This window comes from Eleutherodactylus coqui, chromosome 6 (assembly GCF_035609145.1).
Source record: "Eleutherodactylus coqui strain aEleCoq1 chromosome 6, aEleCoq1.hap1, whole genome shotgun sequence".
Taxonomy (NCBI): Eukaryota; Metazoa; Chordata; class Amphibia; order Anura; family Eleutherodactylidae; genus Eleutherodactylus; species Eleutherodactylus coqui.
Genome location: NC_089842.1, coordinates 123,444,317 through 123,505,264, shown reverse-complemented (window position 1 = coordinate 123,505,264; position 60,948 = coordinate 123,444,317). Strand labels below are relative to the sequence as shown.

Sequence of the window (60,948 nt, the reverse complement as noted above, 5' to 3'; positions counted from 1 at the left end):
ACCGACACAGACGCCGAGGTGAGCATGGAGGTTTTGTTTTTTTTTACCCAGCATATACTCGAGTCAATATGTTTTCCCAGTTTTTTGTGGTGAAACTTACTGACTCGGCGGCTAATACTCAAGTATATACGGTACTCAAAATTCATTTAAATGAACGAAAATGAGCGATAATCGGCCTGTGTAAATTCCAAAATATTATTTATTATTCTTTCCCTTTGAGCCGCTCGGGAACATGCGATTTCCCTGCGGATTGCAGACGTTTTGTTTCAAAATAGCCTCCCATCAGTTCAGGAAGTAGCGATGCAGCAGTGTGTTGTTTTCAATGGGAAACCTCACATGGCGCTGGCGTGCACATTGCACACCAATGTGTTTTCTGGGCCGATTGAAAACAATGGGCGATGGGTTTTGAAGGGGCACCAAAAGATTGGACATGCTGCCATTTTTTTCCTGGCACCAGGATGCGGGAAAAAACTAAAATAAAAATCACTCATGTATATGATTCAAAAGAAGGGGGCTCATATTCGTGTGAGATTTGTATGAAAGCGGCCTGATGGTTTGTTACAATGTATCAGCTATGGAATGGACGTGCCAGCTCACCCAACATCAGCCCCTGTGGACCAACCGTTGACTTCCAGTGTCTTTGTGGCGTGCCCCATTGTGGTGGATGAGATCCTACTATAAGCTGTGTCCCCCACATGGCGCTTGTATAGTATTCAACGGCGGTTTTAATGCCGATTTAGTGCGGAATATACCGCAGCTTACAGAGCGTCCTGCGGGTTATTTCTGCCATGTGAAGGATTGTGGGTTTTGAAACCAAATTCATGTTATAAACTCTGTGGTGAATTCTTCCGTGTGAACGTACCCTGAGGCCTCATTCACACAAACGGCGAGGCTAGTATTTGCAAGAATGATGTTCCTCCTCCCTTTTTTCCAGCTGCCATAGGATTCTATGGAGCCTCCTGACTTTTGTGGTCAATAGATAGCTAGAAATGTTGGTGTTGAAACAACACGCCTGCGGCCTATCGTTTTTGGTTCGCTTTAAAAAAATAAAAAAAAACATTTGTCTGAAAGAATCCATAGGAAATCATTGGTTCTCATGGCCACGATTTTCTGACGCGCCTGTTTTGCACTCCGTATAAATAAGGCCTCAGGACAGATTTTAATGCAGAAAAATCCATTAGAAGCCCTTTTGGTGCAGAATTGATCACGCCTTATGGTACAACCTGCAAGCTAATTCCACCCTTAGGCTAGTTTCACATGGGTGACCATGATTTTGCTGTGAGAAAATCTTGGCAAAATTGCATTTTTCCTCATAATGTTGGAGGGTCAGCTGTACTTTTTTTCGCAAAATCATTGCTGCCGTGCGGGCATTACGCAATGGCCTACCTGCAGGTATCCTAAATGGTGTGGATTTGTGCACGTCTTTAATAGCAGAACAGTTGTGCGTGTGACCCTTGTGTAACAAGAGTTGCATTCCGCAGCATAAATAGAGGCACTGCGGACCCATCATGGAACGTTCCCGCATCATGTGAAGAGTTCGGCACTCTCCTCCACACGGCTTGTACTGGAAACGCTGCGGAATGTCAGCTGTGATTCCACTAGTAGGATTTCCGCAGCATTTACTGAACGTATGAAAGCGGTCTTAAGCTAACTTCACACGGGCAAACACAATATTGCTCTCGCCAACATGCCATTTCCCGGCGGATGCGAGGCGATCTTATCTCACCACTGCCTCACATCACTCCGTGGAAGTGGCGACCGTGGAGTTTCTTCCACTGTTTTCAATGGGGAGACCTCGCATCACACCACATGCACCTAGCTTGTGGTGCGATCCTGCTGCCAACCCCATTAAAAACAATGGGCGATGCGATGGCACACACAAAGATAGAACGTGCCGCAATGTGTTTCCTGCATCACACCGCAATTGCTCATGTGTATGACCCCATTCAAAAAAATGGGGGTCAGATTTGTGCATCTTGCAATGTACAAATCTTGCGCAATTTTTAATGTCGGTTTGTTTGAACACCACACACAAACTGTACAACCGACTGACATGAAATTTTGTACATAGTGTAATCTCGACCCAGAGAGTTTTATAGGCTAAAAAAAATGAATAAATAAATTCAGAAATGTTGTCGTCGTATCGGCAACATTATTTGCATTTTTTTTGCCTTTGCTTAAATTTTAATGCAGCAACCCCCAAATTTGCTTTCACCAATGGATTTAAGGCCTATTTACACATAGCGATCGCTCAAAATTTGCTTAAACGACAGTATGAGTGACAGTTTTGAGCGATCATTTTTGCATAACTCTAAGTTGCTAATTAGCTACTTAAGAGTTAATGCAGGCGGAGCGGGATACCACTGCGATAGCTCCGAGAACAATGCAGCTGTTTAGTATATGCAAACAGCTGCATTGTTCTCAAAGCTTTCAGCTAGTGTCCTGTTAAGAACTGCCAGCAAGATATCAGCTGAAAGAATAATCAGCGTGCGGTGCTGATAAGAGTCATCGGCGATTTCTAGCTTGCTGGAAATCACCGATGAACGAATAGAGCACGATGGCCGCACGTTTAGACAACGATTATCGCTCAAAAGCAATCTTTTGAATATTGTTGTTTCTAAATGGGTCTTTAGTATCCCTGTTTATTTTCAACAAGTAATTCCCACTAGAAGAGTTAAACTGCATGTTGAAAATGTGTATTTTAGGACTGCTTTTTATCCGCAGTCTAACCCTGGTGAAGGCACTAATCATTGGCCCATGGTGTCCTTCCTAATTCCGCCTTGGATGTCTGTGTGGATAACAGTTTGCAAAACTGATATGTGCCCCATACAGGAATATATGGAGCAAATTCATGAAGACCGGCCTTCATTTATCAAAACTGTCTAACAGTAACTCAACAAGCAGTAAGAAAAAAATAAAATAAAAAAATAAAGTTTTTCGTGCCCATAGCAACCAATCACAGAGCAGCTTTCATTTTACCTCAGCACTAAGAGGATTAAATACTGTTGCCCACAGCAACCAATGCAGCCTTTATTTTACCTCAGCAGTATAAGATATGGCGTACGTTCTGATATCTTTTCTAACTTAAATTGTCCCGTTTTGTATTGCATGCGGTCTGTATCGAGTACCCAGGCTAGTCATTAATATACAGCTGTCATTGGTCGGCTCCCCATTTATTCAGAGAGATGTTCAGCACTGTTCATCAGCTAATGACATTCCTTTTAACACTGCCAGGCGAGTGTTCATGCACATTTTTAGGCCATGTGGAAGGCCTTCTAATCAGTACTGTATGATAATGAACAGGTCAACTGGCAATAAAAAAAAGAACCTTGGCCTTGGAAAGTGTTTAACTGGCTAATAAACCCGCAAGCCAGATGCAGGGGTCATCATGGTTTATTTCCTGCCCCCTTAAAGTGGAGATAAGACTTTGAGAGCAACCATTTGGCACCACCTAGTGGTTGATCTAAAAGCCAGACAAAACAATACAATGACCACTCATATTAGAATCACCATCCAAAGAACAGATTGAAGGGAAGAAAAAATAAAATAAAATAAAGAGAAAAATGCTTTCCCTACTGGGGCTGTGGAGTCCGCAAACCAAACCTCCAACTCATATTTTTAACATGATAAATGTACTGTATTAAATAGGTAACATCAGGCTTTTCATCATATTTATTGGAATACCATTTTCAATTTCAGAACACAAAACTTTACTACTTTGTAAATATGCAATACACAATACAGAATGTGTTGCCCATTCACTTCCATAGGAATGTAGGAAAGTTGTGAAAATGTTCTATAAATATGTATTGTATTCATTAAACATCTATTTATGGGACATTTCAAGACCCTCCTAAATTCCCATAAAAGGAAATATGGAACAAATTCTGCATTGAATTATATTATATTTAGAATATATAAGTTTGCTATAAGCCAGAGCTTATAACAGGATTCCCAACCCCACAGCTCCGCCCCCTACGTGCCGCACATACAACAGTTGTAAAGAGGCACCAAAGCTGATGCCATGCGTACTGGTAGAAATGGGGAGGCTCTCAGCATTTTAAGATGTAGTACATATGGAGACCGTAACTCATCTAATAGATGAGCACCAGGCAGCCTCTCCTAGCCTGAAATGGCTGATAATAAATTATATAGTCTGCCAATTAACAAGGTGGGGTGTAACTTTAAAGTAATACATCATAAGATGCCCAGACCACTAACTGTATAGATAGGCTGACTTGTGGCACCGTCTCTCACCCACCCTATACCCCTTATCCTCAGCAATCAGAGCGCTGGCTGTAGGCCATGTTGTCTTCCTGGGCATCTCCTAGCTTTTATACAGTCGAGTCACATTATCATCACCATCTCCTACTTTCGACATTGTAAGATATGCAAGCTGTATATCTCACATATCACTCATTGTCATGGGTAAAATTAACTATCAGTGTAGCAAAAATGGAGAATTATTTGCTTTCGGGCCGAGGGTGGCGGTATTTCCCAAACAGCGTAGTTTGTGAACGGTTCGCGTGCTGCTGGAGTGAAGGTGTAGGGAAGGGATTTGTATAGCGCCAACTTATTCTGCAGCACTTTCAGGTAATTTATGTATAACCCTCCAGCAAGCTGGGTGCTCCTTTTACTGACCTCAGAAGGATGGAAGGCTGAGTCAACCTTGAGCCGGCTACCTGAACCACATAGGGATTAAACCCACAACCTTCAGTTTGTGAGCGAGAGCTTAGGACTGCCTTCTGCAGCCTTAACACACTGCACCACACAAGGCTTTAGGCATATAATGAGTGAACAAATAGCACCATTGGGTATAACAGATAACGGAGACAACCTACCAGCAGTATATAGAGTCACTACCGGGCCGTCTAGCTACTTTCCATGTGGCACAGGGCAGTTACTCTCGCTCTTACTCTGTATGTAACCAATCTCGGGTCCGTGGAGCCCAGTGACCAGATACCCTATGCATATGAAGATGGTCTTGGATGAGGTTTTCCACGGACCCCACACTAATCTTGACATTTTGGACTAGGTCGTGAATGGTTACATGGCTGTTTTCCAAAATGGCAGCCTCCACTTGCTGGATAGTGTGTTCATCGATAGCGGAGTGGGGTCATCTGGCATTGGAGCCGTTTCCACCGAAGTCCGACCACATTTGAATTGACGATGCCAGTTCTTGACTATATCATAGGATGGTGAATCCTCCCCATAAACGTCTCATCTCATTGAACGTCTCCCTTGCTGTGCAGCCTTTCCAGTAAAGGAACTTGATGACTGCTTTGTATTCTACTGGGTCAATTATCAGGCCTCGCACCACTTCAGCACCTGGAAAAGAAAGACCATTAGCAGTTTAAAGCTGCAAATTGGCATGTAACCTATAGGGACTTCTATCATTACACATGTGCAGTTTCAGCATCTTCTGATAAAGAGAAGTGGGTCAGGGGAAATCCTTAATGACCGCCCCTTGTATGTCCATACTAAACTATTTGCTGCAGAATATCCACAGCAGAAAATCCATGTCAAGCACTGCAGTATTTGATGAGGATTTTAATGTGGCCCTCATTAGAAGAGATGGAGTCTGCAGCACATCTGGTGCAATAATTCACATAAGATTTAAAATTGCACCCAGGTTTGTGTGCAGATTTTTTCCGCAACATGTGGATGAGATTGTGAAGATATCATCCATTTTACTGCTACTGTAAATGCTGCAGATTTTCCATGTGGAAGGTCTGCATGGAGAGTCTGTAGCAAATCTGCCCATGTGAACATGGCCTTCGGCTAAAGCCACAACAGATATGGTGGCCTACTGTAGAAAAAAAATATATAAATACACACTAATAATATATACACACACACACAGTGGAGAACAGATGTTCCCACTCTCCTAGCCAGCTGTATACATGCTGCTGCAGTGATATAATGTATCCACATGACCACAGCAGCCAATCACTGACGTTCAGATCAGTAGACCCACAGACAGGCCAGGACATTCATCAGTAATATGCATCTGCATTACACTCTCATAAAAGTTCCCTACTTTGACACACGAGGTGCATTTGTGTTGCAGTGAACTCCACCAGGGGCACTTTTGATCTCCCATGGAGTTTACAATGTTGCAAAGTCCATTGGATCCCAATTTGTTTTGAAAACGGGCAGTCACCTCCCCCAAGGTCAGCAAGACAGACAAATGGAAATCAAGTTAGGCCCAATGTTCACGGATCGGATTTCGACCCTGGCCGCTGGCTGAGGATACTGCGGATGTGTGTGGAAGAGCCAGCCAGCACGCCGCCGCACATGCGCTGATCCACTGCCCGTTAGGAATTCAATTGTGAACGGGCCGTGGATCAGATGGCTTCCATTGACTTCAACAGTAGCCGTCTGTGCGGGAACTGCACTGAAATGGAGCATACTGCGGTTTTCCAGACCAAAAGGTCTGCAAAACAAATCCGCATGCTTTAATTCAGTTGCGGACGCCCATGTTTCTCTATGGGCGGCTTGAACTCCGGATCATCCGTACAGGTGCCCCACGCAGATTCCACAATTCAAGTCCGCCCGTGGACATTGGGCCCAAGTTTTATTTTAGAAAGGTTATCAGATTGCAGATTAAAGAACATACCTCAAATTACAGTGAGCCACTAGAACACAGGATGCCATTAATATATCCATATCCAGTTGTAGTGTGCAGTAGTTACATAGTACTGGGTTCAACAATATGAAAGGGCCTGACACAGGAAGTGTAACCTCGCAGTCTACGGGGAAAGAGCTCAGACACTGCAAACCAGCAGAAAGGGGGCAATTTAAATACAGCAATACATTATCACACATTCTTCTGTTGGCCGCTGCTGTTTTATGCTCCAGAGCTGCACTCACTGTTCTGCAGCTTTTTTTATTCATGTTTAAGCGTTTTCATTTAAAAGGGAACTTGTCATCACCTTAGAGCCCCACAAACTACACTATGGGGCTCATGAGAGAATGCAGAGTCCAGGGAGCTGTGCTTCATACTCAAAAGGTGCTCCAGAGAAATCAGTGCACCTCTGTTCAGATAGCTGTGTGCACATGCACTCCAATACAGATGAATGGGAACGCGCATGCATAGAGGCACGCTCGCTGTCTGTGCAAGGATACAGGAACAGGGCACGCAGCGAGTATGCAACAGCTTCCCAGATTCCCCATTTACTCACCTTCAAGCCTCTTAATGTAAGCTTATAGGGCTCAATGGAGATCACAGGTTACCTTTAAAGTAGATTGTCTATGAATTTCCCAAAGTATAACTGCAATCCTTGATATAACCTAGGGTTAATAACTGATCACTTAACCAGAGTAATGCAGTCTAGGTTGCACCTCTCTGTTCTAGCATATGCGCTTCCTCCAAAAATATGACCTTGATTTGCTTCATCAGTGGTTGGTATGCACCCCCCCACCCTTTTTTTTCAATTTCAGTTTTTCCTCCCTACTTTAAAAGATTCACAACTCTTATTTATCCATCAACATAGAGGTCTGAGGGCTTGTTTTTCACGGGACAAGTTATATCTTTTAATGGCACTATTTATACCTTTAAAAGTTCTCAGTGAAGTGAGATGGAAACGAAATGAAAAAAAATTCCACTATCTTTGGGATGGGGTGAGGGGGTTTCTACGATGTACACTGCTGCAAAAATGACATAATTACACCAAATTTTTCATGACATAGTTGTGAAAGGGCCAATTTTTTGCAGGACATCCTGTATTTTCTGTTGGTACATATGGCTTTTTGATCACTTATTACATTATTTTTCTTGGACAGTGTGAGAAAAAGAAAAAAAAAAAAAAAAAAGCACAATTCTGGCTTTTTTTTCTTCTGATGTTTACAGTATGAGGAAGATACTGGACTTTTAGGCTGGGTTCACACTGAGCGTAATTCCTGTGGATTTTCTGTGTAGACTTTCTGCATGGAAGTTCCACCCGCAGCTTTTTATCCCAGGATAAAGCAGCAAAGTGGACAAGATTTGCAGGCCGCTCCGAAATTGACATGCCGCGCAGAATTCAAAGTTGCGGCATGTCAATTCTTTCGTTTCCATGGCGGACGCTCTCCTCTCTCTGAGGAGAGATGGCTGTAGTGGAATGCAAGCGGCAAAGCCGCTTCAAAATCCGTGACGGAAGGCCGCAGGTCTTGAAGCTATATTTCTCCTGCAGGAAATCTTGGGGTATTTCCGTGCGGCCATTCCGCGAGAGTTCGGTCCTGTGTGAACCCAGCGATACCAAATAGGTTTGTTTTTTTATTGAAGTTTTATTATAAATATGACATGTTTTTGGTTCTCCCCAAGTACCACCCTTTTTTTTTTACTAATTAATAACATTTTTAAACCAATTTCTCTTTTTTTGTCTAAGAATTTGCGATTGTTTGAGCACTCATGCTGTAAGAGGTTTTAAACTACTAAAACAAGAATGCAGCGACGAAAGAACTAAAACCCTATAAGAAAAAAAAAAAAAAATTATGTAAAAAGCAGATAAAAGCTTTAAAGATGGAGACAGACTTATTGCCAAGGTGAGTAAGACTAACCCTAAAATGTTCAATTATATAAATTGTAAAAAGATTAAATACTGAAAGTGTAGGCCCTTTAATAACGCAGGAGAAATTGTAGACAGAAGAGAAGAGAGCAAATCTATTAAATCGTTCTTTCTCCAGTGTACTCACATTAGAAAAGGAAGTGTCTTATGAGCTACAAAGTGATAAAGCAAACTCTCCACTAAATGTCAGCAGTTTAACCAGGAATTAAGTAATGTGATAGACACTTGTTTCTTTAATTTAAAGACTCTACAGTGATGGTGTCTGCTTTACTGGATTGTTGTATTGTGAGTAAAATGTTTGAAGGGTTTCTAAGAGATGCTATCCTGGAGCACATCAATGATAATAGCTGTATAACTCCATATCAGCATTGGTTTATGAGAGACTGCTCCTGTCAAACGCATCTGATCAGCTTCTATGAGGAGGTAAGTTCTATTCTGGACCGGGGAGAGTTATTGGATCTTGCGTATCTGGACTTTTCCAAAGTGTTTGATACTGAGCCGCATAAAAGGTTGGTATATAAAATGAGAATCCTTGGTCTGGGGGAGAATGTGTGTAAGGGGGTAAGTAACTGGTCAGTGATAGAAAGAAGAGGGTGGTTATAAATGGTATATACTCTGATTGGGTACCCGTTACTGGTGGGGTACCACAGGGTTCGGTTTTGGGGCCTATTTTTTAATGACCTGGTAGGATTGTGCAGTAAAATAGCAATATGATACAAAACTATGTCAAATAATTAACACAAGAGGACAGAATGCAATTACAAATGGATCTGGATAAGTTGGGGACTTGGGCGGAAAAAGAGTGACAAATGAGGTTTACACTGATAAATGTAAGGTTCTGCACATGGACAGAGGAAATACATGTCACCATTACACACTAAACGGGAAACCACTGGGTAACACTGACATGGAAAAGGACTTGGAGATTTTAATTAACTAAGCTTAACTGGAGCAACCAGTGTCAGGCAGCTGCTGCCAAAGCAAATAGGATCATGGGGTGCATCAAAACAGGTCTAGGGGCACATGATGAGAACATTGTTCTTCATCTTTACAAGTCACTGGTCAGACCGCACATGGAATATTGTGTACAGTTTTGGGCACCAGCACTCAAGGAAAAACAGATCAGAGCTTGAGTGCGTACAAAGGTGGGTAACTAAATAAATGGAATGGGTGGACTACAATACCCAGAGAGGTTATCAAAATTGGGGTTATTTAATAATTATATATATATATATATATATATATATATATATATATATATATATATATATATATATATATATATATATATATATATAATGGCTGAAGGGCAACTTAATAATCATAGAATGGTAGAGGAAAGATTTCTGCACCAACATAGAAGGGGGGTTCTTAAAGGGGTTGTCCCGCGCCGAAACAGGTTTTTTTTTTTTTCCAACAGCCCCCCCCCCCCGTTCGGCACGAGACAACCCCGATGCAGGGGTTAAACAAGAACACCGGACAGCGCTTACCTGAATCCCCGCGCTCCGGTGACTTCTTACTTACCTGCTGAAGATGGCCGCCGGGATCTTCTCCCTCGGTGGACCGCAGGGCTTCTGTGCGGTCCATTGCCGATTCCAGCCTCCTGATTGGCTGGAATCGATACGTGACGGGGCGGAGCTACACGGAGCCCCATTGAGAAAAGAAGAAGACCCGGACTGCGCAAGCGCGTCTAATTTGGCGATTAGACGCTGAAAATTAGACGGCTCCATGGAAACGAGGACGCTAGCAACGGAACAGGTAAGTGAAAAATTTCTGATAACTTCTGTATGGCTCATAATTAATGCACAATGTACATTACAAAGTGCATTAATATGGCCATACAGAAGTGTATAGACCCACTTTGTTTCGCGGGACAACCCCTTTAACTGTAAAAGCAGCGAGACTGTGGAACTCTCTGCCTGAGGACGTGGTGATCACATACTCACCAAAAGTTTAAGAGGGGCGTCGATGTCTTTCATGAGTGTTACAATATTATGTTATAATCACCAATTACTTCAGAAGGGTTGGGGATAATTCCGATTTCTAGATTGGAGTCAGGAAGGCATTTTTTCCTTTAAATTGGGAAATTGGCTTCTACTTCATTGGGGTTTTTTTTTGCCTGGCTTTGGATCAATATTGGGGCGTAATATGCTGAACTGGATGGAAATATGTCTTTCAGCCTTACATACTATGTAATACTATGTTACTATGGTATTTACATTATATCACAATCTAACAGGCAGCCCATTAAGCCACACAACAGGCATGGCTTGATTGGCAATCTACAATAGCAGCAGGAAACAACCGGCACCCACATTCCATGGAGCGGGATCAAGCCCTGATCCCCCTTCATACAAGCCCTAAATCTCCAGGATGAAAATGTACATCCTGGCATGTTAAGGTATAAGGAGAAAAAAAAAATCTCTTGATAACCAAGATTTTAGTTCTGTACAACAATGTTTGCATAATTTATCTTTTACTTATTACTCTGCATTTCCACTGGTGGCCGAAACCCAACTGCCAAATAATTAGTGTTGCAGCAGATGATGCTCCAGGTGTTCTCCATCCATGAAGGTGATTGGCTGCCCTGGGCAAACTCCATGCCACCCACCTGCTGTGTACTCTATGTTCTTCATTGGCCATTGCTGATATCTGGAGTTTAGAGATCCTGTGAGAGACTCCAGCTGAAGTCTGGTTGAGGCTTCACCCAAGAGCCTGCGCTACGGATATACACAACGCCCATGATTCTTCCAGCCGATTTTTGATCCGAAATGGCACCTATAGTCCAAATCAGAAAAATGACAGCAAGTTGGATTCTTGGACCAGATTAGGACATGTAATGTGCAGCGTCCTGTATATCAGACAGCACTGCACGACCACCCATCCTGCAGGCGCTCCCTATCACGTGCCGCCAGCGCTGCACGCCCCCATCCTGACGGGGCCCACCCCATCCCACGCCAGCGCCGCTCGGCCCCATCCTGACGGGGCCCACCCCATCGCCGCTCGGCCCCATCCTGACGGGGCCCACCCCATCGCCGCTCGGCCCCATCCTGACGGGGCCCACCCCATCGCCGCTCGGCCCCATCCTGACGGGGCCCACCCCATCGCCGCTCGGCCCCATCCTGACGGGGCCCACCCCATCCCACGCCAGCGCCGCACGCCCCCATCCTGACGGGGCCCACCCCATCGCCGCTCGGCCCCATCCTGACGGGGCCCACCCCATCGCCGCTCGGCCCCATCCTGACGGGGCCCACCCCATCCCACGCCAGCGCCGCTCGGCCCACCCCATCCCACGCCAGCGCCGCTCGGCCCACCCCATCCCACGCCAGCGCCGCTCGGCCCACCCCATCCCACGCCAGCGCCGCTCGGCCCACCCCATCCCACGCCAGCGCCGCACGGCCCACCCCATCCCACGCCAGCGCCGCACGGCCCACCCCATCCCACGCCAGCGCCGCACGGCCCCATCCTGACGGTGCACCCCATCCAGCACCACTGCTGCCCCCCCTCCCCTCCCCACATGGATGGACTCCCTGTGAACCGAGTACTCATCCTCCACAGGGTTACAGCTTATAAGTACCCTTTAAGATAGTTTAAAAAGTCCCACCGATGAGAGGTTCGGCCCGCCAGCACAAGTGACCATGTTCTCATACGCTCCCTGCGTGTCCAGGAACTGCTGCGCCGGCACCTGCTGTAACAGAAGGGGACAGTTAGCGCCGTGGTACACGTGCGATCGCACATATGTATCTCCGTGAACTACAATGTTGCAGGTTCAGTATTTAGCAGAAGTCTGCATTCTGCAAATAATATCTTGCTGCGGTTTGTCTATCTGTTGGCGGATAGATAACAACATGGGAAGGTCATTATCACCGTGGCAACAGAAGCCAATGTGAGAGGAACATAGCACATCCGGCTGCAGGAACTTGCGCAGCGACGTCTCGGCTTCCTCACATGATATTCTATGCAGCTCCATAGATCCCTGAGTACATACAACGCAGGGCTGAGAGGAGACTGCAGCTCACAGGACAGAGGCCTAGGACTCCTCACAGCTGAGGATTCGTTACAGTCTACACAGTCTTCCGAGAGCTAAACACGTGATCAGCACAAGGCTCTTCCTGTTACATCATATCAGTGCAGGGAGAGTATTAGTTAAGCCCACAGAGTATTGTCTAGACTGATAACATAATACTCCCAGTAAACTAATATATAACATCACCACGCTTAGAGTAGAACATCCTTTACCAAGATGGCTGCCACAACCTCATGCAACTCACTGCTCTCCGTCACCAATATGGCCGCACTACTTTACTGAAGGAAGAAAACTGGGACACAGGAGAAGCTAATCTTAACACCGCCCTTATATGACGTTTCGGTCACTCATTGGTCTGCTGAAGAAATTGACAAGCCAATGGACACACGATTTTTAGCCCCTCCCCATTAAGCGTTTCAGCCAATCAGAGCCTCAAGACGGGCGGGATCATCGTAAGAACGGGTGCCCAGCAGTGCCAAAAAGCCTCTCAGAAAGGTCGCCGCGTTTGAGTGACAGCGCTGTTTGTCAGTCATGAGCTGGTGTGTGTCCCGAGCGTCCTCCGCTCTCCGGAGTCCTGTGTTCCGCCGCCTGCTGAGCCAGAGCAGCTCCCGGGAGCACCTAGACGGACTGGTGAAGAAGGACAAGGTGGTGGTGTTCATGAAAGGGACCCCAGCGCAGCCCCTGTGCGGCTTCAGTAACGCAGTGGTGCAGATCCTGCGGATGCACGGGGTGGACGAGTACGCGGCCTATAACGTGCTGGAGGACCAAGATCTCAGGCAGGGTCAGTGACTGTAGGGGGCACCACATAGGGTCTGTGCGCTCTGAGCAGGGCATTCTGGGAGTTGTAGTTTCCCGTGGGCTGAGGACTCCACAGGTTGGACGGTCCGTGCTGATCACGTGTGCTGGCTCCTCCAGGATCCTCCCACGTGACAGCTACTCGGGGTCTCAGATATCTGGAGGTGACCGCTCCTGGTTTCATTCTTCAAGGTCTTTCGCAGGTGGGGGTGTAAAGGGGTGGAGGTACACCATAAATGTCTCCACCCTCTCTCCAAGAAAAAATGCAATAAAAATTGATCAAAAAGTCATATATATGTATTCCGAATTGGTACCAGTGCAAACTACGGGACGTCCGCAAAAAAAATAGCCCTTGTACAACTATATGTAGCCGGAAAAATTAATAAGCTATTGTGCGCAAAGATAATAAAAATATTAAATATCTATAGTTTGGTATCGCAGTATTCGTACTGACCCATAGAACAAAGTTATCAGGTCACTTTTGTTGCGGTTTGTGCGCCATAGAAACAAAACGTGCTGAAAGATGGTGGAGTTTTGTTTGTTTTTTTTTTTTCATTTTACTCCACTTAAAATTTTTTCAAAGTTTTCAGCACATTATATGGTACAGTAAATAGTAGCATTGAGAAATATAACTAGGACCGAAAAAAGCAAGTTACGTTTTTTTTTAAAAAGGGAAGTGGGGGGGGGGACGGGACAATTCTCAAAGCTGATAGGCCTGTCTCAACATTCTGCGCGAACAACGGTGAATGAATCGGCAATGAACTGAGAATCTGCTGGTGTAAAAGGCGTGCTACTGGTATGATACCGCCGCTATGCTGGTGCCCACTGCTCGGTGTAACTTGCTGCCATATGCCCACGTGGTCGGTGCAGCCATCGCCGTCCTTACAATTGTAACTGCTAGGCTCAGTGATTGGTCGCAGCAGTCACATGGATGCTTCGGGGAAACAAGACCCGCGGGACCACCAGAGTATCAGCGGTGGGGCAGCGGGGATTCATCAGGTGGGTGATGGTTTCTTATCTTCACACAAGGTTTGCTGTCATTTGTCCGTCTTCTTGCGTGGTGGAAATCCCGCGGAACGTCTGCCGCCGGAATCACAGGGGAAATTCCGTAGCGTTTCTAGCACAAGGCGGGGGCTTCTAATACCTCCACAGGCTGCAGGAAAGTTTTGCGACAATACGGGAAGCTGCCGCTTGTCTATTTTTGTTGTCAATTTAGTTTCGACCTTTAAAACACAAGGGGTTAAAATCCGCAACATTTCCACCATTAAAAGCGCAGCTGATTTAAGGCGTATTCGCTGCGGGTGGTGTGAAGGCTAATGCGCTACACTCCGGGAAGCGTCGGGTATTCTCCTTCATTCCTCACTCTCTGTCACGTGTAGCCACGAAGCTGCGCCTGGCGCACAAACCCGCACGCGGGTCACGTATGGCTGGAAGGTCTTTTGTAGGTTCTCGGCACTGGAGACAGGTGACATATAGTGCCCAGGGGCTTCACTACCGTCATCCCCTCCACACCTGATAACAGCGGTCAGTAGATTCTACCCCTCTGTCCTGCATTCAATGGTTTCCGTAACTGGAAATGGCTGATAACAGGGAGCAATAGAATGTATTCACTTATTTTGTAATCAGCTATTTCAGGTAAATGGGAAGGCTGATAATGGGGAGAAATAGATGGATTTCACCATGTACCACTCCCTATTAACAAGTGGGTAAGCACAGTTTATCAGTGTGTTGCGCAGTGCCCGGTTGTCTCTAGTGATGTAGCAGAGATGTGTGTGTGTGACGTTGTGCAATGCTACCTGCTGATCTCTGCAGATCTGTCTGGAACAGCAAGGCGTGACACTGCAGTTTTATCACTGGCAGAGCTGCAGCGGCGTCCCTGTGTGTCACTACTGGAGCCCCTGAGAACCTCCGCTACGCTGCTGTATGTGCAGAGTGCCTGCTGCTCCTAGGGGGCACTTACTTCTGAGGAGTAATAGTGGGATTACTGAGGTCACATAAAGGTGCTTTTAGATGGAACAAAAATATTCTGCACCAAACGTCCGCCCGTGGACATTGCGCCGTAGTTTTGTATCATCTGCAAATACTGCTATTTTACTGTGCTAGCCTTCTACCGGGTCATTAGTAAATAGATTAAAGAGAATATACTTTCAATGTGATGCCTGTGATTGGTTCTCGAGCATCGCGGCTTAGCCAATAACTGCAGCGCTCGATGAACCAATCAGAGCCAGCGCTTCCTGGAGGCGGGATTTTTGAACCCCCTGGCCTGGAAGTGCTGGCTGAAGACTACAGACAAGTGCCGGAGCTTCAGGCGGAGAAGTGTGGCGGAGCGGACAGCACGGATATAACGTAATAGTGAGAGCCTTGTGCTGCTCTCGGAAGACTGTCTACACTGTAACGAATCCTCAGCTGTGAGGAGTCCTAGGCCTCTGTCCTGTGAGCTGCAGTCTCCTCTCAGCCCTGCGTTGTATGTACTCAGGGGTCTATGGAGCTGCATAGAATATCATGTGAGGAAGCCGAGACGTCGCTGCGCAAGTTCCTGCAGCCGGATGTGCTATGTTCCTCTCACATCGGCTTCTGTTGCCACGGTGATAATGACCTTCCCATGTTGTTATCTATCTGCCAAGAGATAGAAAGTGATCAAAAAAGCCGTATGTACCCCAAGATGGTACCAATAAAAACTACACCTCGTCTCGCCAAAAATAAGCCCTCAGAGCTCTGTACATAAAAAAAGTTATGACTTTTGATAAATGGAGAAGAAAATCCACCAAAAATCGTTGCATCCTTAAAGGGGTTGTCCCGCGAAACAAAGTGGGTCTATACACTTCTGCATGGCCATATTAATGCACTTTGTAATATACATCGTGCATTAATTATGAGCCATACAGAAGTTATTCACTTACCTGTTCCGTTGCTAGCATCCTCGTCTCCATGGTGCCGTCTAATTTTCAGCGTCTAATCGCCGGATTAGACGCGCTTGCGCAGTCCGGTCTTCTTCTTTTCTGAATGGGGCCGCTTGTGCCGGAGAGCGGCTCCTTGTAGCTCCGCCCCGTCACGTGCCGATTCCAGCCAATCAGGAGGCTGGAATCGGCAATGGACCGCACAGAAGCCCTGCGGTCCACCGAGGGAGAAGATCCCGGCGGCCATCTTCACCAGGTAAGTAAGAAGTCACCGGAGCGCGGGGATTCAGGTAAGCACTGTGCGGTTTTCTTTTTTAACCCCTGCATCGGGTTTGTCTCGCACCGAACGGGGGGGCTATTGAAAAAAAAAAAACGCGTTTCGGCGCGGGACAACCCCTTTAAGCCCAAAATAGGCCATGTCATTAAGGGGTTAAAGGGGCTCTGTCATTAAAAAAACAAAATAATAAAAAATCAATACTTACCTATCAGTCTTCTTACCGCTTCTTCTCCTGGCCAATCATCTCCTGACTCCTGCAGGGGAGTCACATCCCGTCACGGCGCCCCCCAGGAGACCCCAAATTTACCTACGGATCCGGCGTCCTCGCTCACACATGACGCTTCCCCACCCACCTCCGCCTCTTCATGTGACACGCCCACAGCGTCACATGACGCGGTGGCGGTGGTGGGCGGGGAAGCGGTTTCACGCTATGTTCCGTTGTGCTACAGCGGAAGATAGCGTGAATGGATGGCTTCCATTGACTGCAATGAAAGCAGTCCGCGCGTACAACCGCGGCAAATAGAGCATGCCGCGGGTGAATTCACGGTGTGGAATTCCGCACCGTGCGCCCTGAGCTATTAGGTTCAATAGAACCTAATAGCTGCGGGCAACGCAGCGGATTTCCGCCGCAAATTACGCGGCGGAAATCCGTTCGTGTGAAGGGGGCCTTAGACTGACATTTAGTAGAGAGTTTACTTTTAAAACTCGCATTTCACCTGACATTTCAGTTTCCTCTGTGAATACACTGGAGAAAAAACAATTTAATAGATTTGCTTTCTCTTCATCACCCTCTAAAATTCCTCCGTCCTTCAATATTAATTTTTTTTACTATTTATTGAAGGACTGTTTAGGGTTAGATTTACTCTCTCTGGCAATAAATCTGTCTCCATCTTTGCTGTATCTTTATCTGCTTTTTACATAATTTATTTTTTGCCATATAAGTTTTTAGTGCTGCTTTGTTTTATACATTGTTTTTTGTTTTAAACCTTTTTGTTTACTGCCCCTTTACATCTTTATTGACGTTCCACATACCTCCAACTTTGTCACTTGTGCCAATCTGTACCATGACCACTGGATCCTCACAAGCCCCTTCCTCTGTCAACCTGATGTGTCGAACTCTAGCATTAGGAAGACAACACACCATTCGATGATCCTGGTCATTGTGGCAGATTGCCCTGTCTGTGGCCCTAATAATTGAGTCCCCCACTACCAGGACCTGTATAGCCTACCCTTCGCTCCCCTTCTTACTGGAGCAGACATCCCCCTGGTGGTCAGAGGGCATGTCATGCTGCAGCAGTGCTGACCCTGCAATGGCATCCCCCTTGACTGCCAACTCTGCAAACTTGTTGGGGTATGCCAGTTCAAGACTAGCCTCCCTGGATCTCTTCCCTCTACCCCTCCTCCTGTCACCCAGCTAGCTGCCTGCTCGTCCTGCTCTCCCAAATCACCCCCCCACCCCCACATCTACCCCAGCGAGTGCCCGCTCAATGAGCAGCAAACTACTTTCCATGGTACCAATGGATCTCGGTGTTGTAAGCTGCTCATTTAGATCCAAGATCTTGGCTTCCAAATACACAACACACTCGCACCTTGTTCAACAGCTGGTCAAGGACTGCATACATGGCCCAATATGCACACTGGATGGCATTGTCAGGCATGGCGCACAGTCTAAATGGGGATCATGCAGATAGATTAGATGAAGGTTATATATGCAAACATTCAAATAGATGAGCAGTAAATAAATGACTTACAAAGTTCAGCATCCAGTTATTTAGATGCATTTAGTCAAATACATTGCATGCAAGTGCTATGTGATGTTTCCCATTGAAATCAATGGGAAACCCTTGTGACCCTCTAGCATTTTTGAATGAAACTTTTCACTATATCATGAAAAATGCAGATTGGTAAGAGTGATATTGGGCTGAGTTTCTTGGCCTGACACCGCGCTCCCCCTGATGTGAATGTAGCTAGAGTCCTTTAGATGCTCCTTGGCAAACTTCAGACGGGCTTTCATGTATGATATATTGAGAAGAGGCTTCTATCTAATCACTCTGCCATGAAGCCCAGATTGGTGGAGATCTGCAGTGATGGTTGACCTGCTGGAAATCTCTCCCATCTGCACACAGGATCTTTGGAGCTCAGCCAGAGTGCCCATTGGGTTCTTGGTCACCTCTCTTACTAAGGCCCTTCTTCCCCACTTGCTTAGTTTGGAGAGTCCTGGTTGTTCCAGAATTAGAGTCCATGCGCTCTTGGGAGCTTTCAGTGCAGCAGATTTTTTTGTTGTTGTAGCAGTCTCCAGATCTGTGCCTCCACACAATCCAGTCTCTGAGCTCCACAGGCAGTTCTTACCTCCTCATCGCTTGGTTTTGTCTCTGATATCCATTGAGCTGTGAAATCTTATATCAGGGATATCAAACTTGTTTTCACCAAGGGCTACATCAGCCTTATGATTGCCTTCAAATGGTTGATTGCAAAAGTATATAGTAAGAGTGTCTTCCAAAGCTGCCCCAGTAGTAATAGTAGGTTCCCCCCTAGTGGTGCCAGTAATAATGGGTCCCCCCATAGTAGTCTAGTAGTTCTAGTGACCCCCACTATTGGCCTATGGCTGGACCGCATCCTTGCAGTATTCCTACAGGCATTCCACTCACCCAGCCTGAAGCTCTGGTCCGGTGGTGACAACCGCTATAGAGTCTGACTGCTGACCTCTTCCTTCGGCATTGGATGGCGCATGCAGAACCCGAGAGGGAAAGGGTCAGGGGTCACAGACTCTGCACTACTGCTGGACTGGAGCTGCAGGATAGATGAATGGAATACCTGTTAAATTGTTGCACAGCAGAGAATAAACTTGGGTGTCAGGCCCTCAGGTCTTATGTTTGGCATTTGTGCATGATGTAGACTGGGGTGTGCCTTTTTTTCCCCTTCAAATTATGTCCACTCCACTGACTTTAGCACATCTCAAAGCTCCTCAAGATCAGTACTCACGTCAATGCAAAATGATTTTCATTAAAACCAAAAAAATTACAGATATCTAATCTGTTTCCACCTTGTCATTATGGGGTATTGAGAACAGAATGATGGGGAAGTGTGTGTGTGTGTGTGTGTGTGTGTGTGTGTGTGTGTGTGTGTGTATTAACTTGGCAGGGCCACAACATATGAAAATGTAAAGGAGGGAAAAGAAATGAAAGTCCTTGAGACTTTCTGGTGTTTTCAAGATCTGCTTGCAGTCAGTGAATAATCCCACCCAGAGGCAGATAACCTGTCATTCCTAGTCCTACTCACACGGCTATCCTTGGACGTAGAGACTGTAAAATACAGGTAGTGTGTTTAAATGGTCACTGTCTTTTCCTGTGTTTTATGATATTCAACTTGATAACTAACAAAATGCAAATCACCTTAATTACCGAACATAGTTTGTGCTGAAATTCACTTGGGTGTCCTCTCCCTCTAATCTGCTGTCCACTACCTGTTGTAAGAAGGTGGAGAATAGAATGTTAAGGGGGTGATGACTCCTGCTGCCTATAGAAGCCTATGGAGAGGGGAGGGAGTAAGATTTATGCAGACCTTCTATTAGCAGGTGAGTGAGATCACATCTCCACTGCTCAGTCCTTCTCCAGTGTCTTCTCTGAAGCAGTTATTTATATGTATGTGTTACAGAGAGAGCAGAATCTACAGTTTTCTCTGTGCAGTGGATGAAATAATGGCATAACAGCTAATTAACCAGTCAGCTCAGAGAACTGATCACAGCTTGTAGAGGTGGAAACTGGTGGTACTGCTAGATTTTGGGTTTAGTGTACCTTTTAATATGGGATTTGTGAGTTAAATACCTCTTCTTTCTCTCTTAGGGGTAAAGAATTACTCTAACTGGCCAACCATCCCACAAGTGTTCTGAACGGAGAGTTTGTGGGGGGCTGCGACATCCTCCTTCAGATGGCATCAGAATGGAGACCTGGTGGAGGAGCTGAAGAAGTTGGGTATCCGCTCTGCGCTTCTGGATGCACAACCCAGCCAAGAGAAGAAGTAATGGGGGCGCTCCACCTGTATTGTGAACTGTCTCTATCGATCCCACCACCTCGGACGCAGCGTCCCGTCTGCACCGGAGAAGCCTTATGTTGCTTTGATGAAACTTTCTGCTAACTCTGTCCATAGAACCATCCCAGCAGGAAACAAACCTCACGTTCTTATCAGTCGGGGTCAGTCTCAGACCCGTGCGTCCCACTGGCAGACGAGGATTGTATGAATGTCAGACAATGACCACTGAGGAATAGAATGATCATACTAGAGTAGAAATAAAGTCTAATTATATAGAAAATGGGCGCAGTGTCTCTGTGGTGTGTGCAGAGATCGCATCGTAACAGTCATTCTTACTGAAGGAGAAACGGTTATCGCTGCTCCCTCCCTTTTTAAACGTTTCCTCTGCAATTATGCTTCCTATTTCTTATGTCATACTCCTATATACAGAGATTCCATCAAGCACGTCGCTGCTAGAGTCAGAGATTCTTACTATGAGTGACTGCCAGGAAGAACTGAGGGAGAAAGGGGGGTAAGCTTCTGGATGACAGACCAATCGATCCCCTGAGAGCTTACATGACTGACAACATCCCAGAAAGCCTGGTGTACAGATCTGTTTTTTTTAGTAACACCTACTAAGAAATACCTACTACTTCACCCGCTTGGCAACATCACACGGATTTATACAGCATTTGAAGCTCTGTAGGTGGCACCATGACAGACAGACAGACATACACAGGGTGATGATGATGATGATGGCGGCACAGGGAGACGGCTCTTTTTGTCACCACATCAACAAATAAAGGCCCCAGTCTACCTGCTTGCACTTTTTTTTTTATAAATAGTATGCCTGTTTGTGTTTAACTGACAAATATAATACACTGCCAATACAGAAATATTGCAGTGTATTATATCCATGAACAAGCAATCGTATGGTCTAGCCCCAAGTGGAACTAATAATAAATATTTAAAACATGCCAGATTCTTTTCCCAAAAATGGAACTACAAAATAATTAAAAGCCTAATGTACCCCACATTTGTACTAATAAAAACTACAAAAGCCAAGCCCCTCATATAACTATGGTGATAGAAAACTTAAAAAGCTATAGACTCTGGAATGCAGTGATGCAAAAAAATAAAGGTGATTGTCCCAAAGGGGCTAATTAAAGGGGTTACGTTATTCTCAGCTCCCCGTGCTCTTTAGGTATATGCATATCTAGTGGGACCTCCTCTCTGTAGACCAGGACACAGTGCTGTATTGTATTGGGATCTAGGGTTCCCTGGAATCTACGTGGACAGACCTGGTCTGCTGACATTCTCTTATTCCCCCCCCAATATCCTGTGTAATAATAGCAGGTGACTTCCCCTTTAAATTTATGCTTGATCCTTTCCATTCTCCCACATAAGTCTGACTTAAATGGAAATGCGCAGAGATTTAAATTTTGCGGCTGTATTTCATGTTTACTCGTTATTTTCTGCCTATTTGAGCAAAAGTGAGTTGTCTGTCTTCTCCTTAAGTCATTAGCAGCGAGACTGTCTTGTCTGAAGTACGGGATCTCGGCCCTGTGGACGGCTGTGTTGAATATTTATACATTTTGTGCAACAAATAATGAAGATTGTAGCTAACAAGAAATGAGCCGAGAACCAAAACTAATTGCATTCTGTCTTGTTAAAATGTACCTGGAGCCGCCTGCTGCGTGTATGCTGCCCGTCCCGCCATCTGTGTTTGGGGACTCGGTGAGCAGTACTGCTTGGAGGTTATGACCCAGCTTTAGCAGAGCCTGGTTGACAAATCTGTGTAGCTTTCTGCGTGGCAAACCGTAATTTTTATTGATACCATTTTTGGATGTATATAATGTGGGATTTTTTTGGGGGGGGGGGGGGGGTTGGCAGGGAGAGAGAATATATTTAACTTTTTTAATTTTTTTGACTTTACAGCGATACTCACGCAGCATTATTGACATGATGATTTTTTGGGGGGTTGGTACGATTGCCACGATAGCAAAAAATAATATCTTTTCTTTTTTTTTCTTTTTTTTTCTTTTTTCACATAAGGGCTTATTCAAAGAGCGTATATTGGCCTCTGTTTTCATGGCTGCTGATATATACGCTCCAATGAATAAGCCCCAAAACCTTTTTTGGGGGGTAGGATAGGGGGGGGGGGGGAGGAGGCTGAAATTATTTTTTGCATCATTGCATTCAAAGTCACATAACTTTATTTCTCCGTGGATGGAGCTCTATGGAAGCTTGTTTTTTCCCGGCGTCATCCTGACGGCAGACATGGAGGTTGCACCTTGACCTCGTAGGGACAGGAAGCAAGAGACTTTAAAAGGCTCCTCCCGTCTCCCATTCACCAGTGCTTCCTGTCCCTACAGGGACATGCAAGAGGAGCTCCCTCCAGGGAGCTGCAGGATGACAGCTGGGGGAACGGTCCATAGGGCTGTTTTCCCCCCTCACCCTTTTCCAAGCAGGCTGACTGGAGGGATTGACGGTCCACAGGGCTGCTTCCCTTCTCATCTCCCCTCCGGAGAGTCAGCGCGGTCCGGGAGCACGGCGGGCCACAGGTCTGACCCGCCCGGGGTTCACCACCGCAGCGGTCGGAGCGGCGGACCAGAGGTCCTTGAGTCCCCTCCTTCCTCCTCCAGCTCGGAGTTGTTTTTCAGCCGGAGAGAGCGGCGGGCCACAGGCTCAGATGCCTCTCTCCTCCAGGCATGCCGGCGCGGCCGTGCGTGGCATCGGGGGGCGGAGCCAATGACGCGGCGTGACGCGGTGACGTCAGACGCCGTCAGCTGACCCGGAACAGCGGGAGATTTGAAAATGGAGACCCCCCCGACAAGCTTCCACTGACAGCACACCTTCAGAGAAGGATTTATCTGTCTACCTGGTTCTGTCTGCGTTTCTGCATCATGACTACAAAGGAACCAGAGATGGAAGCCCTGCAAACTGTAAGTGTTACTTGTTGCAGGAATGTTATGCTCAGGAATTTAGCATTGTGTGGGGGTTTTCCCTTATGTGCATGTATGTATATTCTGCAGGACAGGGAATCACTCGGTCTAAACAGACCTAAAGAAAAAACACAGGAAAGGCGCTCTGTGTCTTTAAAAAAAAAAAAACTGGACGAGGCGTATAAAAAAGCCGCTATGCCCGATTGTACCTCCAAGATCCTTACGGATGAACAGGCTGCATTCAGGAAGATATTATATCCCTGGTTAGAGAGGAGGTCCGGGCATCAATTTCCAGTCTCCCCCCCCCCCCCCCCCCCCCCCCACAGCCCAGCGGAAGGAAGGGCCGCTAAAAGGGCGAGCCACATACCGCTAACGAGCCTCACAGTTTGAGCAATCCCGGGGCGACTTGTCAAATGGCGAACTCTTTGACCGTCCCCCTGACGCCAGGGATGAGAATAAAAAGTACTATTTCTCATCTGGGGACCTGGTTGACCTGATCAAAGCAGTCAGGATACAAGGAAGGTCGAGGATGTGGTCGAGCCAAGGTCCATACAGGACGCCGTGTCCGGCGGGCTCAGACCAAGGAACCGCACAGTGTTTCGGTTAATGATACCCCGAAGAAAGTAATCACGTAGGAGTGGGCTGCGCGGACAAACACCTCTATTTGTCCCGCGAACATAAAGAGAGACTCCGCTTTGCGGAGAAAGACGTGAGCATCTACGCACGGTCCGGAGCACGGCGGGCCACGGGTCTGACCGCCCGGGGTTCACCACTGCAGCAGTCGGAGCGGCGGACCAGAGGTCCTTGGGTCCCCTCCTTCCCCTGCCACAGCTCGGCGCAGTGGTTTCAGCTGGGAGAGCGGCGGGCCATAGGCTCAGATGCCTCTCTCCTCCAGGCATGCCGGTGCGGCCGCGCGGCGTCGGGCACAGGTGGCCATAATGGCCAAAAAGACAGCCCTGCCATTCAAGGACTCCTCTCATCTTAAAAACCCGATGGACAGGGTCGACGCCTTGATGAAACGGCCTGGCAAACAACGGCCTATACGCTGAAGTCCAAGGTCGCAGCGACTTCTGTGGCAAGGTCGATGTTCCTCTGATTGGGGGAACTCGACGACCAGATTAAACAGAAGGCCTCTAGAGATGTGTTACTGGAATGCATGCCTCTACTTAGATCAGCAACAGGCGGTCTGGCTGAAAACATGGAAAGCAGATACGACTTCCAAAGAAAGGCCGTGTAACATCTCTGTTTCATGGCAAGCACATGTTTGGCGCGGACTTGGAGGAGATCCTAAAAAGAGCTACCGACAGGACCCGCAGTTTCCCGGACCAAGCAAGAACGGGATTTCCCCACAAACCTCAGCCATCCTTCAAGCCATACCGAGGCAAAGGAAAGACGGGGTGCTGGTCCTACCCCAAAGGAGGCAGGAGTAAAACAAAAACAACCCCTTCCCCTGTAGGCGAGTACCAGGTGGGGGATAGACTGTTGAGCTTTCCTGGCCCCCACGCGATCCCCCGCCCTGCAGGGTATCTTTAGAAACGAAATTTCTAAGGTGCTACAGATGGGGGCGGTAGTCCAGGTCCCCGCAGTAGAACAGGGCTTGGGGTTCTACCCCTATTTCTGATCAAAAAACCGAACGACAGTTTCGGATGATCCTTAATCTGAAGGGCCTGAACAGGTTGATTACCTACAAAAGGTTTAACCATCAGGTCTGCAGTAACTCTGATCAAAAGAGGGGACTTTATGAGTACCGTCGATCTAAAGGACGCGTACTACCACGTCCCAGTCCTGTCGGAACATCACAAGTACCTGCGGTTTGCCATCAGGATGGGCAGCCGTGTACACCATTTTCAATTCCAGTGCCTACCCCTCGGAATTTCAACGGCACCCAGGATATTCTCTAAAATAGCGGCAGAGATGGTGGCGCATCTCCATGTGGCAGGCATAAACATTGTCCCATACCTGGATGATTTGCTGGTAATGGCATCCTCGCCGAAGATCCTCAAAGAGGATACCAGCCGAATCATCTCCCTATTTCAGAGACTGGGGTGGATAGTTAACTTCCCTAAATCTAGTCTTCTCCCCGAGACGCGAAAGACCTCCTGGGGGTACAGATAGACTCAGTGTCTCAGATCTTGTCTTTGCCTCCCCCCAGGCAGGAAAACCTTAGGCTGGCAGCGCAGAAATGCGGCCAGAAGAAACAAATAACGATTAGGGACGCAACGAGGCTCCTGGGCCTCATGACCTCCTGTATCGGCATTATTCCTTGGGCCCAGGCTCACTCAGAGAGCCACCCTGGGCAACTGGGACGGGGCAACAACCTCTCTGGACCGCAGAATGCCCGTGTCATCAGCAGTCACAAGGTCCCTCCGCTGGTGGCGGTCAACTGGCAACCTAGAGGCGGAGTCCCCATGGGTGACAAAGCCCTTCATCTCCGTAGTCACCAACGCAAGCCAGCCTGGCTGGGGAGCGCAAGTGGGGCAGCGTTTGCTCCAGGGCAAATGGGGTCCGACATTGCATGCCTAGACCTCAAATTCCAGAGAGCTTAGGGCCATCTGGGAGCATGTTAGGATCTTCTCGGATAACGGGACCGCCGTTTCACTTATTCACCACCAGGGAGGCACCAGAAACTTTCACCTGCTGAAATTAACAGCCCCGATTTTCTGATGGGCCGAGTCCACGGTACAGTCCTGACAGCGGTCCATCTCAAAGGATCCCAGATCCTGACAGCCGACTTTCTAAGTCAAAGAGGCCTAGACCCTGGGAATGGTCTCTGAATCAAGAGGAATTTCGTCTCATTACAGAAACCTGGGGCAGTCCACAGGTGGACCTGTTTGCGAGCAGCAAAAATTCAGAATGTCCCGGCTATTTTTCCCTAGATCCGAGGGACAAGTCCGAGGGGTTAGACGCTTTTTCCCATAGTTGGGATTTCAGTCTGGCGTACGCCTTCCCCCTCCCCCATAACCTGATCCCGAGAGTTCTTCAGAAGGTCCAGCAGAGCAACATCACGCTGATCCTGATCACCCAACACTGGGGGAAAAAGGGCATGGTTTCCGGTGCTCCTAAAGCTCGCCATCTCGGAGCCAATCCGCCTTCCATCCAGGAAGGACCTTCTAGCGCAGGGCCCAGTTCTTTGCCCCAACCTAGAGAGACTGAACCTCGCAGTGTGGATATTGAGGAACAGACGCTAAGACAAGGTCTGTCCTCCAGAGTTATCGCGACTCTACGCCAGTCCCGAAAAACCTGTAACCTCAGCTACTTATAATAAGATCGGGGAAAAAAAATTCTTCTCCTGGAGGGGGCTGGAGGTCTCCAATCTTGACACTTTGGTGGCGGAGATTTGGACTTCCTCCAGATAAAAACCTGAGACCACGAACCCTGGAAGTACAGGTAGCAGCGCTCTCAGCCATTCTAGACCAACCTCTGGCGGATCATAGACTGATCCGCAGGCTTATGAAAGCGGCGGAAAGAATGAGGTCAGTAGCCGTAGTACAGTTCCCCCCATGGGACCTGAACCTAGTTCTCCAAAGCCTCTGCAAAGACCCCCTCAACCTACTGATCAGATTCCGATTAGGTTCCTCACGTTTAAAACTGTGTTCCTGGTAGCTTTCACAGCAGCAAGGCACGTAAGCGAGCCCCGGGCCCTATCTTGTAAGACGTCTTACCTATTAAGCCAGGACGATAGGGTCATACAAAAAAACAGACCCCCATTTTTCTTCCAAAGGTAGCCTCAAAATTCCACAGACAGCAAGAAATTATTCTCCCATCCTTCTGTCAAAATCCCCAAAACGATAGGGAAAGAGACTACCATAGCCTGGATGCAAGGAAGGCCATTCTATGCTACCCAGAGCAGACCTTATCCTTTTAGGAAGGCTGACTGTCTTTTGTTCAATTTCAGGGGCCAGGCAGAGGAAGAGCGGCTTCTAGGAGATCCATTAGCCGCCGGATAAAATCCACCATCCAGCAGGCCTACTCCGTCCTGCAACAGCGCTATCCCGGGAGGACTCGAGGCCCATTCTACCAGGGCAGTATCCTGCTCCTGGGCAGAGAGGGCTATGGCGACGCCGGACCAAATCTGTAAGGCAGCCACATGGTCCAACCTGCACACATTCGCAAAACATTACAGGCCGAATGCGGACCTCTCCTCCGATCTCTCTCTTTCGGGAGAGAGGTCCTGCAAGCAGTGGTCCCTCCCTAAGAGTTAATTTGGTATACTCCATGTCTGCCGTCAGGATGACGCCGGGAAAGGGGAGTAATTTCTTACCGAAAATTCCTTTTTCCCGAGTCATCCTGACGGCACGTATTTCCCTCCCAAAAATTCACACGTTTATATTAACGTTTATGCGGGCACGAACCAGTAGCCCAGAGGCTCCTATGTTGGCCATTTCCCTTCATGCGGTAAATTTGTGCATATTTCCTGTGTTTAAGTCTGGGTAAGCTACCCTCTTATTGTTTATGTTCAAATAGAACTAACCATGTTATTTTTTTTCGGAGCAAATAAATACCTTCCTTGGTTAACCGCGACATGTCCATGTAAGTAATTTAGAAGACACTGGTGAATGGGAGACGGGAGGAGCCTTTTAAAGTCTCTTGCTTCCTGTCCCTACGAGGTCAAGGTGCAACCTCCATGTCTGCCGTCAGGATGACTCGGGAAAAAGGAATTTTCGGTAAGAAATTACTCCCCTTTGTGTCATGAGCTGCAGTTGATTGCTACCATTTTGGGGTTCTGCCATGCAGGATAAATAGTGTTCACTTTTATTGTATAGCTTGGTCCGGACACGATTATGCCAAAGGGATGTGGGACTTTAAAAATTTTTTTTATACAAAAGAGTGCAAAATTGTATTTATTTTTTTTAATGGGCATTTGAAGCATAAAAGTTATCATGGCTATAATAATGCATTGCACTACTACTGTACTGCAATACCTTAGCATTTACAATAGAGATTATAGGCCTTGGTAGTCCAGGACGCCAGTGCCTGTTGTCACGGCAACCCACTGGCCCTCCATGATCCCTCTGTGTACCCTTTATATGCTGTGATCTACATTGATTGGGGCATGTATGGGGTTAACAATGGGGACCACTGTTCCCATCGATTTCCCCCTGTTGCAACAGAAGGCTGGCTATCGCATTTTTGTATTCTCCTGCATATTGATACGCAAGAGAAATAAATCGCGGCATGCCGGTTTTCTCTGCCGATCAGACGCAACTGTTCTATGGGCTGACTATGATACCCTGCCGATACACAATACATTGCATATAGGCAGCGTTTCCATACTTGTCTGTTCTAAACAGCAGGGAATTTATAGGGAAATAAAAAGCACACTGCGCATATTTGTGATGTGATTTGTGGGCATGAGCCATGCCATATGTGGGCGCTGCCAGCAGAGCATATGGGCTGTAATGCATAAAACTGAGGCAAATCTTGCAGTTCTTTAGATATGTGTTTCTGGGTAACGCAGAGGCATCTGGGAAGGATGCAATAAGCACAACTAGGTAGATTAGCTGTTGACGCCTGTGCAAAAGTTGGGCAACAACCCCCCCTGGGTGTAAGAGTAGCCATAATGGCTGTCATCCAGCTTTCCCATAAATGGGCATAATGTAAAAATGGCTAAGCAGAAAGTTTCACAACTCTCCTTATGTCTGGATGACGATCGCCTAACTTTCCCAGAAACAACGGCTCAATAGTTGTTTAACAATGTGAAGAGGACGACCAATAAGTGACTATCAGTAAATATACTGTCCAGGAGGAATCTTGGATTTTGTCTTCTCTCCCCCACTTCTCTGGTAGGAACTATTTTATCTTGCCCTGTGTTGTGTCCCTGCCCTGCAGACTTGGCGCTGCTCCTACACACCCCGACTGCTAGGAGCAGATAGTGATCCTCTGCAGAAATACTGAGGACTGCGCAGAAAAGGACGGTTGTCAGTTTAAAGGGGAATTACATCTAAATGCACTTATGTGGTAAGTCATGTGATAACGTCGGTCAGGACCAGTGGAGCCCATGAAACTTATGTAGACATAACCATCTCTTAGGATCTCTGGCCTTGATCCGCCTCTCTGATGATCTTTCCAGGTCGGTCTCCTTTAACAGAAAGTGCTGAGCTCTGCTTATTTCTATATGGTCAGCCGTGTGACCTCCTGTAAAAAAAACGATCTGCAGAAAATCGACTATATGTGGCTGAAGCCTAAAGTAACCGCGACTGCTGAGACTATAGTGTCACTGAGTGAGAGAATAAATAGTTCCTGCGGTGTATGCCTCTGTCACATAGGGTGGCTACTACCCCATGTTCTAGCAGTTCCTCCAATTAGACCTTGATAGCCTCTCCCAGTTATATGCCATCACTATTTGTGCTAGGGATTTAGACTTGTTCACACTTGCCTTTTTGTCTCAGTTTGGTTTTTTTTTTCTTTTCAACCAGGACAATATTTTTGCATTATTTTGTACTGATGACACTATATAAAGTGTCAGCCAGTTCTCCTGTTCACAGACCTACCAGCAGGTGGTGCTGTTGTTGCATTAGTCTATGGACAGGATTTTCTTCCAGCTGTGGTGAAAAGTGGTTTAGTAGCTAATAAAAAAAAAAACTACAACTCCCAGCATGCCATTAGAGGGAATGCTGAAAGTTGTAGTTCTACAATAGCTGGAAAGCAACTGGTTGGAGATGACTGCTTTAATTTGTAATTAAATGTATTGGATGCCTCCTTCGTACATGACAAGACTGCCATAGGTGTCTAGAAGAGTAGGATATACTGTCATTTGGCTTCCTATAAAGATAAACATCCGTACTATATCACTTTGTAGCTAAAATAATCGCTGTTCAGGAGTCTGGAAAAGCTGTGTGACAACCCCTGACCTCTTGTTCACAGCAACACCGGTCTAATGTCTTATGCGTGCCGCTCGCTGTCTCGTGGGAATTTACTCAGTAAGACGCTGATGGTAAGAACCGCTACCTCTGATCGATTGGTGACTTTCTCCAGCGTCTCTTAGGACCAGCTAAATCAATAGAATTGACTGGAAAATTTGACAGCGGTTTAAATATTTAAAGTGACCGCATATTCTTATATGGAAGACAGCGAGAATCACAAAGGGTATATTAACCTCTTCACTCCTGATTATTAAATATGTACTATTACAGACGTTTTGGCTAATGCTGAGAAGCAAACACCCTCATATTACATCTTTTTTGGGGGGGAAGCTGGATAGTTATCAATATACCATTACCATTCCTACAGCAGACTTCACCCAAATATTTGGACTAAATATAAAACCATCTTGCAAAACCTTTTTGCAAGGATAGAAAAGAATACTTTTCACCACTCTTAGCAGGGAAAAGTATGGGATTGAAGAATAAAAATGAGAAGTTACTTATGCAATGATGTAGGAAAGTAATTTCCGAAATGTTTAGCAACGCACCATATTGAGAAGTGTACTATGCTCTGGACTGTAAAGATGTATGAATGAAAAAAAAAAAACTTAATGAAGTCCTGGCTGATGCTGGAGTTTTTTTCTTCTTCCATTTCTAAGAATTTAGAAGTGGTGTGGGTCACATGCATGGCTGTATCCCCATGCTGGGGAGTGTCCGGAAGCTGGAGTATGTGAAATCCTTCAGTGCAAGAGAAGGAAGGGTTTCACTTCTCCTTAAAGAGAGCACTTAGAAGGTGTGTGGAGACTTATAAGGCCATCCATGCTCCTATGGGAAATATGCAAATAAGGAAGATGGAACAATACCTCTGCAGCGCCACCTATTGGAAGGCAGCATTCCTGCAAGTCAATTTTAGACTCTTAATACAAGCCTTATAACAATGACTGGGAATTGAAAACCAAAAGCCAGAAAACCATACACAGAAAGCAGTTGCTGAGTTTTTGATCCTCATCCGTGTGCAGTAGAGCAGGGGTCCCCAACTCCAGTCCTCAGGGACCACCAACAGGTCAGGTTTTCAGGATATCCTATGGTAAGAACACCTGTGGCAATGTCTGAGGCACCGACAATAATTACATCACCTGTGCAATACTGAGGAAATCCTGAAAACATGGCCTGTTGGTGGTCCCTGAGGACTGGAGTTGGGGAACACTGCAGTAGAGGAAAGGGAGTCTCTCTTCCTGCCATTCCCTGGACTCAGAGCCATTTGGCATTGTAAAGGTTTGCAGAGATGAAGAATATGAGTGAGCTATAGAGAGTAATAGAAAACGCTCTCATGTGTTTCAGATTGATAGTAAGTGGAGAGGAATTGGAATTGTACGATTTGAGATGTTCCAGGGCTAGCATGTGCAAGTTGGGGAATACTTTAATACCAGAAAGGGAGTTTCTTCACCCAGTGGTTGGTGTTTGCATGCCAAAGTAGACGCCTGGGGGAGACGGAGATAATGAGGGACAAGCTGCTGTGAGGTCAGGTGAAACCGAAGTCGGATGCGGAGAGTCAGTATCCAAATAAGTTCTACCGCACATGGAACTCTGACTTGTTTCCAGTCCTATGTGTGCAAGTGGAGGAGAGCTGATAAGAGAAAGAGAAGGCAGTGGAAAAAGGGCCCTGAATTCCCGCTGGCAAACAGTTAAATGTGTTCAAGAGATCCAGAGGTTGGTGTTTGTAAACCGGTGATAACTGTGGAGAAGGGCCGGCAGCACACGACCATGATGGGCTCCGCCACGGAATTCTGCGGCGGAGCCCGTCACGGCGCCCCCCAGAAACCCCAATACATACCTGCGGATCCGGTGTCCTACGTCCCACATGACGCTTTGGCGCGCTGCAGCGTCATGTGACGCGCCGGCCATGTCACATGACACGCCCACAGCGTCACATGACGCGACCGCGGTAGGCGGGGAAGCGGTTTCACGCTATCTTCTGCTGTGCTACAGCGGAAGATAGCGTGACGGACGGCTTCCATTGACGGCAATGGAAGCTGTCCGCGTGTACACCCGCGGCAAATAGAGCATGCTGCGGGTGATTTCATGGTGCGGAACAGGGGGGAGCCCTCTCTCTCTCCCTTCCCCCCCCCCCCCCCCCTCCCCACTGCAACCCCCCACTCACCCACGGCGCCCCCCGAATCTTTAAGCCCGAGTACGGAAGTACTCGAAAATCGCGGCGCTCGGGCGAAAAAGGGGCGTGGCCGAGTAGGTACGCTCATCTCTAAAGGTTAATAAAAAAATGAAATGAAATCAAAGTTTTTGTTTTTTAGGTTTCTACTCCTAATAAAACTAAAATATTTCATTGAAAAAAAGGCTGCAAAAATATTTGCTGTAGCTGAAGAAAAAAAACAAAAGCGCAGTAAGACTTTAGGACCAAAACAGCCTGGTCCTTGAGGGGTTAAAACAAAAGGAAACATGGATACAAAGGTTGCATACTGGAATGTTTATTGAGAACTTTTCAATAGGTGCCACAGCCGGTGTTCACTTTGTTACTGAGGTTGCATTGTAGTTCTCCATCTTCTATAGATCTAGTCTGTTTCTTATTACTTTGAGTCTTCTATTCTTTGTTGCATTTTTCTATGATTTATGGAATTGTCTTTTGTGAAGGGAACAAATGTATCTTATGTCGCTGACAATCCAGTTCGCAGTTTATGGATAGCTGTAGGGAAAATGCATAAATAGGGAAACTTGGAGACTTTTGTTAATCTATAGTTCTGCTACAAAGGAACCAAAAGAGTTTCAAACCTCCTGCAGGAAGGCGTTACGCCAAAATATTACATGGCTACTAGCGGCATCTATATGGGAACTACAGAGCAGCAGGCAGCCAGGCATTATCTGCAGAAGAAGCCTGCTTGTCACTCATTTTCTGATATTTAGCCACACTTTGGCTACATTGGAACCAGGGCAGAACACAGCTGGAAGACAAGGTGCAGAGGGGTGGGAAATGCAGCAGCACTATTTGAAGTCTCCCTTTATAACTGCAGAAGCCAAAAGAGTGTTAGTTTGGCCTGTCAAGTAATATACATTATTTATGCTACCTACACATGGCCGATATCGCACTTGTGAACGTGTGATATACCAGCGGATGCAAGACGTTTTACAGGAAATAACTCCTCGTATCTGTGAATTTGCCATCCTCTCACGCGAGATAGAGGATCGGAAGTGTTTCACATTAATTTCATTGGGAAATCTCGCATGCAGATCGCACGGCATGCAAGGCAATAAAGCTCCCATTGAAATCAATTGGCCAAACGTCCCAAGGAACGCTGTCCCCCCGCATTTGCTCGGACGAGTATCTGCCTTACATGAGCGTGCTCGCTCATCTCTAATTGTAACCATGCAGATTTGTGATGTGGATGTCGTAATGCATGAATGAAGGTTTACTGTGTGGAATAGCACAGCAGACTGCACTATTTCATACAGAGGCATCCAGGACAAAGACATCTACAATGCAGTATAGCATTTTCTTAACATTATGTGTGTCTGAGCTCCTTTATACGGCTGTGGGTGTTTTTACGTGCACCCACCGACGCTGTAAAAACGTGTGAACAGGTGCACAAATCTAACATTTGTGCACCCTTTCAGACAGCACAGCCCCAGCGCATATACACCGAGGCCACAACTTCCCTCCCCCTCATTGGCTCACCTCCTCTATCCTCCCCTCCGGCTGTTTGCAATGGGAGGGGGCCCCCTCCCCGCCCCCTGTCCACAGCCAGCAACGGGAAGTTGCAAACAGCGGAGGGGAGGAGAGAAGGAGTTTAGCAGTCACGCTGCTAAACTCCCTCCCATCTCCCTTTTCCAGACGCTATCATTGGCTCTCATAGGAGCCCATGCAGCGGCCAACGTATTCCAGCCGGAACGATAGTTCCAGGACTGTCTTTTCAGACCGGCATAAAAGCGCCCGGCACTATATTAGCCTGGCTGGGTGCTTTCACGCCGCGGGAATACGGCCATGGGATCTGATGCGTTGGAATCCAATGCATCAGATTGCAGCATATATCGTATTTGCATATATGAATTTTCTTTTTTGTGGTGCGTTTTTGCAGAATTGGCGTTGCATATTTATTGTACTTTTTGGGTGGAAAGAGAGCATTTTAAACTCATGAAACTATTATCCATTTCCCTGTGTAAGGCTGCATTCCCACGAACGTATATCGGCTCGGTTTTCACGCCGAGCCGATATACGTCGTCCTCATCTGCAGGGGGGGAGGATGGAAGAGCCAGGAGCACGAACTGAGCTCCTGCCCCCTCTCTGCCTCCTCTCCGTCCCTCTGCCCTATTTGCAATGAAAGGAGGCGGGGTGGGGCTAAGTCGTGAGAATTAGCCACGCCCCCGTTCCGCCTCTCCCCATTGCAAATAGTGCAGAGGGGCGGAGAGGAGGCAGAGAGGGGGCGGGAGCTCAGTTCCTGCTCCTGGCTCTTCCATCCTCCTCCCCCTGCAGATGAGTAGAACGTATATCGGCTTGGCGTGAAAACCGAGCCGATATACATTCGTGGGAATGCAGCCTTAATGTGCAAAAAATTAGAGCATGCTGCAAACGAAATCCATGCGCAAAATAAGCGCTTGTGAACAAACCCATTGAAATCAATTGGTTCTATTCTCTACAGATCGTGCGTGCAAATTTTGAGCACGCATAAGGGCTCTTTCACACGCACTCGTGTGAACTAGGCCTTACTTATACATATAACCAGAAGCTATGTACCATGACACACACCCCAAATCAGCAACAGTTGAATTGCGCTGAAGACCCATTCAATTCTATTTAAAGGGGTACAGAGGGGCTTCAATTAATACACTTGCAGCAATCAATCTTTTGGAACTTGGGAAGACTTACTAACGCCTATGTAATATTTAACATAGATTCAGACATGGTGTAAAAGTACAAATAAATCCACAGCAGAATCTGCATGTTTTACATTCGGAGTTTGCTGCAGAATTTGGGTGGGGATTTGTTATGTAGAATTGGTGCAGCATTGCAAAGAGCGGAATCTGGAGTATTTCCTCACCATTTCCATGGTCAATCCATACCCAAATCTGTTTACTCCTAGAGAATTGTCTGAACTAGATACAATTGTAACACATTCCCAGATGTAAATATTTATTGGAGTCCGGCCAGGAATATAAACTAGGATATTCTTCAGTAATTGGAGAGCTCTTCAAACTGGGCCGGAATTGTAACATAACGTATATTAGAAAGTTGCAGACCTTTATGTTTTACAATGATTAACTGAAATCCTTAATCGTCTTTAATATCCAGAAGGGCCGAGCCAGGGCCAAACAGGGCTGATTTTCAGGATACAGTTTGACTGATGGAAATGAGCAGAATTAAGCTGAATGATGAGTGACAGGTCTTAGCCCGCAGCTGACAATATACACCCGGCTGCCACCACCGCCGCTAATTCCACCCCAGTCATTCCCTGTTCGCAGAATATTCTAATTTACTTGGAAACATTTGTTATTCAGCGCTCAGGATTTCCCTGTCACATAGATCCTTGTGATTAACAGAAGCTTCTTCCAATCTGGATGAATCCATTCCATCTCCGTCTGTGATACATTAGTCGCTGTAGCAATTTGTCTTGTCCTTATTCTACAATTTATTTACATTGTGGCCTCTTTTTGTTACTGGTGGAGTGCAACTTATAATAATGACACTCCCATACGGGGATAGATTGAGCTGTGTGTAAGTATGTGGCATATTAACGTGCGGTTATAGGAAGATCGCACTAGGTATTTGATCTATGTATTTGATCTTTCATATTTTATATGCACGTAATATGCAGTACTGAAGCTGCATTGACTCGTATTGGGATATTTAAACATGCTTTTTCATGCACATAAAAAAAAAATCCGAGCATGTCCTATTTTGCTCTGTATTATGGACTGAAATCGCCCATTGGAATAAATGGAATTGCACAAATACAAAGTGATTACACATGACACATGTATTTACGCATTAAATCAATGGGGCTTTCTTGCTTTTTTTTTTTTTGCGTGCGTAAATAGGCTGTCAAGACTGTATTTTTGCACACAAAAAAAAATGCAAGAGGGTGAAAATCCACATAGCATGGTCACGTTAATACGCATTAGCAAAAATACACATATAATATGCAAAGCAAATAGGCTCGTGTGAGTGAGCCCTAAGGATCTGAGTGACTTTGGAGAGGGCTAAGTTGTGATGTTTCAATGAATGGTTCAGAGTATCATTGAATCTCCAGCAAATCTTATGGGATGATCCTGGTATGCAGTAGTTAGTACCTACAAAAAGTAGTCCCAGGAAGGACAACCAGCACTGGCATAGCAATAAGGATTGCAGGGGTTGCAATTGCAACCCGGCCCCTAAGCCAGGAGGCCCTAGGCCCCACTCGCCACTTAAATCACTGCAAGGCTCTCCAATGGCCTCGGTCTGGCCCAACAAGTAGTGCACAGTACCACACTGCTATACTGGTTGTCACTCGACTCCTCTGGCTGCAGAGCTACACATTATCATGTGATGTCCGTCACTTGGTTCGGTCACAGCGTAGCAAGACTGCTCCTCCTTCTCCTGATGTCACAAAGTGTGTACAGGACATCACAGGCTGCTGTAACCAATCATAGACCTCAGTGTTCAGGCACTGACATCTGTGATTGGCTGCAGCAATCTGTAACATCCTATGAAAAGGCTGTCTGCAGCCCATCAACACAGTCCTGGCGGAGAGAATGGAGCTGCCACGGGCATCTGAGAGAGCGGAGTATACAGTTGTTTATTTATTTTATACATATGGAGAAGGAATAAAAAAAAAATAACTTGGTTATCCCCTTTAAGGACCACAAAGAAACCACTATCACTTTGTGAGCATTGGGGGTTATTACTGTGTCTCCCTGAAAATAAGACACTGTCTTCTATTAAATTTTGCCCGAAAAGAGGCATAGTGTCTTATTTTCAGAGAAGGGATCAGGGCGGGCGTATACTCACCTCGCAGCCGGCGTCTGTGTCCCCCGCAATGATCTCCCTGGCTCTGCGGCAGTCTGCTGTGTAATCCTCCCCGCTGTCAGAAGATTCTCTTTCTGATAAACGGGGCTTTGATTTTCAGCTTTCCCCTGAAAATCAGGGTATGGCTTATTATCGGGGTAGGTCTTATTTTCAGGGAAACACGATATTACTTTACTGGGGCACAAAATGGGCATTATTACTTTGCAGGGAACACAAAATAATTATTTCTATGTGGCACATAACAAAGTGTTATTAGAGTGTGAGGTACGCAGCAGACATTACTTCTTGTGGTGGTCAATATGGGTGAATTATTACTGTGTGCGAGCAGTATTACTGTGTGGGGCACCAGAGGGGGCACTCTTACTGTGGGAGACACTGTGAGGGGCATTAGCGATAGTGGCAGGATGAAAAGTGTGCTGAGATGAGTTGTAGATATAGGAAATCTTCATGGCTACCTGGACCAAATGGAGAAGAAAAAGGAAAGAGAATGACACCAATCAGAGATGAAGGGTGCAGACAGCACTACCTACCGCCGTATTCAGCTGTACAGGAAAAAATGCAAAAGCCACAAGGAAAGGACCTGATCCAAAGAGATCCTCAAGATATCCACAGAAAGAAGCATAGAAGTGGCAGCATAGGGTATTTGAAAAAGACTCGTAGTAGTCGAAACGTCATATCTGTGTTTTGGGAAGAATAAAGAACATGTGAAATGCATCTTTAATGCTGCCACTTCTATGCTTCTTTCTACCAATCAGAGATGATGTTAGGTGTGATCACTGGAGGTAACTGCACTGTAATCACTATTATAGAATCATAGAATGGTAGAGTTGGAAGGGACCTCCAGGGTCATCGGGTCCAACCCCCTGCTCAGTGCAGAATTCACCAAATCATCCCAGACAGATATTTGTCCAACCTTTGTTTGAACACTTCCATTGAAGGAGAACTCACCACCTCCCGTGGTAACCTGTTCCACTCATTGATCACCCTCACTGTCAAAAAGTTTTGTCTAATATCTATTCTGTGTCTCCTCCCTTTCAGTTTCATCCCATTGCTTCTAGTCTTTCCTTGTACAAATGAGAATAGGGCTGATCCCTCTGCACTGTGACAGCCCTTCAGATATTTGTAGACAGCTATTAAGTCTCCTCTCAGCCTTCTTTTATACAAGCTAAACATTCCCAGATCCTTTAACCGTTCTTCATTTGACATGATTTGCAGACCGCCTACCATCTTGGTAACTCTTCTCTGAACTTGCTCTACTATCACTGTGTAAAACTGGTATCTGTCTATTATATGGTGACTGCACTATTTAGAGGTTACTAGAGCTGAGCCATTGTATCTATAGATATGTACGTATATATACATTGTATTTCTTGGTCCGGACCACAAGTAAAGTAGATGCAGGTGGGAAACAGTGGAGGGCTGAAGCTGAACTTTTGCACCTGAGCCCAAGAGCCTTTTGCTATGCCGCTGACAACCAGTTAACCAATAATAGGATTATGGGCACCCAAGGCTCAGTAATGAGTGTGGGGAGTGTAGTATATATTGCTCAAAAAGTTACTGTTGGTTATAATGGAAAGGTGTGAGAGCTCACAGAACATTGCAACTTCCTGTGTATGGGGCTGTGTAGTCACAGACTAGTTAGGGTGCCCATGCTGAATCCTGTCCACCTCCGAAAGTGCCTACAGTGGGTATGTGAGCATTAGGACTGGACCATGGAGCAGTGGAAGAAGATAGCCTGGTCTGATAAATCATGTTTTCTTTTTACATCATGTAGATTGCCAGATGTGAGCATGTCACTTACCCAGGGAAGAGATGGCACCAGGATGTGCTATGGGAAGAAGACAAGCCGGTGGAGGCCGTGTGATGCTTTGGGAAACCTCAGGTCCCGGCAATCATGTGGGTGTTACTATGACACGTATCACCTACCTAAATATTGGTGTAGACCAAGTCCACCCCTTCATGGTAACGGTATCCCCTAATGGCCGCTTTCAGCAGGATAATAAGTCCTGTCACACTGCTAAAATGACTCAGGAATGTTTTGAGGAACATGACGAAGTTCAAGGTGATTACTTGTCCTCCAGATTCCCAGATCTCAATGTGATCGAGCATCTGTGGGATGTGCTGGAAAAACATATCCCCTCCTCACAACTTACTGGACATAACGAATCTACTGACAGCGTCCTGGTGCCAGGTACCACAAGGCGCCTTCAGAAGTATTGTGTGAGATATTACCTCTGCAAATTAGAGCAGTTTTGTTGGTATGTTCTTTTAATTTTGTGGCTTCTCATGTATAATGCCCAAGAAACAGTACCACTCCATACTGTTCCCAAAATGGGTGCCATATAGTGTTATACTCTATTACATCAACATATAGTGTTATACATGATAAGCTCACAATATTGCCCAATATAAGTGTCATGCACTGCTATACATGGTAAAGCCAATATATATTGCCACATAACATTGGAGAAATGCCAGTTTTTAAGCACATTTGCATATCCTCCACACCTTTGAAGTCCATTTTGTGGGACAGTTCCCGAAATAAAGGGAAAGTTGGGAGGTTTGATACATTACTATAGGATGTGTAATATGACAGATACCTACAGTACTCAATTTGTATGCTTTTATCTCCATCATACATAGCCCATTATAATAGTCCCATATAGTGCTAGCCATTATAAAACTTTTTCAGGCCACTAGATTACCATTTCTGGTACCAGAGCTGTAACTTGAAGCTTCTGGGCCCCAATGCAAAACCCGTAACAGGGCCCCCAACTATAATGCTTTATTCATAGTACTGGGCTCCCTATATGGAGAGGAGAGGTCTTATGGGCCCCGTAAGGCTCCTGGGCCCGGGTGCAACCGCATCCCCTATAGTTACGCCTCTGTCTGGTACAATTTCTGGCATTATTGTGGCAGAACTACTTTGTATTTCCCTCTTTCTGAATATATAAGAAAGTTCCTACCACGTCTTCCTCAATCCATCACAAACCTTAACCCCTAAGTGATGGCCCCATAGTGTTTTTACGTCTTGCCGTTGCAGGACGTGTATGGAGGGAGATAGCAGTATGTAAATTGATTATTAAGTGCTGTTAACTCAGGTGATGGCTTGCGAGTATTGATTATGTCATATATAAGAAAAGTATAGGTTGTGAGGTATTATTCTGCGAGTGAGGTTACATTTAGCAGCGTGCTCTTGTCAAGGCAATGTGATTTATTGCAGTTCGAACGAGGTGCCAGACAGATGGGACACGCCATTTCTGAAGTTGTGCATTCATTTAACATTCCTCAATCCACAGTGTCATATGTGTACTGGAAATATGTCATTGAAGGCATTACCAGCCACTGTGGACAGCACGGCGGCCTCCCACAAGTGCTAAATGGTGTCTGGCTAGAATTGTTAGTGAGAACAGACATGCAACTCTGACAGAAATCACATCCGCATTCAATGCAGGAGGCCCCACACTCATATCCTGCAGGTCAGTGCAGCGTTCTTTAGCTTCCATGGGATATTGGACCCCTAGAGTACCTATGTTAACACCACATCACCAGACACAACACCTCACCTGGGCTTGTGAGATTACTAACTGGACCCCAGAAGACTGGCAGCATGTCAGATGGTCCAATAAGTCATGGTACTAATTTTTCTGGCTTATTGTAGAGTTCATGCTGGGAGCAGATCCCATGAAGTCATTGGCCCCAGTTGTCCACAAGGCACCGTGCAGGTTGTTGGTGGTTCCATACTGGGGTGTGTTCACATGGCTAGTGATAAGCGATTAGTAGAATAAGCAGTTCAGGTTGGGACTGCTTTTGTCAAAATCATCATGAATTGGGATGGCTGATTCTGACTCCTATTAACCCCTTCATGACATGGCCTATTTTGGCGTTGAGGACCAAGCGATTTTTTGGTATTTTTCCATCTCCATTTTTCAAAAGCCATAACTTTTTTATTTTTCCGTGGACGCGGCCGTATAAGGGCTTGTTTTTTGCGTGGCGAACTGTAGTTTTTATTGATGCCAATTTTGGGTACATAGACTATATTGTAAAAATTGTTTTGTTTTTTTTAATGATAGCAGAGAGAGAAAACGCATCAATTCTGCCATAGATTTTTTTATTTTTTTTTACACCGTTAATCATGCAGCATAAATGAGACTTTCCATTTTTTTCTGCAGACCGGTACGGTTACAACGATACCAAAATTCTAACATTTTTTTTAGGTTTTCCCACTTTTCTGCAATAAAAACCCTTTTTTTTGGAAATCTTTTTTCTATTCTAAATTGCTGCATTCAAAGTCACATAACTTTTTTATTTTTTGATGTACGGAGCTCTATGAGGGCTTATTTTTTGAGAGACGAGCTGTAGATTTTATTGGTACCATTTTTGCGTACATACGACTTTTTTGATCACTTTTATTGCGTTTTTAGTGAGGCAAAATGCTAAAAATGAGCATTTTGCCTCAGTTTTTTAGCTTTTTTTTTAGCGTTTTTTTCGGTGCACAGTCAAAAGCATGTGCAACTTATTGTACGCATCGTTACGGACGCGACAATACCAAATATGTGGGGTTTTATTTTTTTTTTACCTTTTTTTATGCTAATCTGAGAAAAAGCATAAAAAATGTTTTTTTTACTCTTTTTTTTTACATTTTTTTTAATTCATTTTTTAAATCTTTCTTTTTTTTACACTGTTTGTGTCCCTCTGAGGGACTTTAACCACTGCCCTGATGATCGCTGTCATAAGGCATGGCAGAGCTACTGCTCTCCCATGCCTTATCGCTCATACAGCGATCTCAGGCATAGGCAATACAGGACGCCAGTGTCTGGCGTCCTGTTGCCATGGTGACAGGCCGGGCTCTCGCGATGACATCGCGAGTTCCGGCCGGAGACACAGAGGGAGCCGCGCTCCCGCTGTGAACTCTTCCCCTGCCGCGATCTACTTAGATCGCGGCAGGGAAGGGGTTAAAAGTGGCGGGCGCATCTCCGATGTCCCCCCGCTGCTGCAGCGAGACGCCGGCTGTGACTGACAGCCGGCTCCCGCTGCGGGATAGCGCTGGATCATATGTGATCCCGCGCTATCTCCAGGACGTAAGTTTACGCCCTGTTGCGGGAAGTACCCCGCTCCCAGGACGTAAACTTACGCCCTGCAGCGGGAATGGGTTAAAGCCAATAGTAAGAATTAGGTTCACTAATTTGCCCTCCACATGATCCCTAATGCTGCATTAAGGAACTCATATGCTTAAAGGAACTTAAAGGGGTTGTCCCGCGATAGCAAGTGGGGTTATACACTTCTGTATGGCCATATTAATGCACTTTGTAATATACATCGTGCCTTAACCCCTTAGTGACGGAGCTTTTTTGCTTTTTCCATTTTTGTTTTTTCCTACTCCCTTTTAAAAAATCGTAGCCCCTTAATTTATCCATCGACGTTTCTGTATGAGGGCTTGTTTTTTGCGGGACAAGTTGTATTTTTCAATGGCACTATTTATTGTACCATATAATTTACTGAAAAACTTTTAAAAAATTCTTAGCGGAGAGAAATGGAAAAAAACCCGACATTCCACCATCTTTCGGTGCGTCCTGTTTCTACGGCGCACAAACTGCAACAAAAACGGCCTGATATTTTTATTCTATGGGTCAGTATGATTACTACGATAAAAAACTTATATAGTTTTTTTTTTTGCTGTAGTACTTGTATTTTTTTTAAAGATATTTAATTTTTTTAAATTATTTTCTGCGGTCATTTTGTGCGCGCAATAACTTTTTTATTTTTCTGTCGACACAGTTGTGCAAGGGCTCAATTTTTGCGGAATGTCCTGTAGTTTCCGATAGTATCAATTTGGAATACATACAACTTTTTGATCGCTTTTTATTGCATTTTTTCTGGAAGACAGGGTAACAAAAAAAGTGTATTTCTGGCGTTCTTTTTTTTTTTTTTCGGACGACGTTCACCGTGCAGGAAAAATAATGCACTACTTTGATAGATCGGACGCGGCGATACCAAATACATATTTTTATTTTATGATTTAGATTTTTTAATAATTGATATGGCAAAAGGGGGGTGATTTAAACTTTTATAACTTTTTTTTCTTTTTTTTACAATTTAAAAAACTTTATTGATTTTTTTAACATGCGATGCTTTGATCACTCCTGCAGTATGACGTAATGCTGTAGCATTACGTCATACTGCTTTTTTACAGGCAGTCTATCAAGCCACCCTGTGTGGATGGCTTGATAGGCAGTCTGCTAAGGCAGCCCTGGGGCCATTCATTAGGCCCCCAGCTGCCATGACACCTGCACGGCTCCCCCGATCTCACCGCGGGGGGGCCGTGCGGGACTCCCAAACAGCGTTCGGGGGATTTAAATGCCGCTGTCAGAATTGACAGCGGCATTTAAAGGGTTAATAGCCACGAACGGCCGAGTGCGGCTATTGCCCGCGGGTGTCAGCTGTAATAAACAGCTGACGCCCGCGCTGTATGGAGGGAGTTAGCGGCGCTACCTCCCTCCATACGCGTCCTGCAACAGCAGGACGTAGTTTTACGATAGCGCCATCACTAAGGGGTTAAATATGAGCCATACAGAAGTTATACACTTACCTCCTCCGGTGCTGGCGTCCCCGTCTCCATGGCGCCGACTAAAGCTGCCTTCTCCTTCCATTAGACGCGCTTGCGCTGTCCGGTCTTCTGCTCTGTTGAATGGGGCCGCTCCGGCGTGCTCGCGTCGGAGAGCTGGTCTGCGCATGCGCAGAAGACATGTGCGGCGCGAGCACACCGGAGCGGCTCCATTCAACAGAGCAGAAGACCGGACAGCGCAAGCGCGTCTAATGGAAGGAGAAGGCAGCTTTAGTTGGCGCCATGGAGACGGGGACGCCAGCACCGGAGGAGGTAAGTGTATAACTTTTGTATGGCTCATATTTAATGCACGATGTATATTACAAAGTGCATTAATATGGCCATACAGAAGTGTATAACCCCACTTGCTGCCGCGGGACAACCCCTTTAAGAGTAATTACCCATATTCCACGGGGTCAAGCCTTAAAGTGTCCTCTGGCTGGTCCCACCATCCACGTAGAATAGCTGGGGTTAGTGATGAATGGAAGGGACATTGCGTAGCTCCCTCCCCTGTCTCTGGACCTTCATTATCCCCCTTCTCTTACTCCTTCTGCTTTTCCTCCTCCATGCTTCTTCCATGGGTGGAGAAATATTTTGGAGAAGATGCCCCCCTTTCTTACCCAAAACAACCCTCCCTGTGGTGTTGAGTAATGGTGGACAGATAGTTGGGAGATTGGTATCTCCTCCTCCTGTTGTGACAACACATCATTGTCCCTAAGGCAGACAATAGGGATGGTCATAATGATTAGGGAGTCATCATGACTGACCATTTTGGTCGCTTCCTCAAAGCAGGCTAAAATGGCCCAAGCATCTTTGTTCTGCCGTCACTGTACAGGCATCAAGTGACCGACCTCCATACAGCGTCTGCTAATGCTGTATGAAATTAATATCACTCCGTAGCAGCATACACTGGTGCAGAAGCAGATTGCTAAAACAGCCTTTATTTCTCTATTAAAAAGCAATGTTTCAATCAAACACTATGATCTTTCTCAAGCCTCCCCACATAGTAACTTCCCATTATTATATACAAAAAAGACAGGTGCCCCAGCAATCACGAAGGGGCTAACACGTGTGTATAGAATCATTACAAAATTACTGACATTGAAAAACAAAGTACAAACAAACCCCTAAATGCCTCAGGTGTGACTCCATCCTGGCAGGGTGTCGTGCATCTCATCGGCGTCCCACGTTATTACTCTGCATTGCCATCCACTAATGCATCGCAGATCCTGGTGGTACTGCGCAAGCTCAAGATTTATACAAATTCGCGAGAGTAATTAGCAATAGCAAACATCATCACTCACTGTGCTGAATGTGCATGCGTATGTCTGAAGGCTCAACTGCGGCGTCCTACCCACTTGTTGCCTAGCATCAGGATCAGGTTATGACAGCGTCAGGGTATAGTGCGCAGTGCGCATGTGCGGGGTGCCACAGCACGATTCTCATAGTATCAATAATAGAATAGTCAACTACTGTAGCAAAAGCTTACATTTGAGAACCAGCAATGTATCCGAGGACACCATATTCTGAAAACCATGTGTCATATCTCAATTATCAAGATCTCCCAGTGTGACTACAAAATATATCAAACACTTTTTTCTGACTGATAGCTCTAAATGTTAAAGTAAATGATAATGCAAATTAAAGCCTATGGAAACAACGTCTATGTATATACGAGGGGGTGCTGATAAGTCTTTGGCTTTTTCTTGTTTCTATGGTAACAAATGTTACATCACATGAAAGCCTTATGTGTCTAATATATGTTTTCAAATTTTTGTGTTTGCAGCTTATGGCAAGTGATCTCGGCACGCAGGAAAACAAAATGGCGGAGTCTAAGGCGATATTCACAGCGATTGAGAGCAGAGGAGTGATAAAATTCTTGTTTCTGCAAGGAAAGTCTACGAAGGATTTTCATGGTGATATGTCGCAGACATTGGGGGATTAATGCCCTTCATATTCTACAGTTAAATTTAAAAAGGGCCACTTCAGCACCAATGATGAGGAACGTCCTGGACGACCGAGAGAGGTTGTTGTTTCGGAGATCGTCGACAACACAACCTCATACTGGAGAATCGGCGAATTTCAGCTAAAGGAATAGCAGACATCATGGGGATTTCTCGTGAACGTGTTTGTGTCATTATCTATGAACATTTGAACATGAAGAAGCTATCTGCAAAGGGGGTCCCCAAATGTTTGACAACAGATCAGAAAAGCATGCGAGTAAAAACTTCCCGATCCATTTGTCATCGTTTCCGGACTGATAAGAACTTCCTGGATCGACTGGTCACTATGGATGAGACCTGGATTTATTTGTATGACCCTGAAACCAAGGAGCAGTCAAAAGAGTGGAGGCACAGTGGTTCTCCTCGCCTAAAGAAGTTCAGGGTGCAAAGATCAACCACTATGGTGATGGAGTCTGTGCTCTGGGATAAGGAGGGCGTCCTGCTAGTGGACTACCTTCAAAATGGTTCCACCATCAATGCAAGGTATTACATTGAACTTGTGGACCAATTGAAGGCAGCCCTGAAGGCCAAAAGGCGCAGCAAGCAGTCCAAAGGAATCTTGTTCCTTCAAGCCAACGCCTCCCCTCACACTACACAAGCGACCACGGCAAAACTGGTGGAGCTAGGCTTCCAGCTGGTTGACCACCCACCTTATTCACCAGATCTAGCTCCCTCCGACTATCATCTGTTTCCAAACCTAAAAAAAACGCCTCAAGGGTACCAAATTTCACACCATTTCTGATGCCATGGCTGCTATGGATGACTGGTTTGAGGCACAACCGAAGTCCTTCTTTTTGCAAGGCTTACAGAACTTGGAATACCAATGTAAGACGTGTGTTGACATCAGTGGAGGGTATGTGGAATAAATGTAAAGTTTCATCTTCCTATCTCATTTTTTTCTGGGTAAAGCCAAAGACTTATCAGCACCCCCTCATATAATATATAGTAATATTGGACAGTAGTGCGATATTGAACAAAGATGGAGTCATTTCAAGTCAGAATGTCCACATGATCTAGAAAAGAAAAAAAGAAAGTAAATATTAAAATCACATATTAAAAAGCAAAACCATCCTATACAGTACATGAGATAACCAACAGTTATAGATGTGGCGTGGTTTCCAGTTCAAAGATCCACCTAAGTTCTTTCCTTTGTAATAATCTCCCTCTCTCGGAAGTGTTGAGTCATGGTCTATGATTTTAAATTTCAACTGGGTTATTGCATGGTTAGCTTCAAAAAAATGTTTTTGTATCGGCAATGCCCTTTTTTGGATTCTAATCTTGTTTTTGTGTTTGTGTCAATTCCCTCCTCCAGGTCATTTTTTATAAATGATCTGGAGGAGGGAATTGATCAAATTTGCAGACGACACAAAACTAGGAGAGATAGGTAACACTAGAGAAGAGGGAAAGGATGAAAAAAGATCTAGACAAGCTTGAACAGTGGGCAGAGACTAACAAAATAGTATTTAACAAGGAGAAATGTAATGCCCTACATCTGGGAAAGGAAAATGAAAAAAGCACATACCGAATAGGAGAAATTGAACTAAGCAGCAGCACATGTGAAAAAGACTTGGGTATACACATGAGTCAACAGTGTGATGTAGCAGCAAAAAAGGCAAACACAATTCTGGTTCCAGAAGCCAAGAAAATATCCCCAGCGCTCGTGGTCTCCCAGGATATCAACGGACACGGAGGTCCATACAATATAATTATATTTTATTTAATAGTTGCTTAAAATATAAAATATAATAATATTGTATGGACCTCCGTGTCCGTTGATATCCTGGGAGACCATGAGCGCTGGGGATATTTTCTTGGCTTCTGGAACGTGTATATGCAAACAGCGGGTGCGGGCTGTTACCCTGATGATCGCTCTCCGGTGAAACCGGATAGAGAATCCCAGGAACGATTACAAGCAAACAAGGATATAGGTGCCGGTGGACCCTCTAGGCAGGGGGTCATACCAAGCACCAGGTGAGTACTTAAGTATTCACGTTAAATTCTTAAATCCATTACGAACGAGTAGGCGCTGATTTTGTTCTTTTATAAACACAATTCTGGGATGTATTAAGTGAAGCATAGAGTCTAGATCACATGAGGTAATTATCCCCCTCTACCATAGGCGTAGCGTCAGGGGGTGCTGGGGTCGCCATGGCGACCCAGCCCCTGCGCTCAGGGGGCCCCGGGGTCGCCCTCCGCCATACCCACATGCACATTCAGTGCATATACCCGGCCGTTGAGCTGAGGGGGCCCAGGGGATCGGCGCTGTCGGCCGCATGATGGCTGACGAGAGGAGAGAGACGGGAGGCAGTGCCGCAGGTCGGCAAGAGCAGAGGGGAGGGCTGTTACACGTGGAGCCGGCAGCCAATTACAGGCTGCAGACTCCCACGGCGCGGCCCTTTCACTGATAGGCTGCAGCTGTGAATGGTCACAGCTGCAGTCTATCAGTCTCTGCCGGCCAGCGATTACCAGGGGGAGGGGCTAGTGCGGCTCTACTCACCTCCGGAGCGCTGGATGCACAGGACCTGGGAGAGGACCTGTGGCTGCAGATCACATGACCAGGCTCTGGTCATGTGATCAAACGACGGGGGACTTTCCATTACAGGCTGCCCAGAGACTGCTGCAGAGGTGAGTAGAGGAGGAATTGTAATTATATACTGTATGTATAGCTGGTATAAGTTATACCAGCTGCACATATATAATTATATACAGGGAATACACAGGTTACACCAGCATGGGACATACCACTATATACAGGGGGATACACATCCTGTATATAGCTATATGTACCATGCTGGTGTAACCTGTGTATCTCCTGCATATAATTATATATGTGCAGCTGGTATAGGTTATACCTCTCCTGTATATAATTATATATGTACAGCTGGTATAGGTTATACCTCTCCTGTATATAATTATATATGTATAGCTGGTATAACCTGGGTATATACATGCATTAAAATACAGCATGCCATGCTTTTTCCTCCGTGAGTGGAAAACTGCAATTGCTTTCCGCTCGTGTAGAGAAAAAAACGCTTTTCCATAACATGCTATGGGCGGTACATGCTGCGGAATCTGTAGGCGGATGCCCGCTCCATATTCCGCAATGCGAATACAGCCGGTCTTAGGCTAATTTCACACGAGTCAGTCTGATATTGGGTCATGAAACTCTGCCCCCTATCACACTCACCAACGTGTGCCGTCCCCGCGGATGTGAGGGGTTGTTGTGTTATAACCAGCTCGCATCACATCATCATATTCTCGTGTGATGCAGAGAAAAAACAAACATCGCTCCTGTGTATGATCGCATTCAAAAGAACAGGGTTCATATTCATGTACGATTTGTACGTCTTGCAACGCACAAATCTCACGCAATTTGTGCGGCCGTGTGAAAGCGGCCTAAGACATTACCAACAGGTTTTTTCGTAGTCAAGCAAAGGAGTCCTGATGAGAAGGCTTACGCCAAGGGGCTGCATCATGTTTGTAAATTAGCACGGTTTAGGTATAGGTACGGGTACAGATGGAGGGGGGGGGGGGGGGGGGGGGGGGCCCAGCTGGACTTTTGCACCCGGGCCCCTTAGGCTTTAGGTACGCCCCTGCCCTCTACTCTTCCTTAGTCAGACCTCATCTGGAATACTGTGTCCAGTTCTGGGCACCCCACTTTAAAAGAAACATCAATAAACTGGAGCAAGTTCAGAGAAGAGTTACCAAGATGGTGAGCGGTCTGCAAATCATGTCTTATGAAGAAAGGTTAAAGGATCTGGGAATGTTTTAGCTTGCAAAAAAGAAGGCTGAGAGGAGACTTAATAGCGGTCTACAAATATCTGAAGGGCTGTCACAGTGCAGAGGGATCAGCCCTATTCTCATTTGTACAAGGAAAGACTAGAAGCAATGGGATGAAATTGAAAGGGAGGAGAAACAGATTACAGATACCACCAGTTGAGTAATAAGTCATCTATGTATCTGCTGTACCAGAAAACATCCCCACCATGAATAGCATCATTCATCTTAAAAAGACTACACCTATACCACAACATAAAGATTGTCCAAAGATGTTGAAAAGGAAAAACCTATAGTACAGCTGCACACCTGGAAATAAAAGTCTGCTTTAAAAACTAAAATGTTATTCTGTAACAAAAAAGAGGTGACAGAAATTAGATATTTCTGCAGTTCATCTGAATAAGTGATATATTTGTTCAAGCGATGTAATAAAGCGGCATAGAGGTATACATCGCTGAAGTATCGCAAACGTAGTCTCGTTTCCAAACCTTTAAGAATCTCAAAATGAACTTCTTTTATATCCTGGCAATTTACACCCGATGGGCTGCAAAAAATTATCTAACCACCTAGAAAGTCACTCTAGGAGAGACCGCACACCCAAGACGATTGGTCTCAAAGAAGGAGGGAACTGGGAATTATACAATGCGTGAAAAATAAAAAAGTATGAGTGTTCCACATAAAGAAAATCTTTTTATTTCTGTATAATACAGAGGTGTGCTCTTGTTTTTAATACAAGATGTAACTCAGGATCAGTACAGGATAAGTAATGTATGTATACAGTGACTCCACCAGCAGAACAGTGAGTACAGCTCTGGAGTATAATACAGTATATAACTCAGGATCAGTACAGGATAAGTAATGTAATGTATGTACACAGTGACTCCACCAGCAGAATAGTGAGTGCAGCTCTGGAGTATAATAAATGATGTAACTCAGGATTAGTACATGATACTGTTGGTACCCCTGCTGCCCCTGTTCCTGCAGGAACAGGTGTCCCTGGTTCTCCGGCCAGTATGTCACCTTTTGTACGGGAGGGTGGGGCTTCAGAGGGTTGTCAGGGGGTGGGTCAGGATCCAGTCACCCCTCCAGCGGCGACAAAATCTGGTAGAAGTTATGCCAGTGTCGCCGCTGGAGGGAGGGGAGAGGCGTCCTCCTTGTCTTTGGGCTCTGGGGACAGCGTTTTGCAGCAGCGCCTCCTGGAGGCCTTAAGGAGGGGGGAGAGCTCGATGAATGTAGGGGGCAGATTAATGGATTTGTCTCTATGGATAGAGAGACATGGACTCGGTGCCTTCCGAGAGCAAAGGGGAGAGACCGTATGGTCCCTGCCGACAACCGGGCGGGACATTGGCCGTAGGAATGTGGCTCGTCTTCAGTGGAGAGGCGATGATGCATGCCCCTCAAGGAGTAAGGTGGTAGAGCTGCTGCTGAAGATGGGGTTCAGGGCGAATGACATCTATGCCCTGATCCATCCTTATGGCACGTCTGAGTTCGACATCAGCTTTGTTCGCCCAGAGGGCCTCGAGCTCTTTTGGGGGAACTACGAGTTGATGAAGAACGAGCCTGGCTGGCGCGGTTTCGCTGCACAAGTGGTAACCCACCAGACTGGAGTCAAGAGAGTGACCGTTTTGACTCGTAACGAGTCCCTCTCTTGTTACGATATTATGACTTGGCTAAGGTGGTAGACATGCCCAATAAGAACCGGGACGAACACGGCATCTGGTCTGGAGCCTGGACGTTTATGGTGAAACTAAAGCGTTCGGGGAACTCGGTGGCCCACATACCATCTGCGGCCTTCCTTGGTCGGGATCGTATCTTGGCCTTCTACCAGGGGCAACCAAAGCTTTGTCACAAGTGCGGCAACCCCGCACATTTGAGTGCTGCCTGTAAAGTCATCAAGTGCGCTCTGTGTGGCGAGGTAGGTCATCTTGCGGCATCTTGTGCAGAGATTAGGTGTCACCTGTGTGGTGACCTCGGTCACCCATTCAGTCACTGTCCACGCTCTTTCGCCAATGCGGTTGTCGCCCCAGCGGAGGAGAGCCGTGAGGTTGCCTCTGCAGGAGAGGGGACCAGCAGAGGCGATGGAGCCCAGGATCCAAGGAGGAACAAGCATGCTGGAGCTGCCAAGCTGAGGTGCCAAGAAAAGCGCAGAAGGAGCAGGGAGCTGGTGGAAACCCAGGTGGCAGGTGGGTCAATGCTGGCCCCTGCTCGGAATGCAAGTCATGTAGCTGAGGCTCCAGGGGACAGGGAATTGGATGAAGAGGTCAGGAGGATCCAAAGGGAGGAGGCTGCCACTTCTTCAGATTCCTCCCACTATATAAGTGTGGGTGAGGATGACAAAGAGTGGCGAAAGAAAAAATGCAAGCAGGGCACTGGGAAAGGAAAAACGAGGGAAAGGAAAACTTTTCCTACAAGAGGCCAGAGGCAGGAAGGTAATCCCAACTCTCCTCCTGTCGAGCTCTCCAATAGGTTCCAAACTCTTTCCTCTTCTTCGGAGGGGGCAGACAGTGAAGTGCCTAGGACAAAGGTGAGGCAAACAGGGGGCGCTGAGTCTTCCTCTTGTGAGGGTTCAGTATCCTCCAAGGGGAGGGCTGGCCTGGAGCCCGGCGGCAAGGAGGACAGGGTCGAGGAGCCCCTTGCTATGGACCTTTCAATTAGCAAAAAACGTGGCAAGGGGTCATCCTCAGACCCTGAGGAGAAGGGGGGTTGGAAGAAGAAAGCCATCTAACTTGATCACCAATGATGGCGGCACCCACTCTGTTGACGCTGGCATGCATTAATGTTGCCAGCATTAAGTCTGATATGGCTAGATTTGCGGCCTTTGATTTTTTCGGCCGCGTTGAAGCCAACATTTTGTTTTCGCAAGAGACCAGGCTGCCAAATTTGGCAGCTGTGCATAAGGCAAGGAGGGAATGGAGGTCTGGTCCATCTTACTGGTCTCTTGCGGCCGAGCCATATAGCGGAGTAGCGGTACTTTTTACCGCAGCGGTTGAATGCCGACGGGTTATCGAGTTAGAAATAGGGAGGTGCCTGATCCTGGATGTTCTCATGAAGGGACAAGAGCTTCGGCTAATCAACATCTATGGTCCCCAAACCAAGCGGGACCGCAAGGATCTCTTTATGAGGATCAAGCCGTACCTTTTTACCAGTCAGCAGGTGATCTTTGGGGGTGACTTTAACACAGTCACGAGGACCCGTGACAGGGGAGGCTCCCTAGGCAAGCTGACTTATGATAGCGTCGTGCTTAATAGCATAGCTAGCGAAGCTCGCCTGGTGGATGTCCACATCCGGCACACCCCAGGCCACGCGGGTTTCACCTATTATAGAGGCGAGTGCAGGTCTAGAATAGATAGGTTTTATTTGAAGGAGGAAGCCATCTCTTCACCAGTTTCTGTTGTTGAGGTGGAGTTCTCCGACCACTGTCTGATTTTGTTTTCCCTGAATGTTGCAGAGACCCCCCGGATGGGTAGAGGCTTATGGAGGCTGAATTCATCACTCCTGGAGGAAGCAGAGATAAGACAGTCCTTTGAGGATTTTCTGCAGAGCCAGGTACCATTACTGGATCTTTGTAGCAGTAAGTCAGAGTGGTAGGAGATGCTCAAGATCAGGGCGTCGAGGTTCTTCCGCTAGCTCTCTAGCCTCAGGAGCCTGAGTAAGTACCGTCTTTATCAGGGCCTGAGGAGGAAGCTCGAGCATCTTGTCTTGACTGGAGGTAGACGGGAGGAGATCTCCAGAGTGAAGTCTTTGCTCAAAGGGTGCCAGTATAATAGGCACGCATCTTTGGTTTTTGAGAGGGACTTCGGGAAGTACCACTCGCCCGACCCCTACAGAAACTGCAAGATGTCAGTGAATCGTAAAGTTGTCACTGGACTGATCGACGGTACGGGATCTCTGAACAGGTCAAGATCAGGGATTCTGGAAGTCATCAGATCCTTCTACTCGCACCTTTTGAGAAAGAGGGATCTAGATCGAGATGTGATGTCGGCTTTCCTGGCTGAAGCTGTTCCTGAGCCAGGGAATGACATCTCCCTTAATGTTTTGACAGAGGAGATCAACATAGAGGAAGTTAAACTGGTGATTGATGGGCTTGCGCTCAAAAAATCGCCAGGACCGGATGGCCTAACATCCGAGTATTATAAGACCTTCAAGGACCTCTTGAGTCCCCTCTTGACTCAGGTATTCAATGAGTGTCTTTCCTCAGGAACTCTGCCTAGGTCAATGAGGAGGTCGGCTTTGATCCTTCTGTCAAAGGGAAAAGACTCGAGCCGTATTGAGAACTGGCATCCCATAGCGCTTCTCAATATGGACAGGAAGGTTCTGGCAAAAGTGCTGTTTAATCGGCTGGTCAAGTTTGCACCCCGGCTCCTCTCGGGCGCCCAGCATTGCTCTGTTCCAGGCCGTAGCACCTTTAGTGCTGTTCTAGGTGTCCGGGAGGCAGTGGAGCAGGGTAGGGCTGGTCACTGGGAGGGGTACCTGCTGTCCTTGGATGAGGCCAAAGCGTTTGATCGGGTTAATCACGAGTACCTCTGGTCGGTTCTTCTGAGATATGGCCTGCCAGTGGGGGTTGTCAATTGGCTCAGGACATTGTACGCGGGGGCTGAGACTTTCCCGCTAGTGAACGGTTGGGTCGGCCACCCATTTGAGGTTGGGTCTGGCGTCCATCAGGGTTGTCCTCTGAGCCCCTTGCTGTACGTGTTTGCCATTGATCCTTTCCTTAGGAGGATTGACGGTGGGCCTATGGCGGGGGTCGGGATGGATCGGGCGGTGCCGGAAGCCACCCTCAGGGTGGCAGCATACGCTGATGACGTCACCGTCTTTGTGTCCTCGAGGGGGGAGCCAGAGTACGTGATGACAGAGGTGGATCGCTACTCCGAAGCATCCGGGTCCGGCATCAACTGGGATAAGTGCGAAAGTCTCTGGTTAGGAAGGGGAGATCCTACATTTGGTCTCCCGGACACCCTTCCAGTGCCCTAGGACTCAGCTAAAGTTCTTGGTATCAAATTTGGCCGAGGAGATTACCCCATGCAAAATTGGGTGGTCAGGCTTGATGGTGCCACTCAGAAGGTGGCCCAGTGGAAGGGTTGGTCTTTGACCCTTCGGGAAAGGATTAACCTGATCAAAACATACCTGCTCCCTTTATTCATCTACCTGGGCAGCGTATGCATTTTGCCAGAGCCTCTCTGGACCCGGGTCTACAACCTGTGCTTCCTAATGTTGTGGGGGAACAGGTTCAACCTAATTAGGAGAGATGTCACATATCGCATGAGGAGACTAGGGGGGTTACCTATGGTCAACCCAGTGGTGTTTCTTGTAAACACCTTTGATAAGATCAACATAGGCAACCTCTGGCAAGAGAGGGCTCCTCCGTGGGTATCCCTGTTGGGGATGGCTTCGGCCTTTCTTCCAGGAATAGGAGACAGGAGGGCGAGTGAAGGATCTCCGCACGCCGCACGGGCATCTTCCGGCTTACGCTACTGTGGTTCTGAAGATGGTACTTCGGTGGGGTCTGGGGATGTGGGAGATCAGAACTCTGTCGAGGAAACTCCTCGATAAGAGGGTTCTGTTGACCCATTTCCAGAAACCCCTGGCGCTCAAGGACTGCCCAAGTCGGGACCTGGAGGGAGGGTTACGTTTATTGAATTCTAACAGGATCCCCTCGAAGTTTTGGGACTTGACTTGGCGCTGTTTCCACGGGAGACTGTATGTAAGGGGCAACTTGAAGAGCAGTCCTCTGGTGGATAGGGGTTGCCCCCGCCAGGAGTGCAGCAACGTGCTGGAAAACATGGAGCATTTCCTGCTTCAGTGTCCCTTTAATACAGAGGTGTACAATCGGGTGGGAGCCTCCATTGGCTGGCCCAGGTTGGCACGCCTCTCGTATGCGGAATGGGTCTATGGGGCATTCAGGGACCTTGGTGGCAGGGACTGGTGCACTTTATTCTTAGTCAGCCTAGTGGTCAGGTTTCATATTTGGAATGCACAGTGTCTAGTTTCGACGGAAGAGAAAATCCTCCCCGTGGACGAGGTGAATAGAAACATCCTGGGTGACCTGGTGAAGGTGCGCTCTCTGGATTATGAGACGTTGGGCACGACTAAGGCCTCTCTCCTATGGAGAGGGTTTGTCTTTCGTTAGGGACAGTTTTCTTATTGTTAGGGTCTTTTTAGGGACAGAATAGGGAGAGGTAGGGACAGTTTCTCTGAGGGTAAGTTTTAGGGAAGGAGTAGGGACATTGTAGGGACAGATTAACAATAGGGATAGTTTTTCTCTATTTGGTCGGTGCCCGGCTTATCATATCCAGTCCTTGTGGAGGGCTGTGTGTGACACTAGTAGAGTTTTTGTTTCGGTCAAAGATAAAGTATGTACGGCTGCAGGTAACTGAACCTTAGGCTTTCGGGTATTAATGTGTAGTGTTGGGTTGTGGTTATGCAGTATAAGAGATGTTAAATGTTTTGTTTTGTATATAGGGTTAGGGGTTATAGATAGGTTGGGTGGGGGCTATTGGGGGGAGGGGGGGATTTATGCCTCAGCCATAGCTTGACACGTCCCGGACAATGAACACTGGACACGGACTGTTGGTGCGGGCGTGGCCCTCAGGCTGCAGCGAGCAGGGTGTGTGTATGCAGTGCAGCTTGGCTCGCCTGGACATAGACATTGAGCACGGACTTGGGATGCAGGCGTGGCTCCCAGGCTGCACCGTAGGGGGTTGTTTGGGGTGTGTGGTGGTTTGGTCTGGTTATAGGGTTAGTTTAGGATTATGTAAGGTTTTATTCTTTAGGTGGTGGGCATCACAAAAAAAAAAAAAAAGTAAAATAAATAAATAAAATAAAATAAAAAATTATAAATTTAAAAAATAAAAAAATAAAAAAAAAGGTATTGGGTTGTTATTATTATTACTTTTTGTTGTTAGTATTATTGTTATTATTATATAATTGTTTTGGCGTGGAATTTCGGTTATTAGTCAAGTTTTCTTTCTTCTTTTTCGGTATTTCAGGCTGGATCCTGTGAGATATGGATATGTTTTCTTACATGTGGGTATATTGCTATATGTAGTATGTAGCGTATATGTATTGGTGAGGATAAGTGAGTGTAGTTTTGGAGTGTAGGTTGGTGTAGTGTGCTGTGTGTATTCCAGTATGAGTGTTCCACATAAAGAAAATCTTTTTATTTCTGTATAATACAGAGGTGTGCTCTTGTTTTTAATACAAGATGTAACTCAGGATCAGCACAGGATAAGTAATGTATGTATACAGTGACTCCACCAGCAGAACAGTGAGTACAGCTCTGGAGTATAATACAGTGTATAACTCAGGATCAGTACAGGATAAGTAATGTAATGTATGTACATAGTGACTCCACCAGCAGAATAGTGAGTGCAGCACTGGAGTATAATAAATGATGTAACTCAGGATTATTACATGATACGTAATGTAAAGTATGTACACAATAACTCCACCAGCAGAATAGTGAGTGCAGCTCTGAAGTATAATACAGGATGTAACTCTGCATCAGTACAGGATAAGTAATGTAATGTATGTACACAGTGATTCCACCAGAAGAATAGTGAGTGCAGCACTGTAATATAATACATGATGTAACTCAGGATCAGTACAGGATAAGTAATGTAATGTATGTACACAGTGATTCCACCAGAAGAATAGTGAGTACAGCTCTGAAGTATAATATAGGATGTAAATTAGGATTAGGACAGGATAAGTAATGTATGTACACAGTGACTCCACCAGCAGAATAGTGAGCGCAGCTCTGGAGTATAATGCAGAATGTAACTCAGGATCAGTACATGATAAGTAATGTAATGTATGCACACAATAACTCCACCAGCAGAATAGTTAGTGCAGCTCTGAAGTATAATACAGGATGTAACTCAGGATCAGTGCAGGATAAGTAATGTAATGTATGTACACAGTGACTCCACCAGCAGAATAGTGAGTGCAGCACTGGAGTATAATAAATGATGTAACTCAGGATCAGTATAGGATAAGTAATGTAATGAATGTACACAATGACTCCACCAGCAGAATAGTGAGTGCAGCTCTGAAGTATAATACAGGATGTAACTCAGGATCAGTACAGGATAAGTAATGTAATGTATGTACACAATGAATCCACCAGCAGAATAGTGAGTGGAGCTCTGGAATACAATACAGGATTTATCAGGATCAGTACAGGATAAGTAATGTAATGTATGTACACAGTGACTCCACCAGGATAATAGTGAGTGCAGCTCTAGAGTATAATACAGGATGTAACTCAGGAGCAGCATAAGATAAGTAATGTAATGTGTGTACACAGTGACTCCAGCAGCAGCATAGTGAGTGCAGCTCTGGAGTATAATACAGGATATAACTCAGGATCAGTACAGGATAAAGACCCATTTAGATGGGACGAATGTTGGGCAAACGATGCCTGACACTTGTCCCTGTGTGCCCTCGCTCCCGTGCTGTTGCACGGGAGCTAGTATCACTGGCTCACGGCGGGGTGGCAGCAGATTTCTCTCCTTGCAATCCCCCGACTCTCTCCATTGACTTAACATAGCAACCGTTCATTGCTTAACAGCTGCTATTTACACTGAACGATCAGCAATCAGCTCATCGTCCATCGTTTATGCAGCATAAACGATGGATGATGAGCTGATCGCTCAGTGTAAATAGCAGCATGATGGGTTTATTCTATGCTGACTTGTTAGGGTTCAATAGTGCTTATCAGAGTTAATCATCATTTGGGAGCACCATTTTCAGGGTTATTACCTTACTGGATAGTTAGAGGGATTTCAGGGGTTAATGGGGAAAGTTTATAAAGCATTTCCTCTGTTATGCAAGGCACTGAAAGTTTGTTAACTCATAGCAGTTCTACTAACTATGAGCAATCAAACATGGGTTTACCATGTCCTGTGACCAAATGGCTGTTATGTTAATTAATGTACAGCATATCTATGATAATATCCTGGTTTTCTGGGTGATTGTATAATGTATCTAATGAATAAAAGTTAAGTTTTATTAGGGGGGGGGGGTGTCAGTGGCGTGACCTTTTTTTTACTTGCACCATAATTATATATAAGTTGGCATGAATATTTACAAAGTGATTCACTTCAAAGCCATAGATCTCATAAAAATAACAGCACATCTATACAGAGATTCTTCATAAGAAGAAAAACCACTAACTCAGATATCACATGAAAGAGGCTGTGAAGGATTGCGAGGTCCTATTCAGCCTCTTAAATCTGATTACTAAAGGGGTCTCTCCTTGAAACCTGTAGAACAGAGAGAATAAAAAGTCTTTAAGTATGGCCAGAGGTAAAATCAAATCAGCTCGATAATAGGGGAGACAGATGATAACTACCCGTCTCTTAGAAATCCTTACATGCTGCAAGGTACAAGAACAAAATCTACCATTGATCTTGGCTACAGAAAGAATGCTGCAGTTCTTCTGGTCTTAATGGGCTTATATGGTATCAATACAGCAAAGTTTATAAGAACATACAAAAAGTTGCTCTCAACTAAAAGGTTTCTGCAGCCAATACTTATAAGTCCTCCCAGCATTGGTTCGTATCATGAAAAGCCCCATTGCAGGAAAAAGAGGAGCAAGCGGATCACACGCAGCATCCCTTAAAGGAAAATAAAAGGACAGCATGCTCTTTAAAACATCTTCTGTAACTTCTTATACACGGCGGGGCATATTAACTAAGAATAATTTGCCAGAATTTCAAAAAAATGAAGGACATGCCGTGAGCCAGATGATGGATTTTAGACACTTTTTCCATTTCACTAATCAGTTTCGAAAAGTATCTAGAAAAAGGGGAATGGATAAGAGGAGTTCCAAGATGTGATAGATTTATTAATGCGTGCCTCGCAATTTTGGTGCAAAATACTGGTCTAATGTAAGATAAGCGGTGGCATAAAGAAGGCAAGTTTTAGGCCTCATTCACATGAGTGTATGCATTTTTACGGATACCCATACACGCCGTAAAATCGCATTAATGAAGGATAGCCGTGATCGAGAGCGTTTTCTCGTCCATTCACACGGGCGTATCACAGGAAAAATTAGCTGCAGCGTGGAATTCCTTCAGTCAGCAGAAATCCTCGGAATGACTTCTAATAGCTTAACTAGCGGCAGCTGTATTATTATCCGAGTGCCGGATGCAGGTAAACTCTCTCCCTTTTTTTCAGTTCCCATAGGAGTCTATGGGAGCTTCCAGCGTTTTTCGTCAAAAAATAGGCCAAGACATATCTTTTCACGCAGCGTGAAAAATCAGAAATCCGAAAATGGTCGCTAATGTTCTCTTTTTGAAGTCGCAATTTTTTTCACGTGACCAAAAATCACTCATGTGAATAAATGATTGGAATCCAATGCTTCACATGGTCGTGATTTTCAGCTGATGTTCCAATCACGGCTAAATAGCCACATAAAAACGCTCGTGTGAGTAGGGCCTAAAGCTGTCAAAATTAAAGCAATAGGTTAGCTGGATGTACATGGAGGCGGTGCTGGAGAAATTCGGCCGTCCAGAACCCTTTATCAAAGCTATATTTTCCTTATACGCCAACCCATATGCCGGAATAAAGACTAATGAAATATTGTCGGCCCCAGTTGACATTCATAATGGGACTCGTCAGGGTTGTCCTCTATCCCCCACCCTCTTCATCCTAACCCTCGAACCTCTTCTACAGAGCATTAGACAAGACCCAAATATACACAGATTAAGTTGTGGCCAAAACACCCTCTCGACCGCGGCATTTGCAGATGATATAGCGATAGTCATTACCGAACCAGAAAAAAGTCTGCCCAAACTGATTACACAACTAAAAGACTTTGGGAGAATATCAAATTTCAAAATTAATTTCTCCAAGTCCACCATCTTAAATATTTCAATATCGGAACTTAATTACCGCAATTTGAAATCTTGCTCCCCCTTCTCCTGGTCTAACTCAGCAATCGACTATCTTGGCATTAAACTGACCAAAAAAACTGAAGACCTATATTCCTACAATTTCAAGCCTCTCATACCACATATAAAAAGCAAGTTATTCTCATATGACCTCCCTTTTATATCGTGGTTCGGTAGAAAAAATATTATAAAATCGTATGTACTACCAATAATTCTGTACAAAATTCGCATGGTACCGATTGCTCTACCTAGAACCTTCTTTGAGAGCATAAGGAGAGCTTTCGCCAGTTATGTTTGGA

General features: G+C 45.9%; 1 protein-coding gene, 1 long non-coding RNA gene and 2 other non-coding genes across 4 annotated transcripts; 2 read left to right on the top strand and 2 right to left on the bottom strand.

The window, feature by feature from the left end:
- Window positions 1-3,649: 3,649 nt before the first annotated feature.
- Window positions 3,650-13,236, bottom strand: LOC136632545 (uncharacterized). The gene is made up of 4 exons (XR_010793179.1): window positions 12,789-13,236; window positions 12,154-12,237; window positions 11,161-11,327; window positions 3,650-5,328 (listed from the first exon to the last, which is right to left on the bottom strand). It is a non-coding gene; the product is annotated as an uncharacterized lncRNA (long non-coding RNA).
- On the bottom strand, window positions 12,306-12,566 carry LOC136572111 (small Cajal body-specific RNA 13). The gene has a single exon (XR_010785766.1). It is a non-coding gene; the product is annotated as a small Cajal body-specific RNA 13 (non-coding RNA).
- Window positions 13,032-20,854, top strand: GLRX5 (glutaredoxin 5). Its single transcript, XM_066607494.1, is given in 4 exon segments — window positions 13,032-13,357; window positions 20,388-20,426; window positions 20,429-20,475; window positions 20,477-20,854. Coding segments are annotated over 4 exon segments (426 nt in total). The 5' UTR covers window positions 13,032-13,107; the 3' UTR covers window positions 20,567-20,854.
- LOC136572112 (small Cajal body-specific RNA 13) lies at window positions 15,807-16,016 on the top strand. The gene has a single exon (XR_010785767.1). It is a non-coding gene; the product is annotated as a small Cajal body-specific RNA 13 (non-coding RNA).
- Window positions 20,855-60,948: the final 40,094 nt, after the last annotated feature.